The sequence below is a fragment of the Stegostoma tigrinum genome, chromosome 35 (genome assembly GCF_030684315.1).
Source record: "Stegostoma tigrinum isolate sSteTig4 chromosome 35, sSteTig4.hap1, whole genome shotgun sequence".
In the NCBI taxonomy this organism is placed as follows: domain Eukaryota; kingdom Metazoa; phylum Chordata; class Chondrichthyes; order Orectolobiformes; family Stegostomatidae; genus Stegostoma; species Stegostoma tigrinum.
In genome coordinates, this window is record NC_081388.1 from 23,224,209 (window position 1) to 23,296,297 (window position 72,089).

Below are 72,089 nucleotides of genomic sequence, written 5' to 3' on the forward strand. Positions count from 1 at the left end.
ATGATCCTTGGTTGTAACAAGATGATCCACGACAGGCCTGCCAATAAAACAAGGATCCCCCGTGCATTCTCCTGTACACTGCTATGTTAAATTTTTTATCTGAGTCCTGTAAGCTTGTCATCCACTGAACTGGCACACAAATGATCCTTTCACTTGATTTAGCTTCAACCCATTTGTGTCTGGTGACTTACCATGAACCTAAATCTATTTGATTAACTGTGTAGCCGATTCAAAGAGCAGGCATAGTTATGATGGGCCGAATGACCTCCTGTGCTGTATGATTCTAAGAAAAGGAGAATTTTAAAGCATAGTACTCTCTGCATTAAATCATTGGAGCTGAAGCAATATTTTTTATATTTTAGAGGTGTAACTGTGTAACTTCTTATCACGGGGCTTTGTGGTGAACACAATGGGTGTTTTCAAAATTTGGTTTTCAGCTTTTCATTTTCAATCTTCTTATCACCATGACCATCAAAACCATCAGGGTTTGAACTGTTTTCAACTTTCCACAGTGTTCTGCATCGTGTTTAGAAATAGACATTTTAACTGTTTGATTACCACTGAATATAAAATGCCATGACCATGTTGAATGGCAGAGCAGTTTTGACAAAGCATGGTCTACTGCTTCTATTTCTTATATTCTTGCATATGTAAATAAAACAACTGCACAGAGACTGGTATCCCATCACTATGTCACCCTTTATTTTCATGTGCACAGCCAGCTCAGGTTCAGTCCCTGAAGTTACGAGACTCTGAACTCCCTGTTTGTATCTGTCAGCCAGAGCTTCCTGTTGTCCCAGGTTAACAACCCATATCAAGGATGTCATACCAGAGGATCCATCTGGCTCCAAACACAATAGTAAATATTTCACATTTAATACTTGTTTTATTGCATGTTGTAGTAGTTCAAAGTAATTAACAAATGGCTAACACTTGTAAAGGAATATTTCATGTGAGAGAACTCACAGCAAGATTCAGCCCTCAGACCAAATGGCAACACTCATAGATGCAATCAACACCGTCTTGTTGTCATGAAAAATAAAAAGACTTTTATGTGTGCTCATTTCGTACTGCTGTAGGATTTATCATAATGTAAATGACTAATTGCAAATCTGAGTTAAAATCTAAATTCTGAGGGATGATTGAATTAAAGTACAAAAGCAGACTTGCCTTTTCCATTCAGCCCCAGCTACAAAGCCACATCTGAAGCACAGAAACAGGAATACAAGTACGCAGTGCCATTTAATACAGAAGGTACATTGTCCTCCAATATATTTAAAAGTGAAGCTATGTGGCTAATAGTTCCATATCAGAAGCAATTTTCTTTTTATGTTTTGGAATAGTTTCGCAACAGAAGATGATGCTGAATACTGAAGAACTTTGCTAGAGTGCAACATAATGTTAAAACATCCTCTATTGGTTAAAATTTACATAGAAATGTGTATAAAGATAACTGTTCAAATCTTGGCTTATTTTTAGATGTTGAATTTGCTGAGTGCTACTAACTAAGCAAGCGTTGCATGGTATTAAAATCTGTTTTACAGTTCCTCTGAGTCTAAATAGCTGCCGGAAGGGTTTGGTTTTTATCACCTCTCATGAATCTAACACTGAAATACTAGCATCATATTGCATTTATGACCTCTAAAAGGATTGCTACAGTAATTCTATGTTCCTATTTTCTACATTAATAAGCATTTCCGTTTGAGCGCCTATGACCGTATCCCTCTGTTTGTGGCGACTTCTCATAGTCTGCCTCTCTCCACAGGTACATGCAAGAGAGAATTTGTGTTCAAGCTGGATGAGTACATTATGTCAAGAATGCAGGGTTAAGTCAAATAAAAAGGCAATTCATAAAGTCTGATAAGGAGTTTGAATTAAAAATGTTTTAAAAAACATGCCTGTAGGAATTGATAGAAACTTTTATTTCACTTTTGGATTTGGTAGGATGGCATCTGCTGAGATTATGGAGTATGTGCATTATCCTTCCTCTCAGATTCTGCATTGGTGATAAACCCTGCCAGCAAACAAGTAAGCGTGATAGGTGTGGTGATCAAGAGATGCTGTCAGCAGTGGGCAGAAATTAGATGTGAGGCTTAGTGTGTTGTTCCATGCTGTCAGATCACAAATCCACCCCTACTTCAGGCTCAGAAAGCTAAAAAGACGAGGTGTGTGATGGAAGGGGAGAGTGGGACAGTGGCTCATTGGTTAGCACTGCTGCCTCAAAAGGACCCAGGTTTACTTCCAGCCTCGGGTGATGGTCTGTGTGGAGTTTGCACATTCTCCTCATGGTCTGTGTGGGTTTCCTCCCACAGCCCCCACAGATAAGCAGGTTAGGTGGATCGGCTGTGCTAAGTTACCCCTAGTGTCCAGGGATGTGCAGGCTAGGTAGTTTAGTGAGGGTAAATGCAGGATTACAGGGCTAGAGTAGGGGTCTAGGTCTGGGTGGGATGCTCTTCAGGGGTGGGTGTGGACTCAATGGGCCAAATGGCCTGCTTCTACTCTGTCGGGATTCTATGATTTAAGTGAGGCATGAAGTGAGTGGGAGAGAGCATGAGGAAGGCTATTTCTAGGAAGTAGGAGGTTTCTTGGGGTCAAGAATCAAGGGGAGTGAGAGTAGTTTATGCAGGATGGTGATGGGGAGAGGAAGTGAGAGAGTTTTGGTAGGGGGGGGATTAGTTTTTGGAGGGGAGGGGAGAGAGGTTGAGCGGAAAGGGTGATAGTGTTGAGAGGGAAGGGAGTGGGTGAGAGTGAGCCTGAGTGAGGAGATGGAGAAGGATTTGGATGACATGCTCGAGGGGAGAGAGGCAGAGTGTTGGGGAGGGGGAATGATGATAGTGAGAGAGGGACAGTGATGGAAAGAGAGAGGCAGTATTGGTGAGAGTGGTGAGTGATGGAAAGAGAGTGATGGTGATGGGGTGATGGTGGGAAGTGGAAGCATTTATTGGGACAGAAAGTTACTAATGGGTAGAGGTGATTAATGATGTGGAGAGTGCGTGGTGTTTGTGAGTTGACAATGGTGATGGTGAGAAGGATTGGTGATAGGTAGAGAGTGGGGTAGTGATGATGAGAATGTGAGATAGTGATATGGAGAGAATGGCACTGTGTTGGGGAGATAGAAAGATGATAATGGTGGAATAGTGACACTGTGCTGGGGAGAGGAATGAGATGACGATGGTGAGGAGTGGGATGGTAATTGGGAAAGTGTGGCATTGTGCTGGGATGAGGAGGCTATAGTGATAGGGAGAGGGAGGGCGGAGATGGAGAGAGGGAGATGCTGATGTTGAGAGAGGGAACAGTGTTGGGGAGAGACGATGATGATGATGTTAGCAAGAGAGATTATGATCAGGAAAAGGGCATGGGATTGAAGAAAGAATGGTTAGTTTTGGGGATATCACCCTCCATCACTCTGTCTGTCCATCCTTCCTCACTCTCAGTTGCTGCCCTCCGTTGTCCTCTCCCTCTTTCTCTCCCCTTGTCCTCCATTGCCTTGACCCCCTCCCTCACTCTCAAATTCTTTCCCTCACTCATCCTTGCACGCTGCCTTTATCTTCCTATATGAAATTTGGTTTATCACCCACTGGAAGATCGTCAGTTTAAAGCTGAACTCTCAAAGTCTGGGCTTCCAAAGTCGTAGAATCATCCTGCACAGCAGAGGGTATTTGCCCCGTTGAGTCTATGTTGACCTATCTACACTAATCCCACTTTCTGGAACCTGGTCCACAACATTAAATTTTATGACATTTCAAATTTTCATCCAAGTACTTTTAAAGTTTATGAGGTTTCCTGCCTTGATTACCCTCCTAGGCAATGCATTCCAGGCCCCAACTATTTTCCACAAAACCCCACGAATTTCCCTTGTTTTGTCCCTTGTTTTTGATTTTTCAACTAAGGGTAACAGCTGCTTTCCCTTCATCTGTCCATGCCCCTCATAATCTTATATAACTCAATCAGATTCCTCCTCAACCATCTCTGCTCCGAAGAAAACAACCTGAGCTTATCCAGACTTTCTACATTGCTAAACCAACGCAGCACCCTGGTGAAGAGAGAGATAATGGGAACTGCAGATGCTGGAGAATTCCAAGATAATAAAATGTGAGGCTGGATGAACACAGCAGGCCAAGCAGCATCTCAGGAGCACAAAAGCTGACGTTTCGGGCCTAGACCCTTCATCAGAGAGGGGGATGGGGAGAGGGAACTGGAATAAATAGGGAGAGAGGGGGAGGCGGACCGAAGATGGAGAGTAAAGAAGATAGGTGGAGAGAGTGTAGGTGGGGAGGTAGGGAGGGGATAGGTCAGTCCAGGGATGACGGACAGGTCAAGGAGGTGGGATGAGGTTAGTAGGTAGCTGGGGGTGCGGCTTGGGGTGGGAGGAAGGGATGGGTGAGAGGAAGAACCGGTTAGGGAGGCAGAGACAGGTTGGACTGGTTTTGGGATGCAGTGGGTGGGGGGGAAGAGCTGGGCTGGTTGTGTGGTGCAGTGGGGGGAGGGGACGAACTGGGCTGGTTTAGGGATGCAGTAGGGGAAGGGGAGATTTTGAAACTGGTGAAGTCCACATTGATACCATTAGGCTGCAGGGTTCCCAGGCGGAATATGAGTTGCTGTTCCTGCAACCTTCGGGTGGCAGCACCCTGGTGAATCTCCCCTACACCCCCTCCAGTGCAATCACATCTGTTCTATAGCATGGTGAGCAAAACTGCACACAATTCTCCAGCTATGGCCTAACCAAAATTCTGTGTAGCTCCAACACCACCTCTCTGTTCTTATAGTCTATGTCATGACTGACAAAGGCATGTGTCCCATATGCCTTCTTAAACTCTCCTGCCATCGTACCTGCGAGATTCTTCTTTCTTCTGAGATTCCTAGTGTCTTGAAATTCATTGACACTCCCTTGTCTTGTTACAAAGGTGGTTTGGAAATGTTCAGTGTTACACATGAGGAAATAAATGTTCAAAATTTATAGAAAGCATTTGAAAGACCACAATGCTCTAAAATCATGTTAGAATTGAAAAGAACATTTAGAAAATCATAAATTAAGATGAATGAAAATATTCACATGTAATGAGAGTCTTGAAATTGAAGCCTTCATCAAATTTAGCTCTTTTTTGCCTGCACTTTGTTTCCTTTTGCTTGGGTGCAATAATAACCTAGTTTTGTTACAAACTACAATATTTAAAAATTCTGCACAAGCATCATTGTTTGGTTTTTATTTGAGTTCCCAGTTGTTCAGTGCGTAGTGCTGTTGGTGGCAAATCATATTGATGCCTCGCACAGTATAGAAGGGCTGGCATGTGGGCTTTGATAAAGTCACGATGCAAACCATGATGTATGTCATTGAATGGCTATACCTGTGCATGGTGCCAATAATGCCATGACGTTTACACAGGCTCAGTTACTCATAACATTATGACATTCAAATAGAATTATGTTATGTTGTACATGCTAAAACACTGCATATATGCAGTTGAGTTGTGCTAATCACACTCATGTGCTTTATCATGTTTGCACTACAAAAACATTTTTGATGTGTCAACTGAAACTTCCATTTGTTAAATTAAGGCTCCCTTGTGTATATATACTGCAACAAACTAACACATCAGTTTACTCCATGACATATGAACAGTACCTGTAGAAACATGCCTGAAAGGTCAGCTCTGCATGAGAGAGTTGAAATATTATATAACAATACAAAGAGTGGCAGAAAATCTCCTTTGTAGTACTATATGAAACTTAGAGGAACATTTTCCCACGGCAGGTGCCAATCACCACTCCTACATAGATGATTTAAACAGGCTTCCTATTAATTCTTATGTGTGAAATGTTTCCAAGTAAAGCATACCACATTTCCCTTGCCATATAGAAACAATTGTTGCAGGCCCATTCATCTGTTGTTTTGGAATTTAGGTGACACTGTCAAGAGTGTAGTTAATACCAGTGCCCAGTCATTAATGGGATGTTGTGTGAATCATATAGAATTAGATTTTCAGCTCCCTTCAAAGCTGGAATCAGAGTGGAAGAGAGTTAATAACTAACAGGCCTCACTGCTCGGCGTGCCAATTCCCTGGCTCCATCCTATCCTGGGCCTGTTTTGTGGAGTTGTGATGTTGATGGATGGGCTGGTAGCAGGGCTATCTGCCCACGTGGTGGATATCAATCAGGCCTATTTATCCTCATTGAAACATCATAAAGGAAGCTGACTGGGATTTTCCACTTGGCCATCAGGTTCCCTCAGGCAGTGTTCCACACTGGCCTGTAAACTGTCACAACTTTGCTGAGCGTAGAAGTATGCAGCCGTCCTTAATTGGATGGTGCCATCGATAGGAAACTGAAGGAACAATGGAAAGTTAACTCATTCTACCCTTTACGTTTGGACTTTTGATATATAAAAATAGTAATTTTTCAAACCCATTATGATCTGCAGGACTATGCTGCTTTGTCTTGTCTGTGTGGGAACCTTTGTATTAGGATTAGAAGAAATGTAGCTTCAGTCTACACAGCATCTTATTTTGCAGAATGCATTTATGCTTAGTAAATAAGTTATTTTTGAGTTTATTGAAGAAACCTGGTGAAAGTTATAGATCACAGTAAAGAAGAGAAAAAAAATGATTGTTTTGATGATTAAATAAGACATATACACATGGTACGGTCTGTGCAATAATGGGGCTTGATTTGCAGAGCACCCCATCCTCCCCCCCCATAACAAGTGTTGTAACACTTGCCTCTGCAACTAATCTTGGGGGAGCAGGTTAGAAAAAAATAATAGTATGGGGCAAGCTACAGATCTGGGGCAGGAGGGGCTGAATCATATTGTTGCGTTAGGGAAAACATCTGAAGTTGGTTGTGAAGAGAACTGGGAGGCTGAATTAGATCATTAGCACACTAGGATTGGCAGGGTTGAATCATATTCCTGGTCCTGAGCTCTGGGAAATGCAACAAACAATAAATTAATTTAAATTAGCTTTCTAATTGCAATGACAGCCTGATTTAAAGAAGTTAGAAAGTGTCTCACCCTACAAGATGGGACATTCACATTCTTTGTAACCTGTGTGATATACCATGTGAATAATGATATAAAAGTCGGGGACACCTCCTCGCATTTGGGTACATTCCCTTGCATTGGATGCCTATTTTACCTGCATTGATTAAAAAAGACAGCTGTTGCTATTCATTAACAGAATTGTATCTCAGAGGTTAATTATATTATCTCATTGGTTACACATTGTGGTTTCCTGAGATGCAGAGGGATCTGGATGCCCAAGTGCATGAATCACTAAATGTTAGTGTTCAGGTCCAGTAAGTTATTATGATTGCAGTCTTACCTGGCACATAGGAAGGTGGCTGTCGTTGTTGTTGGTGTTCAGTCATCTCAGCTCCAGAACATCTTTGCAGCAGTTCCTCAGGGGTAGAGCCTGAAGCTCAACCATCTTCAGTTGTTTCATCAATGACCTTCTCTCCATAATAAGGTCAGAAGTGGGGACATTTGCAGATGATAGCACAATGTTTGGACCAACTTTCCAACTTCTCAGATACCGAAGCCGTCCATGTCAAATGCAACAAGATCTGGACAATGTCCAGATTTGGGCTGAGAAGTGGCAAGAAACATTTGAGCTGTGCAAATGCCAGTAAATGACCAATTCCAATAAAAGAAAATCTAACCACCACTTCTTGATATTCAATGGTGTTACTATCACAGAATCCCCCACTGAATCTACACCTTCGAGGTTACCATTGAGCAGGAACTCAACTGCACTCATCATATAAAGATAATCGCTACAAGAGCAGGTCAGAGACTAGGGATACTGTGGTGAATAATTCATTTCCTGATTCCCCAAAGCCTGTCCGCCATCTGCAAGGCACATTCTAGGAATGTAATGGAATACTCCCCACTTGCCTGGATGTGTCCAGCTCCAACAACACTCAAGAAGTTTGATACCATCCAGGACAAAGCAATCCATTTGATTACCACCACATTCAGAAGTATCCACTCCCACCACCACCTCCCTCTACACGAAGTAGAGCAATGTGCTATCTTCAAGATGCCCTGCAGAAATTTACCAAGGATTCTTTTCCAAACCCATGACTGCTTCCATCTAGAAGGACAAGGGCAGCAAATATATGGGAACACTGGACCCCTGCAAGGGCCCCTCCAAAAAACTCATATTGTTGGGTTTGCTGACTTGGCAAAATATCACTGTTTCTTCACCGACACTGGGTCATATTCCTGGAATTCCCTCCCTAAGGACATTGTGGGTTTACAGCAAATGGACTACAGCAGTTTAAGAAGGCAGCTCACACCAACTTCTCAAGGCCACCTGGGATGGGCAACATATGCTGGCCCAGCCATGTCCCATGAGAGAATAAGAATAAAGATGCTACTGTTTTGTGTGAGGAGAATTGACTAGAAAGGTAGGAAAGCATGCTTCAGTTATTTAGGGCATTGGTGGACTGTGAGTACACAGTATTTAGAATGCTGTGTACAGAATTGATCTCCTGACTTAAGATAGGATGAAAATACATTGCAGGCAGTTTAGAGTGTTTTGAGGAAGTGACAAAGATGATTGATGAGGGCAGGGTGGTAGATGTTGTCAGTATGTATTTAAGCAAGGCTGAAGTAAAGGTCCCTCATGGCAGACTGATATAAAAAGCGAAGTTACATGGGATCCGCAGTGAGCTGGTAAGATAGATACAGAGATAATGGGAACTGCAGATGCTGGAGAATCTGAGATAACAAAGTGTGAAGCTGGATGAACACAGCAGGCCAAGTAGCATCTTAGGAGCTCAAAAGCTGACGTTTCAGGCCTAGATGCTCTGATGAACGGTCTAGGCCCGAAATGTCAGCTTTTGTGCTCCTAAAATGCTGCTAAGATAGATAAAGAACTGGTTTAATCATAGAAAACAGAGACTAGTGGTGGAAAGGTGTTTTTTTGATTGGAGGTCTGTAGCTGGCGATATTCTGCAGGGATGAGTACTGGGACCCTTGCTTTTTGTAATATATATAAATGATTTGGGCGAAAATGTAGATGGCCTGATTAGTAAGTTTGCAGATGACACAAAGGTTGGGGTGTGTGGATAATGAGGAAGATTGACAGACGATGCAGGATATAGGCAGGATGGAGACTTGGACAGTGAAATGACCGCATTTAATCCAGATAAATGAAAAGTGATGTACTTAGGAAGCTTTAATGCAGGAGGGAAGTATACAATAAATGGCAGAAACCTTAGTAGTATTAAAATACAGAAGAATCTAGGCATATAGGTCCACACTTCCCTGAAAGTGGCAACACAAGTGGATACGGTGGTCAGAAATTCATATGACATGCTTGCCTTCATTGGTCAGGGCAAAGAGTATAAAAATTGGCAAGTCATGCTGCAAATGTATAAAATTTTAATTAGACCTCATTTGGAATATTGTGCACTGTTCTGGTCAGCACACTATCAGAAGGATGTGGAGGCTTTGGAGAGTGTACAGAAATGGTTTATCAGGATGAAGTTGCAGACTAGCTCGCCGAGCCGGTGTGTTTGGTTGCAGACATTTTGTCACCCTGCTCGGTAACATCGCCAGTGCACCTCCATTGAATTCCAGTGAACTTCACCGGACGTGCACTGACAATGTCACCTAGCAAGGTGATGAAATGTCTGAAATTAAACGCATTGGCTCGGTGAGCAAATCTACAGCCTCATCCACAACCCAAGCTACAAATCTTCTCAAAAGGTTTATCAGGATGTTGCCTAGCTTGGAGGATATTAGCCATAAGGAGAGATTGGACAAAGTTGGTTTGTTTTCACTTGGTATTGAAGGATGAGAGGTGGCCCAACTGAAGTTTACAAAATTATGAAACGCATGGATTGAATGGATAGTTGGAGTTTTTTTTCCAGGGTAAAAATGTCAATTACTGTGGGCATAGGTTTAAGGTAAAAGGAGTCAAGTTTAAAGGAACTGTGAGAGGCAAGTTTTTTTACACAGAGGATATTAAGTGTGTGGAATACACTTCAAGATGAGGTGGTAGAGATCAGTCCAATAGCAATGTTTAAGAGGCATCTTCACAGATACATGAATAGGCAGGGAATAGAGGGATATGGACTGTGTAGAGGCAGAAGAGTATTAGTTTAGAAAATCATCATGTGTCAGTGCAGGCTTGGTGGCCAAAGTGCCTCTTCCTATGCTGTACTGTGTTTTGTTTCTTTCCAGACTAATACTTGCTAGGAAATAATTAACTGGGTAGGCTTGTACCCTCTGTGATTTAGTACTATGGGTGTCCCTAAGCCCTGAAGGCTGAGTGGTATAAGAAAACAGCTCATCAGTACCTTCTCCATGGTAGTTTGGGATGAGCAATTAATACTGGTCAAGCCAGCAATGGCCACATCTCTTGAATGATTAGAAAGAAAGGTTAGAGATGACTTGATTGAAACATGCAAGATCCTGAGAGGACTTAACAGTGTATGTGGAAAGGATGTTGCCTGTGTGGGAGAAGCTTGAATGGGGAGGTCATTGTTTAAAAATAAGGGTCAATCATTTAAGGTAGAGAGCAGGAAAATTTCTTTTTTTCTGTCTTAGAGGGTTATGAATCTTTGGAATTCTCTTCCTCAGAAAGAAGAAGAGGCAAAATCTTTGGAGGTTTTAAAGCAAAGACTCTTGATTAGCAAAAGGGTGAAAAGTTATCAGGAATGTACAGACATGTGGAGTTGAGGTTACAATCAAATCAGCCATGAATTTCTTCAATGGTGCAGCAGGCTCAGGTGGTCTATTCCTATTATTAATCATAAACAGAAGTTGTTGGGAAAGCTCAGCATCAGTGAAGCAAAAAAATCAGAGTTAATGTTTTGGGTCCGATGACCCTTCCTCAGAATTTCTGTGATAACAAGATGTAGAGCTGGATGTACACAGCAGGCAAAGTTCTCCAGCATCTGCAGTTTCTATTATCTCAGAATTTCTGTTTTTGTTTCTGATTTATGGCATCCGCAGTTCTTTTGGTTTTTACTCTATTCATAACTTGTATGTAATTGACAGGTCTTGTTACAACAACTGATCAGAACTACAAAGTATTTATAGACAGCTTTTAGTTTTAATTCCAAAATATGCTTTTTAAGAAGAAGTGCGACAAAAACAAAAGCTAATGTAATTCAGTGAGTGACAAAATCTTCTTTGATGTCCATTACATATCGTCCCTATAAAGTGTTAGGGAAACTTCAAACAGGGAGGGACTTAGGAAGAAAAGATAACAAATGTGCTGAATATCGCCCTGTCTCAGGCAAATGTCAATCTTCCAGCTTTATGTGTTTAACCTTCCAGGAATATATGATTAAAAAGGGTTAAAAACTGACTACAACACTTGGCTGTATGCGGTATTGGCTGGGCGACCTAATGTATGGACTAGAGTGCTGTGAGGACCATACCCTTGAGAACAGCATTATAAACATCCCTGAACTGGAGGTAAAACAAAAGGAAAAACGCTCTTTTACTCTGAATGCTGGAATTCAGTGGATGTCAAATGGAATCAGAACAACAGAACTTTCAACAACCTGCAGGACCAAGAATCACAAAATCGACTGCTGAACTGCCAACATCAACACTACTGGTGAAATCCAATGATGACAACAACATCCCCCTATCTGCTATTCACAAATGATTCATAGACTGAGAGATAATGGGAACTGTAGATGCTGGAGAATCCAAGATAACAAAGTGTGAAGCTGGATGAACACAGCAGGCCAAGCAGCATCTCAGGAGCACAAAAGCTGATGTTTCGGGCCTAGACCCTTCATCAGAGACTCTGACGAAGGGCCTAGGCCCGAAACGTCAGCCTTTGTGCTCCTGAGATGCTGCTTGGCCTGCTGTGTTCATCCAGCTACACACTTTGTTATCTTGGATTCATAGACTGATCTGTGTTATTTCTTAACTTTAATCTTTTTGGACTTAGTGCTTGTTTCTACTGTATGAATGTTTGTTGGACTACTATTTCTATTCACATTTAACAATTAATAAACTTGCTCAATTTGTTAATTCAGGACAGCCTTGTTAAGTTAACTGGAGAAGTAGAATAGGGAAGGACCTGGCATCCTGGATGTGGTGTGAGATGGTGGGAACAGTCAGTCAGTCAAAACAAGGAGCCTAAAGAGCAGAGTCCATTCTGCCCAAATGTCTATTTCAGCTGTTGGTTGGCAGAGTCCTTATAGGGCTTTGAGTTCACCCAGAGGAAATAGTCAGCTAAGCCTGCAAGTTCAGCTGTGTCCCAAAGTATGGCAAGCCCAAAATTGACATGAATTGATATTCAATAAATAGTGAACTCAAAAATACCTTGCAGTCTTTTCCACAATAAAGAAATATCCCTAATTTCTGAGTGACTATCAAACTGTAAGCCAACAGGAGGCATGCCAGTTGTAGCTGTCTGACTGAGTTCATCTCAACAAATAATGATGATGCACACAAGTAAAGTGAAATGTTTACAAATGAAATTTTAATTTGAAAAACGCTGTGTCAACTTTGTGGTTTCAATAAATCTTATGTTAATTGCAGCAACATTGTGATTGTGTTGAGCAACCCATTTGTCCTGGAAGCTCTTCAATAGGAAACCCATTACCTGCTGAATTATAAGTCGATGGCAGATTAAATCTGTGAGAATCTTTCCTGATTACGTATTAAATTTAATTGAAATTGCATGGGAAACGTCAAAAAGCAAGAGGTTGCAAGTGGCACCCCTTAATTGTACATTACTACATTTTTCATTGTATAGGTCTCACCTGCCCAAGAACTGGTCCTAACGTCTCACAAATTGGAAGCTCTCCCTCCTTCACCATTCTTCAGCCATGTATTCATTCACTGCATCCTCTTACTTCTAACACATTGCATTGGGCATAATCCTGAGGTTAACAAAGTGTGGAGCGGGATGAACACAGCAGGCCAAGCAGCATCTCAGGAGCACAAAAGCTGATGTTTCAGGCCTAGACCCTTCATCAGAGAGGGGGATGGGGAGAGGGAACTGGAATAAATAGGGAGAGGGGGACTGAAGATGGAGAGAAAAGAAGATAGGTGGAGAGGAGAGTATAGGTGGGGAGGTAGGGAGGAGGGGATAGGTCAGTCCGGGGAAGACGGATAGGTCAAAGAGGCAGGATGAGGTAGTAGGTAGGAAATGGAGGTGCGGCTTGAGGTGGGAGGAAGGGATTGGTGAGAGGAAGAACAGGTTAGGGAAGCGGAGACAGGCTGGGCTGGTTTTGGGATGCAGTGGGGGGAGGGGAAGAACTGGGCTGGTTTTGGGATGGGTTGGGGGAAGGGGAGATTTTGAAGCTTGTGAAGACCACATTGATACCATTGGGCTGCAGGGTTCCCAAGCAGAATATGAGTTGCTGTTCTTGCAACCTTCGGGTGGCATCATTGTGGCACTGCAGGAGGCCCATGATGGACATGTCGTCTGAGGAATGGGAGGGGGAGTTAAAATGGTTCGCGACTGGGAGGTGCAGTTGTTTAATGCGAACCGAGCGGAGGTGTTCTGCAGGAGACGCGGTCAAGGGTGTTCTTGATCACTGTGGGGGGAAAGTTGCGGTGCTTGAAGAACGTGGACATCTGGGATTTGCGGGAGTGGAATGCCACATCCTGGGAGCAGATGCGGCGGAGGCAGAGGAATTGGGAATAGGGGATGGAATTTTTGCAGGAGGGTGGGTGAGAGGAGGTGTATTCTAGGTAGTCTCCCGCATTTCCCGCAACACATCCCTCACACCCTGCCCCCGCCATAACCGCCTCAAGAGGATTCCCCTCGACCTCACATACCACCCCACCAACCTCCGGATACAATGCATCATCCTCTGACACTTCCGCCACCTATAATCCGACCCTACCACCCAAGCCATTTTTCCATCCCCATTCTTGTCTGCCTTCCGAAGAGACCACTCTCTCCACGACTTCCTTGTCAGCTCCACACTCCCCTCCAACCCCACCACACCCGACACCTTCCCCTGCAACTGCAGGAAGTACTACACTTGCCCCCACACCACCTCCCTCACCCCCATCCCAGGCCCCAAGATGACCTTCCATATTAAGCAGATGTTCACCTGCACATCTGCCAATGTGGTATACTGCATCCATTGTACCCGGTGTGGCTTCCTCTACATTGGGGAAACCAAGCGGAGGCTTGTGGACCGCTTTGCAGAACACCTCCGCTCAGTTCACAATAAACAACTGCACCTCCCAGTCGCGAACCATTTCAACTCCCCCTCCCATTCTTTAGATGACATGTCCTTCATGGGCCTCCTGCAGTGCCACAATGATGCCACCCGAAGGTAGCAGGAACAGCAACTCATATTCCGCTTGGGAACCCTGCAGCCCAATGGCATCAATGTGGACTTCACAAGCTTCAAAATCTCCCCTTCCCCTAACCCATCCCAAAACCAGTCCAGTTCTTCCCTTCCACCCACTGCATCCCAAAACCAGCCCAGCCTGTCTCTGCCTCCCTAACCTGTTCTTCCTCTCACCCATCCCTTCCTCCTCCCTCAAGCCGCACCTCCATTTCCTACCTAATACCTCATCCCGCCTCCTTGACCTATCCGTCTTCCCTGGACTGACCTATCCCCTCCCTACCTCCCCACCTATACTCTCCTCTCTACCTATCTTCTTTTGTCTCCATCTTCAGTCCCCCTCTCTCCCTATTTATTCCAGAACCCTCTCCCCATCCCCCTCTCTGATGAAGGGTCTAGGCCTGAAACGTCAGCTTTTGTGCTCCTGAGATGCTGCTTGGCCTGCTGTGTTCATCCAGCCTCACATTTTATTATCTTGGATTCTCCAGCATCTGCAGCTCCCATTATCTATAATCCTGAGGTTACTGGCTTTGAAGTCTTGGTTTTTAAATTCATTCCTAATTCTACTTTCAAAATAATTTCTCCCTTCTTATCTATGTTGTTGGTGGTGATATACAGCCATGTCTTCTGGCTGTTCATCCGTTCCCAATAAGAATATCCTGCAGCTGCTCAGTGACATTCTTGACCCTGGATTTAGGGACACAGTAAATCATGCTGGAGTGGTATCTTTGGCTGTGGAATCGCTGAAACATCTTGCCATTCATTACCCAGCAGCTGCTGGAAGGAATTGGTAACAGCACAACCAAAAATCTCCAGCGTAGCAGTAGTGCGATAGACCAGAATAACTCTCCTCCATATCCAGTCAAATGATTTTCTGCTTTAATAAGATGTTTAATGAAATGCTCTGATAACATGAATCTCGTACTCACTGTAATATACAACCCAAATTGTACAGTACACTGATGCCCATTCACTTGATGCTCACTGCAAAACGCATCCCAAACAGTACAGCGCTCTGATACCCATACACCTGGCACCCATCATAACACATCCCAAACCACACAGTGGTCTGATACTCATATCTGCAATGCCCACTGTAACACTCACCGCAGTCTCTATTAGGTATCTGCGTAGCCCCAGAAATTCATTCCTAAATTACACCATTTTACATCTCTTTTTCTCTCTACAATTGTTAACATCCGTTTTGTCATTTGCACAGTACCTCTACCCCATCTATTGTCTTAACCCCCCCTCCTCTGCCTCTGTCAAAAGTATAAATAAACAGCATGTTTTAACCCTTTTCAGTTCTGAAGAAGTTATACAGACTTAACATGTTAATTCTGTTTCTCACTTCACAGATTTTGCCAGATTGGCATTCCCTGTGTTGGTTTGTTTCAAGACTGCATTTTATTTTGCTTTATTCAGATTTACAGCATTTGTGGTAATTTGGTTTAAATTACGCACCAATTAACATTTATTTTTATCACAAAAAGGAAACAGAAAGAATGCCTTGGATGGTGGAGTACCATAAGTTTGTGGTTCCTGTTGTCACCTATTTTTGCAGAAGTGGTGTACTTCATTTACTGTTAGATTGTAGTCCAAGCAATCTTACAATAGGTTTATCTGTAAACTGATTCCTTATTCATGTGATAGTTGGAACTGCAGATGCTGGAGAATCTGAGATAACAAGGTGTAGAGCTGGATGAACACAGCAGGCCAAGCAGCACCAGAGGAGCAGGAAGGTCTAGGCCCGGGGCATTGGCCTTCCTGCTCCTCTGGTGCTGCCTGGCCTGCTGTGTGCATCCAGCTCTACGCCTTGTTATCACTTGTTCATGTGGTTTTGTATTGTTAGGTCTGTTGTCAGTCACACTCTCTAAACTAAAGACTGCATTCATACATTTCTCATTATTATGATTCATTTCTACCATTAGTAAAAGTTCCCATTGCCCCGTGATAGGTTTTTAGATGGCTCCTGTAACTTTTTTTCATAAGTCATCTCTTCGCAAGTAATTGTTTGGTCAGAATAGATTGTGATGATCCATTTAAAGTGCCAATGCGAAATGGATAAGCTAAATTAAACTTGTGTACCTCCCCATCACTTCACAAGAGTTCACTCATAGTGCTTCTGGGAATGCTTCAGGAATTTCCAATTGGCTGTTTTTAAATAAAAATTGTTCATGAAATGCTGGCATCACTGGCTCGGCCAGCACTTTTGCAGATCATTACTTACCCTTGACAATGAGCTAGCCTCTTGAACTGCTGCTGTCTTTGGGATGTCGGTACACCCTCCTCTACTTTGAAGGTAATATTTTGTCTTAATTTGGCCGTTGAATGAGTTTATCATTGTTAACAGGTCAAATCAGGGATAATCCTGACAATTGAGTGCTCGAAAGAACATCCAGCCTTGCCAAAGCCTTGGTGAAAGGATAAGAGTTAAACTTTAGTCATATTAGCTATAGAACAATGTATATAAGCAGCCCCTCTCTTTCTTTCAATATCATAACATCGTTCAGTTTCTTCCTTTCAGGGGATTTTGTATTCCTTTTAATTACCCCATCTCCAAGCAGGAATTGTACCTGGCCTCACAATATCTTGTTGGTTGAAGGTGTTGAGCATTTGTAAAGGAGTATCCTGACCTTCTCCTCTTCCCTGTACTTTGGATAGATCCCCATTATCTGCTGATGCATGGAGGGGAACCTCTGATCTACACACTTTGTAAATTCTGCACTCAGGATTTTTTTTAGACAAATGCACATTGTGTTCTTCTAAACATAGACCACAGAAGAGGTTTAAGTGTAAATTGTTCTGATTCTTGACCAGATTTATTTCTTGAGGAGCTTACACAGAGAAATTAGAACTAGAATTGGAGTTTATTGTCATGCTTTTTTTCCTTATTCATTTATGGGATGAGGACGTTGCTGGCTAGGCCAGTATTTATTGTCCCTAATTGCTCAGGGAGCAGTTAAGAGTCAACCACGCTGCAGTGGGTCTGGATTCACATGTCGGCCAGACCAGGTAAGGATGGTAGTTTCCTTCCCTAAAGGGTATTAGTGAACCAGATGGGTTTTTACGACAATCGATAATGGACTCACGGTCATCATTAGATTCTTAATTCCAGATATTTTTATTGAATTCAAATTCCACCATCTGCCGGGATTTGAACCTGGGTCCCCAGAATGTTTTCTGGGCCTCTGGATTAACAGTCCAATGATAATACAATGAGGCTAGTGCATCCTCCCTCGCATGGAGAACAGTGATACAGGAGGACAATGAGTACAATGTCACCATTCCTGGTGCCATCTTAGGTAAAAAAGTTCCTGTGTACAAAATTTTAGGTACAAAATAGAAAAATATGGAAATAAAGTCAAAAATTCAACATGAAAGTCCCTGGCATAAACTGGAAAAATAAAGGAATAAAGTTAAAAGTTCAACATGACAGTGCTTTCTTAAATGCTTAGCCATGCTGGGCTCGCACTCCCTACAAGGTTTCGACTTCTCTCTGCACTGGGCTCCATTTCCTCTGCGCTCACCACTGCCACAGATACTTGAAGACCTCGGGCTCACACTCCTCTGCTTTGGGCTTAGTCTCTCACTGTACCCTGTGCTGTCTCACTGTTCCCCTTGCTGGTTCGATGTCTTTCGCGTTGGCCTCGCTCTCTCACTCTCCCCTAGTGATGGCCTTAGTAAATGTCTATTAGGTGTCCTGTCCCTGGTATGGTAGGTCTTTTTGGCAGTTTTTGAAGCTTCTTTGTAATGCACATCTTTTCCCTTTCACTGTGTCAAGTGTCATCACAAGCTCCCTAACAATTTGGAACTCTCTTCACAAATTCCTTTGACTTAAGCATACAAAAGTTCTAGGCGACTTAAAACAGACGAAGCTTTGGAAGAACATCGGGGAAGTAGGCTAAAAGGAGTCTTGAAATATCTTTAGCAAACAGGGTTAAGGAAAATCCCAAAGCCTTTTATTTGTACATAAGGAGCAAGAGAGTAACTAGAGAAAGGGTTGGCCCACTCAAGGACAAAGGAAGGAAGTTATGTGAGGAGTCAGAGAAAATGACTGAGATTCTTAATGCATACTTTGTATCAGTATTCACTGAGGAGGGGGTCATGATGCATGTTGAGGTTAGGGATAGACGTTTGATTACTCTAGATCAAGTCAGCATAAGAAGAGGGAAGTGTTGGGTATTCTAAAAGGCATTAGGGTGGACAAGTCCCCTGGTCTGGATGGGATCTATCCCAGGTTACTGCGGGAAGTAAGAGAGGAAGTAACTTGGGGCCTTAACAGATAATCTTTGCAGCATTCTTGAGCATGGGTGAGGTTCCAGAGGACTGGAGAATTGCTAATGTTGTCCTCTTGTTTAAGAAGGGTAGCAAGGATAATCCAGGTAATTATCGACCGGTGAGCCTGACATCAGTGGCGGGGAAGCTGCTGGAGAAGATACTGAGGGATAGGATCTATTTATGTTTGGAAGAAAATGTTCTTATTAGTGATAGGCAGCATGGTTTTGTGCAGGAAAGGTCATGTCTTACCAACTTGATAGAATTCTTTGAGGACGTGACAAAGTTGATAGATGAGGGAGGGGCTGTATATGTCATAAGCATGGATTTCAGTAAGGCATTTGATTAGGTTCCCCATGGTAGGCTGGTGGAGAAAGTGAAGTCACTGGGGCCCAGGCACTAACCACTAGTTAGATGGATAGAGAACTGGCTGGGTAACATGATACAGAAAATCGTAGTGGAAGGGAGTTTCTCAGAATGGAGAACTGTGACCAGTGATGTTCCACAGGGATCCGTGCTGGGACCAATGTTGTCTGTGATATGCATTAACAACCTGGAGGAAGGTATAGATGGTCTGATTAGCAAGTTTGCAGATGACACTAAGATTGGTGAAGTAGCAGATAGTGAAGGGGATTGCCGGAGAATGCAGCAGAATATAAATAGATTGGAGAGTTGGGCAGAGAAATGGCAGATGGGGTTCAACCCAGGCAAATGCGAGGTGATGTATTTTGGAAGATCCAATTCAAGAGCGAACTATGTGGTAAATGGAAAAGCCCTGGGGAAAATTGATACACAGAGAGATCTGTGTGTTCAGGTCTATTGTACCCTGAAGGTGGCAACGCAGGTCGATAAAGTGGTCAAGAGGCATACGGCATGCTTTCATTCATCAGACCGGGTATTGAGTACAAGAGTTGGTAGGTCATGTTGCAGCTGTATAGGACTTTGGTTTGACCACATTTGAATACTGCGTGCAGTTCTGGTCACCACATTACAAAAGAGTGTGGATGCTTTGGAGAGGGTGCAGAGGAGGTTCACCAGGATGTTGCCTGGTATGGAGGGTGCTAGCTTTGAAGAGAGGTTAGGTAGATTAGGATTATTTACGTTAGAAATTAGAAGGTTGAGGGGGGACTTGATTGCGGGCTACAAAATCATGAGAGGTATAGACAGGGTGGAGAGCAAGAAGCTTTTTTTCCCAGAGTGGGGGACTCAATTACTAGGGGTCATGAGTTCAAGGTGAGAGGGAAAAAGTTTAAGGGAGATATACATGGAAGGGTGGTGGGTGCCTGGAACACGTTGCTAGTGGAGGTGGTCGAGGCGGGCACGATAGTATCATTTGAGATGTATCTTGGCAGGTACATGAATGGGCAGGGAACAGAGGGATACAGATCCTTGGAAAATAGGTGACAGGTTTAGATAGAGAATCTGGGCTGGTGCAGACTTGGTGCGCCAAAGGGCCTGTTCCTGTGCTGTAATTTTCCTTGTTCTTTGTTCTTAATATCTACTCTTCTTTCAAAGTTTTCTCTTTGGGTCTGATTTTGTTCAGCTTCCCTCTTGTCTGTCTCTGCTGATTTACTGTTGCTTTGCTTGGAAGCACTTGGCATGTTCACTGAAAAGCCATGTTCCTAGTTTTAGCAAACAGCTATATTATGACACAGTGTGGTGTTGGGGGAGTACAGTTTACATAAATTGGCATTCTAATTTATTATAGGAATTACATGATATAATTCTATTATGTTAGAATTCTATTTTATTGTACAAAAATGAACACAAAATGAACAAAACAAACACAAATGAACAACTTGCTCATTCCTGATATTATCCTACAAAAGGCTCATGGAATTGAGGTGATGCATTGATGAAGAATCTTTCTTCTGCAATTAAGCTACTATTGACTACATCACTTCAACTTGGTCTTTGCAGTCTGGTATGCTTTGGTATATATTTTGTAGCTCCCATTTGATCAGATAATCTGAATTTAAGTGTGTCTGAGGGCAAGGTTTTGGATAGTGATCTCCTCCAAGTGTGTAAGCATCACACAAACCGTATGTATGTCATGCAGGAATGTAAAGGTATGTTAGAAAATAGGAATATTTTAATGTTTAATGCTATTGCCAAGAAGCTACAGTAAAGATAAATCAAGTATTGGGACATGGTTACAGGGTAATCCATAAAAACATTTTTATACTGTGTTTAGTTAGACTTTGCTACTTTGTTCAGTTTTAGTCCCTTCGCAAGAATTGCACGACAGCAGACCTAAGACAAAAATGTTGGCCAGGAAACTTGGTGGCAGGCAATTGGAAGTTCAGGGTCATTTTTATGGACAGAACATAGGTGTTCACAAAGACCCAGTCTGTGATTTGTCTCTCAAATGAAGATGACAGAGCTGAATTTCAAGAAGGCATTTAGTGATGTGCCACACCAAAAGTTACTGCACAGAGTAAGAACCCATGATATTGGAGGTAACTTATTAGCATGGATTGAGAAGTAGTTAGCTAATTCAGTTAACTGGATGGCAGGTTTGCAATGCAGACAGTTGCAAATGGCACAGACTCAGCGTCTGTAGTGTCTGAGGTTACTGTGGAGGTTACACCTTTTCAACTTCACCTGAGATGTGGTGGCTCAGTTAAGACACAACCAAACACCTCTCTCTTATGAGAGAGCAGCCCAATAATCCTCTGGGACTATGGCAACTTTAACAGGAAGCAAAAAGTAGAGATAAATGGGATAGAGTAACTTTCAGGTTGAAAGGCTGTAACATGTGGAGTGCCACTCAGGATCAGTGCAACTATGTATAATATATCTCAATGTCTTGGATGAAGACTTTAGGTTGATCAGTAAGTTTTGCAGGGCCAGTAAGGAGATACAACATCTGGAGTGAGGGGCAGCCTGAATGAGTATGTCATTTCTGGGATTTTGGAGTGTGGGAATTTGGTGCAGAGGGCAAGAAGTGCCTTTTGCTTGCTTTACAGGTTCATGGCTTATCAATTGAAGTCGAGATTGGGCGCCCAGCAGGAAACAAAGAGTAACATCACTGGAAAATTATTAAGCTCAATAACCATTAAGCTGCTACTTCGACCATCTATTATGAATTACTTTCAGATTAAAGGTAGATTGGAGAAATATTTTACAGATTGAGAACTAAAAGACCAGTGGGAAATTAGAAAAAACATATTAAGAACTAAGTAATTAAAATATAGATGCCAGGCCAGGCAAAGTGTTGTAACTGCATAATATGGAGGTCGGTGGACCCCATTGTTGTTCATTGTGATCACATCTGTAACAAGTGTTAGAGTCTGAGCTTCAAACACTGTGACACATCAGATATACCTGGACACTATGTTTTAGGAGACACTTGCATCCCTTAGATTAACAATTGCAAAATTGTCCAATGATCAGGGACAGGGGTATGTGACTATGAACGAGGCAAGTAGGGCTATCTGAGCCTCAGCCCTCAGACCTGTCTAACAGGTTGGAGGTTCTTGTTCCATGTGTGGATGAGAGCAGGGGCTGTAGGGAGGATGATCAAAATGATCCACTGTGGTACAGAGAGCCATTATAAAGGGGAGGAGGGGAGGAAAGAGAAATATAGCTGTTACAAGGGATCATATAGTCAGGATGGGGGTTGGTTCAGTTGTGCTAAAAATTGTGGTATCAAAGACAAAGGAGAAGGTAGGATAGCAGGTTAGTGATGGATTTTGTTGTTCCAGAGAATAAAAGGAAGCGACAATGTGTAAATGTCATATTGTAGCAAGGACCAATAAAAGTGTAGGGAAATTCAATAATAGAACAAATGTAAAGCTTTGTATTGTAATGCAAGAAGGAAGATGAACTGGCAGCACAAATCGAGGTAAATAAATATGATCTCATAGCCATTATGGAGGCATGGTTACAAGGAGGTCAAAGCTGGGAACTTAACATTCAGGCATATTTGGCCTTTCAGAAAGTCAGGAAGGAAGGAAAAGGTGGCAGGGTATCACTGTTAATATGAAATGAAATGAAGATAGTTGTGAGAAATGATCTAGGCTCAAATGATGTAGAGTCATAGAGTCATACAGCATGGAAACAGACCCTTTGGCCCATGCCAACCAAATTTCCCAGTCTAAACCAGTCCCACGTGCCTGCATTTGGTCCATTTCCCTCTCAACCTTTCCTATTCTTGTACCTATCTCATGTCTTGTAAATGTTGTAATTGTACGAACACCTACCACTTCCTCTGGCAGTTCATTTCACACATGTGGGGGCAGGTAAAATACAGCAAAGGAAAGAAGACATTGATAGGAGTAACTTACAGTTTCCTAAACTGTAGTCACGCTATAGGACAGATTATATATCAACAAATAATAAAGGCATGTAAAAAGAGTAGAGCAATAATTATGAGATAACAAAGTGTGGAGCTGGATGAACACAGCAGGCCAAACAGCATCTTACAAGCACAAAAGCTGACGTTTCGGGCCTAGACCCTCTGATGAAGAGTCTAGGCCTGAAATGTCAGCTTTTGTGCTCCTAAGATGCTGCTTGGCCTGCTGTGTTCATCCAGCTCCACACTTTGTTATCTTGGATTCTCCAGCATCTGCAGTTCCCATTATCTCAGAGCAATGATTATGGATTACTTCAATCTTCAGGTTGATTAGGTCAATCAAATTCTGAAGGATAGCTATGTTAACAAATTCAAAGAGTGCATTAGGGATAGTTTCCTAGAGTTATGGCACCAACAATGGAGCAGGCTATCCTGGGTCATGTATAAAGTAATGAGACAGGTTTAAAATGATCCTTGAGTAAAAGATCTCTTAGGAAGAAGTGATCATAACGTGGTAGAATTTAACATTCAGTTAAAGAGTGTGAAACTTGAGTTGGAAAAAATAAAGGGAATTACATTGAAATGAGATAGAATTAGCTAAAGTAAACTGGGCAAATAGTTTAGGAATAAAAATAAGCAAGCAGTAGCAGGTATTTAAGGAGGTAATTCATGACTGGTCAGCATAGATGCCTTCCAGTAAGGAGGAAGGATTCCAAGAGAGGGATAAACCAACCATGGCTAACCAAGGAAATTAAGGAGGGTATTTAGAGTTAAAGAGTCCTACAGCACGGAGACGGGCCCTTTGGCCCAAACTGGTCCGTGCCGACCAAAACGTCCATCCACACTAACCCCATTTCTCTGCACTTGGCCGATATTCTTCTAAACCTTTCGTACCCATGTATTTGTCCAAATGCCTTTTAAATGTTGTTAATATATCCTCCTCAACCACTTCCGCTGGCAGCTCATTCCATATGCGCACCACCCTCTGTGTAGAAAAGTTACCCCTCAGGTTCCCCTGTATTCTTTCCCCTCTTACCTTAAACTGATGCCCTGTCGACCTCGATTCCCAAATCCTGGGAAACAAGACTGAGTGCATTCAACCTATCCATGCTCACATGTTCTTATACACTTCTATCAGATCCCACCTCAGTCTCCCACATTCTAGAGAAAAATCTATTACCTTGTTCAATCTCGCCCTATATCTCAGACCCTTGAGTCCTGGGAACATCCTTATAAATTTCTTCTGCACTCTTTCTAGTTTAATAACATCCTTCCTATAGCAAGGTGACCAAAACTGAACACAATACTCCAAGTGTGGCCTCACTGATGTCATGTACAACTGCATTATAACTTCCTAACGTCTATATTTAATATCTTGACTGATGTAGGCCTGTGTGCCAAAAACCTTCTTTACTGCTCTGTCTTCCTGTGACCCAACTTTCAGAGAACCGTGCACTTGGACTCCCAGGTCCCTCTGTTCCACTACACTCCTTAAGGCCTTACCATTCACCATGAAACTCCTACCTTGATTTGACTTTCCAAAATGCAACACTTCACATTTATCTATATTAAACTCCATTTGCCATTTCTCGGCCCACTTCCCTAGCTGATTAAGACCCTGCTGCAATTTCCGATAACCTTCTTCACTGTTCATGATACTGCCTATTTTTGTGTCATCAGCAAACTTTCTAATCATATCTTGTACACTCTCATTCAAATTATTGATATTGATAACCAACAGTAATAGGCCCAGCACTGACCCCTGAGGCACGCCACTAGTCACAGGCCTCCAAGGTTGGTTGAAAGAACATACAAGCAAGTTTAAAGAAAAACCATAAAAGAGGGCAGTGTCAGCAATAGCCCCGAAGACTGGGATAAATTCTGAATTCAACAAAGGAGATTAAAAAGAAATTAAAGACAAAGAAAGATAAACAATGGGGGCAAACTAGCAAGGAATTTAAAAACTGACAATAAGAGCTTCTTTAAATATAATAAAAGGAAGAGCATGGACAAAGTGAACTTTGGCCCCTTCGAAAATGAATCTGGGGAAATGGTAATGGCCAACAAGGAAATGGCAGAAGACCTAAACAGATATTTTGAATTAGTCTTTATGGTAGAAGATGCTTCGAATGCCCCATTAATACTAAGGAATAGTGGCGAGGAATTAATTATCATCACCATCACCAGAGAAGTTGTATTAGACAAATGGCAAAAGGCAGATAAATCCCTGGCCCTCATGACTTACATCCTGGAATCCTAAAAGATGTAGCTACAGAAGTAGTGGATGCATTGGATGTAATTTGCCAAAATTCCTTGGATTCTGAAGAAGTACCAGCAGATTGGAAAACTGCCAATGTGACAACTTTCTTCAAAAAGGGAGGAAGCCAAAAAGCAGGTTATCAAAGGCTGAATAACCTATCATGCATTGTTAGAAAACAATTGGAATCAATTCTTAAGGATGTAATAGCAGAACAACTGGAAAATCATAATCTAATCAAGCAAAGTCAGCATGGCTTCATGAAAGGGAAATAATGTCAGACTAATTTATGAGAATTTTTTGAGGAAGACTCAGCGTGGATAGAAGGGAGCCAGTAAATGTGTATTATTTGGAATTCCAGAAGGCGTTCGTCAAGGTACCTCACAAAAGATTAAGTCATAAAGAAAGACCACAGTGTTGGAGGTACTACACTGGCTGAATAGAGTATTGACTAATGGGCAGGAACCATCAAGTGGGGAGAAGGGATTCTTTTTTCAAGTTGGTGATGTGTGGACAGTGGGGTCCCACATTAATCAATCCTGTGGCCATAATTGTTCACAATTTTCATCAATGACTTAGAGGAAAGAAGCAAATGTAGTGTAGCCACATTTGCAGGCATCACAAAAATAGGTGGAAAGGTAGGTTGCGAGAGGGATGCCAGCAGTTTACAGAGAAATATTGATAGGTTAAATAAGTGTACAAGAAGTTGGCTAATGGAGTATTGTAGTAATTGGAACCAGGTGGATCTCATTGACTAGGAGATTCATTGGCCATAGAGAGGGTACTGTGCACATGTTAATAAAGGCTGACTTGGTGACACATACCAGCCTTTGTGCAGTTATTTCAGTGGTGATGGGAGCAAGCGGTACGTGCCTGAAGACCATCGCTCGCGACAGTTGTCTTTGAGTTGGGGGTAGGCATTTCTGGTATGATGCTGTTATTTGGGAAGTTTGACTTGTTTGATCCTGCCATTGATGACTGGGCCCAAGATGTGGAAAGAATGCATTATTCTTCCAGGCAAATGACATTGGAGCAGACATAGCTGTGTTAGTAGAGCAGTGCCCAGAATGCAAACTAGGACAAACATTGCCACCGGCAGCGCTTGCCCCACTCCCTCCCCCCTCCACTTTAGTGGGAATGGCTTGATAAACCTAGGACTCAGTTACATGTCAACTATGCTGGTCCTTTCATGGGCTCAATGTTCCTGGTCATTATGGATGCCCATGAAAAGTGGTTGGACTTATATGGCAAATAGTTCACTCAGAGATGATGATTGAAAAGCTGTGAGCATTGTTTGCAATACAAGGATTCCTGGAGTATTGGTCATGGACAACGGGACACCATTTACCAGCAGAGTATTTAAGTAATTCCTAATGTTGAATGGCGTTCGGTATGTTCAGACAGCTCCATATTATCCATTGTCCGGTGTTCTGGCAGAAAGAGTGGTCCAAATGTTGAATACCGGCTTAAAGAAGCAGCATGGAGCTTCACTTCATATCAAACTGTTCTGGTTCCTGTTCAATTACAGGACAAGTCCACATGCAACTGCAGGGATAGCTCCAGCGAAGTTGGCGGTGGGGAGAAAACTCTTCACCAGGTTAAACCTGATTTTCCTGACCTGGGGACAAGGCAGCGGGAATGTCAATGATGACCACGTGTTTCCTCGAAGGTTTACTTCTTGGGATGAAGTTTGGTGCCAGAACCATGGGAATGGCCCTGCATGAGTATGATGTGAGGTCGATGCAAGGTCAGCTCCCATGACATACAAAGTTCACGTAGCTGAGGCGGTCCTGAGCAAACATATGGATCACCTGAAAGCTGTTACCTTGCAAATGGGGCAGGAGCAAAACATACCTGGTTGCTCAGAACGTTCAGAAAGACTGTCAGAATTCATGGGTTCTCCACCACCACCTAATATCGAGGAAACTGCAGAGTCCGAGACAGATACAGCTTTGATACCGATATCCCTGGAGGAAGAGGAGGAAACCTTCCTGAGATGCTCCAAATGCAAGTGATGGGCAATGGTAAAGTTCACGCTATTTGTGTCAGAATCCAAGTGAAAGGGACTGGACCAAGGGTGAAAACATCTCTGCAGAAGTTACGAGAGAAAGACCCAGCTTACATGTCCAGGCTTAGGTTGTGGGTGAGGGAAGGTAGGAATAGTGATTAGAACCAGGTGGATCTTATTGACTGTGAGATGCTTGATTGGGGTTGTTAAACAGGGCCGATCATAGAGCTCTGGCTAACAGATATGAGTAGGGATTTAGGGACTTCAGGGACTGACTTCAATCTGGCTGGCCATAGCCAGTGTACTGTACAAGTGTAAATAAAGAGAGACATGGTGACGGGACACTGGCCACTGTGCTGTTATGTCAGGTATAATGTGGGAAAATATGAAGTTGTTCATTTTGGAAGGCAATACAATATAGCAGAGATAATAAAATGTGAGGCTGGAAGAACATAGCAGGCCCAGCAGCATCTCAGGAGCTCAGGAGATGCTGCTGGGCCTGCTGTGTTCATCCAGCCTCACATTTTATTATCTTGGATTCTCCAGCATCTGCAGTCCCCATTATCACTGATACAATATAGCAGAGTATTACTGCAGTGATTGGAACCAGCTAGATCTTGTTTATTGTGAGATCCTTGATTAGGGTTTTTATTACCCAGGCCAATCAGGAAGGTCCTGGCTAACAAATTCAACCAGGAGATGAGAATCTCCTCAGTTCATGGGACTAACTCCGAGCTGGCTGGCTGGCCGGCCACAGTCTATGATATGGTGCACATGGAAATAAAGGCTGAGGGGATACCGAACTCTGTGGCAGTGGAAGATAACAGGATGTGCCGGAAGAACATTTGCTTGCAATAGTCATCTTAGAATTAGGGTAGGCATTTTTGGCATTATGCCTTTGTTTGGGAAACTAGTTCGATTCTCCTGTCGAAGACTGGGTCAAGTGAATGGAAAGAATGCATCATATTTTCTGGGCAGCTGACATTGGGGTAGATGAAATTCAACAATTAATCCTCTGATTGCTTGTGGACAACCCAGTATTTTCGGCTATAAGGGGCTTAACTTTCCCAGAGGTACCAGACACTAAAACATTCTAAAAGTTGACGGAGTTAGTTAAGGAATACTACAATGCCAAACCTATAATCCTGAGATGATATCAGTTTTATTCAGCTGTTAGAGAATCGGGAGAATTTGTATTGGGATTTTTGACAAGGTTAAGATGTCTGGCAGAAGCATGTAATTTTGGTTCACCCTGGATGAGATGCTGAGAGACCATTTGTTATGTGGCATTAATGACATTATCCTGCAAAAGCAACTACTAGCAGAATCCCGAATGGACTTGCAACAGGCACTACACTGGCTTTGTCATTGGAAAATGTGGCAAGTGGGGCATGGGAGTTACAGGGCATCCCAATGGAAGTGGACATCCTCACCTGTCCGACTGATTTTGGGGAACACCACTTGAGTGTAGGCAATTGCAGAGCTTCATGCAGGGCATATCCTGACACTTGACCAGCCCACAGCGAAACCCAACAAGAAGGCTGATCCTCAGTTAAGTGTCTAGAATATTTTTCAGGATCTGGGCCAGCAAGCCATTGCGGTTGCTACTGGTATGTAGATGCAAGATAGCACAAGAGTCCTACAAAGTCTGACTTGACCAGTTGGTTAGCTTAATTGGCTGGATGGAGGGTTTACAGAGTGCAGAGTGACACCAACAGCATGGGTTCAATCTGGCACTAGCTGAGGTCACCATGAAGGACTCTCCTTCTCAATCTTTCCCCTTACCCACCCATTACTTGTGGTGTGGTAACCCTCAGGTTAAACCACCATGGTCATCTCTGTCTCTCATGAGAGAGCAGGCCCATTGTTCAGTAGAACTATGCTGACTTTATGGATGGCATGGTGGGTCAATGGCTAGCACTGCTGCCTCCCAGTGCCAGGGACCCAGGTTCAATTCTATCCTCAGGCAACTGTCTGTGTAGAGTTTGCACATTCTTCCTGTGGCTGTGTTGTTTTCCTTCAGGTGCTCTGATTTCCTCGCACAGTCCAAAAATGTTCAGGTTAGGTGGATTGAACATACTAAATGACCCACAGTGTCTAGGGTGGGAAATGTAGGGATACGGTAGGTGGTGAAACTGGGTGGGATGCTCCTTGGAGGGTTGGTGGGGACTTGATGGGCAGAGTGGTCTGCTTCCACACCACAGGGATGCTATGAAAATTCATAGGCCAGTACCTAGGAGAGTGCACAACCTGGAAAGTACCCTGACGTGTGGGTTGGCACAATTAGATTGCTTAGTAATGGTTAAATGTTTGGTTAAATGGTCACCCACTTCCCATGGAGGTTGATTCTGGCGCAGCTGTATCCATCGTTGCAGAATCTGTCTTTAACAAGATTTGCTCTGGACTCCAACCCTTAAATTTACACAACACCTCAACCAGACTGAGAACATACACTGAGGAACGATTGCAGATTAAGAGCATGACTTCGGTTCTGGCCTTCAATGAGAAGCAGTTGGTGCAGCTACCACTGAGCGTAATAAAAGGCTCAGACCTAAGCCTATTGGAGTGGAATTGGTTGGGAAAGATTCACCTTGGCTGGCTCAATAGTCTTCAGTTAGAAAATGGCTGCCTCAGTGAAGTCATAGTGAAATAGCCAGGAGTTTTTCAGGAAGGGCTTAGGACAATCAAAGGGGACAAAGCCACTTTACATGTTGACAGGGAAGCAATTCCACAATCTGCAAGGGCTGCCCAGTGCCATTTGCAATGTGGGCAAAAATAGAGGGGGAAATCAGGAGGCTGGAGAGTGAAGGAATCATCAAACCAGTGCAGTTTGCAGAAAGGGCAGCACTGGTCACACCGATTGTAAAGCCTGATGGCTCAGTTTGCCTTTGTGGGAATTTTAAACAAATGGTAAACCATTTCTCATAGCTGGATAAATACCTGATCCCTTGCATAGAGTGATTGTACGTAAAACTGGGGTGGGGTCTGTGCCTTATGAAGCTGGACATGAGCAACGCCTACCTTCAGTTGTGATGAGATGAGGCTTCCCAGAAGTACGCTACAATTAATACCCATAAGGGTTTGTACCACTAAACGAGGTTGTCTATTGGGGTATCCTCAGCCTGCACCCTTTTCCAGCAGACCATGGAGAACATTTTACAAGGGTTACCCCGGGTTATAATTTATCTGGATGATGTACTGGTAACAGGAAAGCCAAATAAAGAGCACCTGGAAAACTTGGACATAGTGCTTAAATATTCCTCCCAGGCAAGCGTATGCCTTAGACAAAAAAATGTTGTCTATCAGGCACCCTAAGTGACCCAGCTGGGTTACAAAGTCAACAAAGCAGGGTTTCACCCTTTGTAGGATAAAGTGAGGGTGACCAAAGGAACCACAGCTCCCATGTCTGTACCAGGGCTTAGGACACTCCTTTGGTTAGTGAATTATTACGGAAAATTCATACATAATCTGGCCTCCAACCTGGCACCCTCATCTTTTCAGCCTTGGAAATGGCCTTGTAGCCAAGAAGTAGTGAAGTGAAAAAGCAGCTACTGTCATCTAAGATGTTGGCTCACTATGATCTGAGTCGAGTGGTGGTGCTGACATGCAATGGCTCACCGTACAGTATTGGGGTAGTGTTGACTCATGGAGACCCAATGGAGGGGAACACCCGATAACAAATGCTTCCTGGACTTGGGCTGATGCTGAATGCAAATACGCCCAGATAGAGAAGGAAGGTTTGGTGGTCATTTTTGGTGTGAGAAAGTTCCATCATTAACTTTAGGAATGGGAACTTGTCATAGTCACAGGTCGCAACCCCCTACTAGGGTTACTGAAGGAAGACAAGGTGGTGCTGCCCATAGCTTCCAGTAGTATTCTGCTTTGGGCCCTTATTCTCAAGTGCAAGCTAGAACACTGTCCAGGGAGGCAAGTGGCTAAAGTGGATGCCTTGAGCCACCTCACACTGGCAGATACTCCACTGGTCCTTCCTTCCCTGGAGGAGTCTGCTTTGATTTTAAACTTCCTGGACATCTTTCCAGTCACTGCTGACAATATCTGACTTTGGACATAAAAAGATCATTTCCTGGCAAAACTAAAACAGATATACCATTGCAAACAGGATTGAAACCTTTCTGGAACTGGTGAGACCAGATTACTGTAGAGGATGGCACATTAGTCTGGGGAGCAAGGGTGATTGTCCCTAGTAAAGGTCGCTGCCAGATACTGGCTGAACTCTATCAGGGTCATCCAGGGGTTTCTAAGATGAAGCTGCTATGAAGAAGCTACGTCTGTTGGTCAGGGTTGTATACTGACATAGCTTTGTTAGTGGGGCAGTGCCCAGAGTGCCAACAAGGACAAATATTGCCACCAGCAGTGCCGTCACATTCGTGGTAATGGTTGGGTAAACTCCGGATTCGGTTGCATGTTGACTATGCCAGTCCTTTCATGGGCTGTATATTCCTGGTTATTGTGGGTGCCCATTCAAAGTGGTTGGATGTGCATATAGTACATTCAGTCGACTCAGCGATGATGATTGAGAAACTGCGAGCTTCGTTTTGTGATGCATTGTCACCAGGAAGTATTGGTTGTGGACAATGGGACGTCATCTATCGGCAGGTAATTAAATGTTTCCTGAAGTCACACGACATTCGGCACGTAAGCACAGCTCCACACCATCCAGCATCCAATAGTCTAGCAGCAAGAGCGGTCCAAACATTGAAGGAAGCAACCTGCAACACCTCTTGATACCAAGCTGTTCCGGTTTTTGTTCGATTATAGGAGCACACTCACACAACAACAGGTGCAGCTCCAACAGAGTTGTTCATGGGGAGAAAGTTAAACTTGATAGTTCCAGACACGGGGAGGAGGGTGAAACAGCAGCAGGAATGCCAATGCCGGCCACATGCTTTCTCTAAGTGAGAGAGATAATTTTATTCAGGGGACGAGGTTTTGTGGTGGAGCCATGGAAATGGCCCTGTATGAGTACAGCGAGGTTGACTTGAGGTCATGTCTTGTGACTTACAAAGTTTGGGTAGGTGAGATGGTCTCGAACAAACGTGTGGATCGCCTGAAAGCTGTTATCTGACAAACGGGGAAGGGGCAAAACATACCGGACCTTCAGAACAGCCAGAAGGCCTGTAAGAAACCGTAGGTTGTTCCCCTCCATCTAGCATCAAAGAAACCTCAGAGTCCAAGAGGAATGCGGCCTTGATACCGATATCACAAGAAGAAGAGAAGGAAGCTCTCCTGAGGTGCTCCTTATGCAAGAGACAGACTCCGATCTGGTACACACTCTCCCTGTGCCAGGCTCTGAGTCGGATTAACTGGACCTGGGGTGAAAATGTTGCAAGAAAAGCTACAAGAGAAAGATCAGGTCTCCATCCCTTGAGTTATGGGTGGGAGGGGGGGTGATGTAGTGTTTGGAACTAGCTGGATCTTGTTGATGATGAGCTCCTTGATTGGGGTTGTTAGTCTGGGTCAATCAGGAAAGCCCTGGCTGATCAATATAACCAGGAGATTAGAATCTCCCCAGTTTGGGGGACTGGCTCTAAGCTGACTGTTTATAGCCAGTGAGCTGTGCACTAGTAAATGAAGGGTGACTTGGTAATGGGATACCAGCCTCTTGTGCTGTTAATTCAATTATGTAAGTGGAGACAAAATGTAAAAAGCTTCAACACTAAGGGACTTGAAAGTGTTGTGCGTGAAAAACAGGCAGCTAGCACACGGGTGCAGTAGGTACAAGATTAAATAGTTTGAGACTATATTCACTGGTGTTCTGAAGAATGAAAGGTGATCTTATTGGCTTACTTCTGTCCCTGATACTTATTGCCTAAATTTTCTGAAAGCTAGGCAGGAGAGTAAGTTGTGAAGAGGACATAAATATTCTACAAAAGGATGTAGAGTAATTGAAAGAATGATGGATTATGGTATGGGAAAATGTGAACCTGTCCACTTTGGAGGATGAATAGAATATCAACATATTGTTTAAATGGGGAGAGATTAGTCATAGAGTTGTACATCATGGAAACAGACCTTTTGGTCCAACTTGTCCATGCTGACCAGATATCTTAAATTAATCTCGTCCCATTTGGCGCATATCCTTCTAAACTCTTCCTGTTCATGTACCCATCAAGATGCCTTCTGAATGTTGCAATTGTACCAGCTTTCATCACTTCCTCTGATATTACCACTCTCTATGTGGAAAAAGTTGCCGCTTACGTCGTTTTTATATCTTTTTCCTCTCACTTTAAACTTAACCCAGCGGTTTGGGACTTGCCTACCCTGGGAAGACAAAAATCTTGGCTATTCACCCTATCCATACCTCTCATGATTTTATAAACCTCTATAAGGTCCTTCCTCAGTCTTCAACGTTCCAGAGAAAATAACCCCAGCCTATTCAATCTCTCCCTATAGCTCAAACCCTCCAACCCCTGTAGCATCTTATAAATCTGTCTGCATACTTTCAAGTTTCACAACATCTTTCCTGAAGCAGGGAGACCAGAAATGAATGTAATATTCCAACAATGGCCTAACTAATATCCTGTACAACCACAACATGACATCCAACTCCTGTACTCAATGCACTGATCTCCTGTCTACCTGTGACTCCACCTTCAAGGAATGAACCTGCTCTCCAAGGTCTCTTTGTTTGGCAACTCTCCCCAGGACCTTAACATTAAGTGTATAAGTTCAGCCCTGACTTACAAAATGCAACACCTCACATTTATCTAAATTAAACTCCAACTGTCACTCCTCAGCCCATCAGCCTATCTGACAAAGATCCTGGCATACTCTGAGATAATCTTCTTCACTGTCCACTACACCACAAGGTGTAATCTGCAAACTTATTAACTATACCTCCTATATTCATATCAAAATCATTTTATAATTGACAAAAAGCAGTGGACCCAGAACTGATCCTTGTGATACACTGCTGGTCATAGGCCTCCAGTCTGAAAAACAGTCATCTACCACCACCCCCTGTCTCCTACCTTCAAGCTAATTTTATATCCAATTGGCTAGCTCCCCCTGGATTCCATGTGATCTAACCATGCTAACCAGTTTATCATGAACAATCTTGTCAAACACCTTGCTGAATTCCATACAGACAACATTTACTGCTCTGCCTTCATCAATCTTCTTCATCACTTCTTCAAAGGACTCAAGCAAATTAGTGAGACACGATTTCCCGTACAAAAAGCCATGCTGACTATCTCTGATCAGTCCTTGCCTTTCCAAATGGACATGGATCTTGTCCCTCATGAATTGTCTCCAACAACTTACTCGCCACTGACATCAGTTTCACCAGTCTATAGTTCCTTAGGTTTTCCTAACCATCCTTTTAAAATAACGGCACCACATTAGCCACTTGAGGCTATCAATGATACAAACATCTCAGCAAGGAGTCCAGCAAACACTCCGATAGCTTCAGACAAAGTTTTGGGATCCACCTGACAAGGTCCTGGGAATTTATCCACCTTTATATGTTGTAAGGCATCCAGCACCTCCTCCTCTGTAATATGAACGCTTTACAAGATGTCACTTTATTGTTTGCAAGCTCGCTTGTTGAACTCTGAGATAAAGAGATCTCGGTGGCTTGATATATGAATTTCAAAAAGTTAGCATGTTGGTATGGTAAATGATTAAGGAGGCAAATGGAATGCAGTTTTTCATAGTGAGAGGAATGAATTGTAAAAGTAGGAAAGTTTTGCTACAATTGTACAGTGTATTGGTGAGACCACATCTGGAGGCTTGTATACAATCCTGGCCCTGTTCAAAGCAGAAAAGGTTCAGCGAACTGGTTCTTGAAATAAAATTCCTTTTTTATTAGGAAAGGGTGGAAAAATGAGGTCTGCATGCGCTAGAGTCTAGACAAATGAGATGTGGTCTAATTGAAACATACAAGATTCTATAGGGATTTGACTTTGGGTAGATGTAGAACTGATGTTTTCTTTTATGAAAGAGACTAAACATAGAGGAAACAGTTTAAAAATAAGGGATAACAAAGTGTGAAGCTGGATGAACACTGCAGGCCAAACAGCATCTCAGGAGCACAAAAGCTGACGTTTCGGGCCTTATCAGCTCTGATGAAGGGTCTAGGCCCGAAATGTCAGCTTTTGTGCTCCTGAGATGCTGCTTGGCCTGCTGTGTTCATCCAGCTTCACACTTTGTTATCTTAGTTTCTCCAGCATCTGCAGTCCCCATTATCTCTAAAAATAATGGATATCCCACTTATGATGGATATTAGGAAAATTTCTTTCTCTCTTTTTCTCTGTCCTTCCCCAGAGAGCAGAACAGGTGGGGTCACTGAATCTTTTTTAGGTTGCGTGAGATAAATTCTTAACTAACAAGGGAATCACTGGGTTTTAGGGTATGGACAGGAAAGTAGAGCTAAAGTCAGGTCAGCCAAACTTCTATCCAATGTGAGGCAGACTTGAAGCGTCAAATGGCCTACTGCTGATCCTAATTCAGATGTACATAGAACATAAAAAAGTACAGCACAGTACAGGCCCTTCAGCCCACGATGTTGTACCATGGAATAATCCAATCCAAAAATAAAATAACCTAACCTACATTCCCCATATGCATGAACATGTTGCAGATAGTAGACAGGCTTTGAGGAGGCAAATTACCACATTTCTGAGCCTCAGACCTGCTCTTGTAGCCGTAGTGTTTATTTGGCTGGTCCAGTTTAGTTTCTGGTCAGTGGTAGCCCCAGGATGTTGCTAGTAGGGAATTCACTGATAATAAGGCCATTGAATTTCAAGGGGAGATACTCTCTTCTTTGAGAGATATTTTAGTTGCCATTTATCAGCTCAAGATCTGAATGCTGTCCAGTCCTTGCTGCATATTTGCATGGTCTGCTTTAGAATCTGAGGAGTTGCAAATGGTGCTGAATATTGTGTAATCATCAGTGAACGTTTCTGATTTTATTCTGGAGGGAAGGACATTGATGAAATGTCTGAAGATGATTTTGGCAAGATACTAATCTGAGGTACTCCTGCTGTAATGTCCTATGGCTGAGACAATATACTTCCAACAACTGCAGTCATCTTCCTTTGTGCCAGATATGATTTCATTCAATGGGACGTTTTATCCCTCCTTTCCATTGACTTCAGTTGGCTCCATGATGTTACCCTTGCTCAAGTGTTGCCTTGATGTCAAGGACAGATACTTTCACCATATCACTTCAGCATGTTTTTTGTCCATGTTTTGACCAAAACTGCATTGGGTTAAGGAGCCAAGTGGCCCAAACAGATGATGAGTGAGCAGTTTCTTGTGTGTAAGTGCCCTATGATAACAGAGGGAAATGACTCCTTCTATCACTTCATGAAGGTGTTGATAGGGCAGTAATTGGCTAGTTTGGATTTGTCCTGCTTTTTGCAGGCAGAAAGTGTCTGGGTATTTTGCATACTGTCAAGTAGGTATTAGCGATGAGTTGTTTATCCTTTTATTGTGTCAGCTCTGAGACCATATCATCATAAACGTTGATCTTGGCTGCACATACAAAGATTGTTTGCTGCTATTTATTTTGCTCTATACAATAAATGATTATGATACATAACAATCCTCCAGCTATGATTGCAACAGAGGTGAGGCCAGTGATCTTTGCTGCAAGCCTTCTGGTTGTTGTTTGATCTGAATGAAAGACAAGCAAAGAATGATTAAATTAATATCAGAAGCTTTCATTACACAATAAAATGTACAAGTATTGTTTTAATTTTCCACTTTTAAGGTTCTTTCATTAAAAGTTGTTTATCCTTTATATTGTCTCTCCTAATTAAAAGTGCCACTCCCCATTTAAACATCTCTTACTTTCTGTTCACATTATGATTCTTATATTGGTTTTTAAGTCATGTCATCACATTGTCAGTGAGGCCACACCACTTGTGATGCTACAGATAGCATCAATGGTCTGTGCTCTGCAGTTAAAGATCAACATTCTTTTTAAACAGTTCTCTGCTCTGTTACCGAAGTAAACTTTGTAAAATTTCTCTGCTGTTTGTACCTGCATGGGTAGAGGACCTGCTGTGGACATGGTTTTTAAAATAATTTCAGCTAAGGCTATACTGTACAGTACTTTACAAAAGCTGTGGAACTTACATTGTAACTGTACTGTACTATAAATTTCTTTTACAACTTCTCTGCAAGCAAGAAGCCCGCTTCCTTCATTGTAGATTTCCATGTTTCACAAGTTACTTCAGCAAGAAATACACTTACTTCCTCTTTTTTAGATTTACACTTTATTTTCATGTATACTCTGTACAAAAGTACAGGAGTACAATGAAAAGTTTTCTATGTTGCCCTATATGGGTACAAATGCACAAGAACAAAGTAGAAAGAAATAAGGAACAAAGTTAAAAGTTAAACATTATAGTTGCTGTTAGTATATCGTATAAAAAGGATAAAAGTTAAATATTATAGTTTCTTAGTATTGATTCAAAAAATAAAGAAATAAAGCTAAAAGTTCACCCATTGCAGTCTTTCTTAAGTAGTCCTATGCTGGGAAAACACTTCCTATAATGGATTGATCTCTGCTTTGGCATGCTTTTCCCACACTGGCTCGATTTCCCTTGTTGCTGCAGATATCACGAGAACCTCCATTGCCTGTGTTGGTCTTGCTTCTGGGATCACCAAAGCCCTGATCCAGGCCTCCAGCTGCTGTCACACATTAGACCATCAAAGCCCTGATCCTGGCCTTAGCCTCACCTTTGGTATGCATTCTGGGCATCTGGAACTCACCAAGATTCCTGGGTCAGGCTCCTGCAGTGGGCATCTACCCGACTGCCAAATTCAGTGACCCCGATACTGCTCCTGCTGCTGTCTCTCTCCAGAAGATAAGATAGTAGAAAAACACTAAAGCTAAAAAGAAGAAAGAAAAAACAAGAAAAGAAGAAAAAAGGAAAGGAAGAAGAAAAGTGGATGATCCTACTCTGCTGCCATCTTGCAGAAATGCTTTCTTGTGCAAACACTACCATCAAGAACCTAACTCTGATTTTAACATTGATTCCTATCTGAAACTGCTTCATTTAAGGTTATCTCACTTAAAGTCACAATTTTCTGGAACACAGCCGGTAAGTGAGGAGACCCGGCACTTAGAAATTGTGTCTGTAGATTATGGATGAGATGAAGTATCCATTGTCTTTTGTCTATCCATTTTACATAATAGGAAGGAATCAGATGTTTGGAAAAGAGGCAGTTCAATAATTCCTTCAAGGAGAATGCCAAGTGAGAGGGATGATGTGTGCCACTAACTTAATGGGGGGTGATAAGGACATACATAGTCCTTGCTCTCTGGACAGTTGGTCCTACATACACCTTTCTACTTTATTAAGAGTCAAAGACAATGCTGTTGGGCTATTGGTGTTCTTTTCCTCAAAGCAGACAAGCCTCCCTTGCCCATTGTTCTGATTACATAGCTTTATTTCTTAATCATCTGTGGGACATAGTCAGCATTTATGCCGTCCCTAGTTGCCCTTGAGAAGGTGGCGGTGAGCTGCCTTTTTGAACCACTGCAGTCTGCTTGCTGTGGGTTGACACACAATTCCATTAGGGAGGGGATTCCAGCATTTTGACCCAGTGACAGTGAAAGAACAGGGATATATTTCCAAGTCAGGTCAGTGAGTCACTTTTCTGAATGCATGAATGAATGAATGAATGAATGAATTAGCTTGAATGAGTGCAATGAAACGTGTGCAATCACAGCTTATGATACCATCTTAGGTACAAGATACCTAGATTCAGATACAGAAGTATTTGGTACAAAATTGAAAGAATATTAACTGAAAGCCCAGCATAAGAATAAAGAGGGAAAAAAACAAACTCAATTTACAGTCAAGAGATAACAAAGTGTGGGGCTGGATGAACACAGCAGGCCAAGCAGCATCTTAGGAGCACAAAAGCTGACGTTTCAGGCCTAGACCCTTCATCAGAAATGGGGGATGGGGAGAGGGTTCTGAAATAAATAGGGAGAGAGGGGGAGGTGGATCGAAGATGGATAGAGGAGCAGATAGGTGGAGAGGAGATAGACAAGTTAAAGAGGTGGGGATGGAGCCAGTAGAGGTGAGTGTAGGTGGGGAGGTAGGGAAGGGATAGGTCAATCTGGGGAAGACGGACAGGTCAAGGGGGTGGGATGAGGTTAGTAAGTAGGAAATGGGGGTGCAGCTTGAGGTGGGAGGAGAGGATACGTAAGAGGAAGAACAGGATAGGAAGGCGGGGACGAGCTGGACTGGTTTTGGGATGCAGTGGGGGAAGGGGAGATTTTGAAACTGGTGAAGTCCACATTGATACCATTGGGCTGCAGGGTTCCCAAGCGGAATATGAGTTGCTGTTCCTGCAACCTTCGGGTGGCCTCATTGTGGCACTGCAGGAGGCCCATGATGGACATGTCGTCTGAGGAATGGGAGGGGGAGTGGAAATGGTTTGCGACTGGGAGGTGCAGTTGTTTATTGTGAACCGAGCGTAGGTGTTCTGCAAAGCGGTCCCCAAGCCTCCGCTTGGTTTCCCCAATGTAGAGGAGGTCACAACGAGTACAGCGGATGCAGTATACCACATTGGCAGATGTGCAGGTGAACATCTGCTTCATGTAGAAAGTCTTCTTGAGGCCTGGGATGGGGGTGAGGGAGGTGGTGTGGGGGCAGGTGTAGCACTTCCTGCGGTTGCAGGGGCAAGTTCTGGGTGTGGTGGGGCTGGTGGGGAGTGTGGAGCAGACAAGGGAGTCACGGAGAGAGTGGTCCCACCGGAAAGCATACAAGGGTGGGGATGGAAAAATGTCTTTGGTGGTTGAGAGAAAGCTTGGGACTAGACCAAATGCTTTCGAGGACATGAAAGGAAGTGAGAATGGAAATTACAGAGGCAATTTCAAGAATTGTTCAATCTTGCCTGGAGTTGAAGTCAGAGCTGGAGGAATTTAGAATTGGAAATCTTCTCCAAAAACGTTGTAAAGATTGAACCAGCAATAGCAGACCAATCAGTTAAACTTCAAAAATCAGAACACTCCGAAAAACAATTACTCACACGAGAGTCTGAACGGATGTTTTTAGGGGTATCAACATGTGGAGCTGGATGAACACAGTGGGCCAAGCAGCATCAGAGGAGCAGGAAAGCTGACGTTTCAGGCCTAGACCCTCCTTCAGAAAATCTTTTTAGGGGGTCACGTTAGCTCAGTTGGCTGCATGGTTGGTTGGCGAAGCAAAGTGATGCTAACAGTGTGGGTTCAATTGCCATCACCAACTCAGGTTACCATGAAGATACTGGGGTAATAATGGACAGTGTCCTCACCTGGGGATCTCTGTCCCTTTGGCCTCTGTGAGAAAAGAAGCTGCTGCAGGGCAGTCTCTGTGTGAGGAGACCAAATCAATTTGGTTAGGACCAAGAGGAGAATCGGTATGAGAATTTCATTGGTGTCCATTTTGACAAAAAATCCCAATGACCTTTCATGAGGTAAATAATGCTACTTACACAGGACATGGAGGGTTCCAACCTGTTGTTTAATAACAGGGCTGGTTATTGACTGATCTTGAAGTTTCAGTTCAGCTTCACAGATAAACTGCTGTCCATCCAGCTTTGCTTGAGCCTGTACTGTATGAGAGATAGTGAGCCCAGTACTGCTCGATCCTTTCGCTAATATGTCATTTTCTTTCTTCAGTCTGAGTTCAAGATCCCCTGAGACATTTAATACATGGCACGTAATGTTAACCAGATTTCCTTCATGGCTGGTTGGTATTTGGATTTCAGGGGAAGAGAAAACTAAAAACAAGAGACAGAAACTGTTAGAAACATTCCTTTGTCCTGTGGTCCCTCAGTGTGAGGTTAATAACAGTCACACAAAGGCAGACAGCAATTAGTCCTTCTTGCGCAGCCCCTACTTCATTGCTGTATCAGGATGGTGTACAAAGCCCTACAGCATCTTTCAGTGTTCCTTCAGTATTCCAAATATCTAACACAACATTCATTCCTGACCCAAACTGACCAAAGCTATTGTAATATTTATTCTGCTCATTTCAGTTTGTAGAATCCTAAAATCTGTGTTTAGTTAAATTGTTCTCAGGGTTTAAGCATTCAACATCTGTCCTTGGTGAGTTTACTGTAAGTGGTTCACTCCAGAGGATATGTGCTAATGAAACAGTGGAACTGCTCTCAGAGATAATTCTCTGGCTGTGAAACACTTTGAAAATCCCTGAGAATGAGAAAGGGACTACAGGAATGTACAATTCTTCTTTCATTTGGTCTTGTGGTAACTTGTGTTTGTAACTTTTGAAACGACATTTGTCAGTATTAAAGATTAGACAGTGGTCAATGTATTTACTGGTAGCTGCTTCTCTATTGTTTAAAGTGATGAAAGTTCTGACACGTTGCAATGTTGACAGTGATGAACTATCAGAATGTTGCTGAATGGTAAGCCACCCCAGCCCTCCCCCCACAACCAGAATCCTTACCGTACACCTCAATGAAGACCGTGTGATTCTTTGAGGGAACTGATGGATACTTCTCAAAATCAGCCATACAGACAACTTCGATCAGACCAGTTTCCTGCGGTGTCCACGCTGCTGTTGATTGGACAGTGTTAGAATTTGGCCTTGTGGTAACTGAGTTCAGTTCCTCACCATCCTGAAACCATCGTACTCTCATCTTCTCAACTGGATAGACATCTGAGACCTCACATGTTAATATGACCTCTTGCTTCACTTCTTTGGGCCTTTTGTCCAGGATTCTAGGCTGATCCATGAAAGCTGTAATACAGACAAGAAATTCACTTCATTTTAATTTGCTGCGGTGTATTTTAGTTTTTAATGGACAGTGTGGAAAAGGGAGCAATGCAGGTATTGGACAATACATCACCCCAGGGATTTACCACATTCACCCATAGTGAGGAAACTGGAGGCATCTGCAGTCATCTCACCGCTTTTATTTTCAAATTAATTCTTGCTACCTTTCAGGCACTTCAAATACTAAGTCTGTTTCTTGTGGGCCAGTTCCTCTGCGTGTCAATGCAGTCCTGATTTAGCTTCACTGTGTTCTTACTTGCATCCGTCTATAACATCCCAACTGAGGTTGGAATTTCAGTGTTCGTGACCTAGGGATAAATCTGTGAAGTTTTCTTTGCCCTCCCTGTATCATGAGATTTTCTGAACTTTTTATGATCCCATCTCCTGGTCACTGAGTTATATTTAATGCAGCTCAGTGAAATTTCTTTCAAAATACCTGCCACTGTCAGGAAACTGCTGGTTCCCCTGTGGCTACCACAATCATCCAGGGCTCCTGTCAGCAGAAAGAGTGCACGTTAGGGCACTTTAAACAGTGGAATGTCTGCCATGTCAGAAAATCCTCCAATTTGAGCTCTCCACTTCAAAGAAGGAGATTCAACATTTATGGGAATTGGTAAGGACATGGAGCTACAGTCAAAGATTAGTCGTTGAATAGCAGACCAGGCTCAAGGTGCCCAATAGTGTATTCCAACACCAGTTCCTTCTGTTTCTCTGCCTTGCAATGACTTTATTGACCTTTTCAAATCAGTTTTTGCACATCCTGCAGCTGTAGAACATTTACAATTACACCATGAACTGGTCATAGAGTCATACAGCAAGGAAACAGGACAGGTTTCCTTAACTGAATTACTCCCATTTGCCTGCATTTGGTCCGTATCCCTCTCAGCCTTTCGTGTTCTAATGTCTTACAAATGTTGTATCTGTAGCCTTCTCTACCACTGAAAAGGTTGCATGTTTGCGTCATTGTCCAGGATGTGGAATGTTTATCATCACACTTTGTATTAATGACACAAGGGGAACTAACGACAACTTTTGTCAACGTAATTTCCCATTGCTAATTCTTAACAAATTATAGATATTTAAACCATGGTATTCTCTAAATGAGGAGAGTGTTTCTTGTGCAGCTGGAACTTACAGTAGGTTTGCAGAGTGACAGAGGAGTTTGTGATTGACATTGTGGTGTTAGAGCCCAAGTCCACTTCAGCCAAGCAGGTGTACTCCTGTCCATCATCTGATAGACTTGCAGTGAAATTGAAGACATTTCTCAACCTGTTATCTTCATCCGGAAGACCTTGGTTTTCTGCAGAATTTCTCTGAACAATCTCACTCCCTCTTATCCATGTGAGAATGAGTTTGTTGTTTGGGTAGACTCTTGGTCCGATGCACTGCAGACTATATCTCCTGTTAACCTCCAGCACTTCAGGGAGTGATATAATGTTTATCTCTCGATCTGTTAAAGGAGAATCACAGTTAATAGGATTCACAGAAATAGTGTGTTTAAAGTTTCAGGCCTCCACTTGGTGCAGGTCAGGAATGGAAGTGGACTAACCAGTGTACATCTTCCCAACATTTTGTCAACTCCAGCATGTAGCCTGAACTATGTATGCACCCAGTAGGAATCCCCAACCCACCTCTGCAGCTACCAATTAGACTCATTCATTCCCTTGTTAAGGGGAATAAGGGAGGCTGTTTGAGATTTTCCATTCAGTCTCCAGTTTCCCAATACAACAGAGACTGATGAACTGCCTGGAAGCAGACCAGGTTACCAGTACTCAAGGCAGCTTGTGGGCCTTCATGCCTGCGTAAGTGCAAGTCCCGTTGAAGACTGCCATATGGAAAGGTTCTCCCTGCAATGGTGTTGGATGAGCTGCTTTCTCTTGTTTTTTCCTCCTTTTTTTGAAAATTGCTGAAGCTGTAGAAGTGAGGAAGTGGCTATGTAGTGGTACTATCACTGACCTGACAATGCTCTGGGGACATGAATTAAATCCCACCACGGCAGCTGGTGCAACTAAATTCAATTGAAATCTTGTCTAATGACGGTGATTATGAAGTAACTGATATTGATTGTCAGAAAAACCTGTCTGATTTACTAATCTGAGATAACAAAGTGTGGAGCTGATGAACACAGCAGGCCAAGCAGCATCTCAGGAGCACAAAAGCTGACGTTTCAGGCCTAGACCCTTCATCAGAGAGCTCTCTGAGTTTCGGGCCTAGACCCTTCATCAGAGAGCTCTCTGATGAAGGGTCTAGGCCCGAAACTCAGCTTTTGTGGTCCTGAGATGCTGCTTGGCCTGCTGTGTTCATCCAGCTCCACACTTTGTTATCTTGGATTCTCCAGCATCTGCAGTTCCCATTATCACTGATTTACTCATCTGGTTAGGAAAAGAAATCTCTCCCTCCACCTCCCATTCCTTAGACAACATGTCCATCATGGGCCTCCTGCAGTGCCACAATGATGCCACCCGAAGGTTGCAGGAACAGCAACTCACATTCCGCTTGGGAACGCTGCAGCCCAATGGTATCAATGTGGACTTCAGAAGCTTCAAAATCTCCACCTCCCCCACTACATCCCAAAACCAGCCCAGCTCATCCCCGCCTCCCTAACCTGTTCTTCTTCTCACCTATCCCATCCTCCCACCTCAGGCCGCACCTCCATTCCCCACCTACCAACCTCATCCCGCCTCCTTGACCCGTCCGTCCTCCCCAGACTGACCTATCCCCTCCCTACCTCCCCACCTATACTCTCCTCTCCACCTATTTTCTTCACTCTCCATTTTCGGTCCGCCTCCCCCTCTCTCCCTATTTATTCCAGAACCCTCTCCCCATCCCCCTCTCTGATGAAGGATCTAGGCCCGAAACGTCAGCTTTTGTGCTCCTGAGATGCTGCTTGGCCTGCTGTGTTCATCCAGCTTCACATTTTATTATCTTGGATTCTCCACCATCTGTAGTTCCCATTATCTCTGAGGTAAAGAAATCTGCTGTCTTTATTTCATCTAGCCTGGAATATCTTACAGGTAATGCCGCAGAAGACAGCATCACTGTCCCTAGTTATGATCGTCCAACTGGTAAGACATGCAAGCAGGAGTTTCCCTCAGAATCCTCAACACTAACTCTGGACTCCAGGAAGTCTCATCGCTTCAGATAAAACGTGGGTAAGAAATCCTTCTACTGATTATTACTGTTCCCCTTGTTCAACTGATGAATCAGTACTGCTCTATTTGAATACAATTGGTCGAAGCACTGAGGGCAGCAAGGGCACACAATGCACTGTGGTGACCAAATTTAGAGTCCATTACCAGGAGTATCTCAGTATCACCGCTATTGTTTGAGCTGGCTGAGTTTTAAAGGCCATAATTGCTGGGTTGGTTCTTCAGTAGGTTGTATGGGAACCAAGCAGATACAAAATCATACTTGACTTTGTCTCCACCAATTTACCTGTCTCAGATGCACCAGTCAATGACAGTCTCGGTGGAAGTGACTGACACAGAGTCCCTGCGGAGATTCACTCCAATTTTCACACTGTCACAACTCCGTGAGGTAGTGCACAGGAAATCCGTCCTCATTATACCCAGAATCATTGCAAGTTGCAGCTATCATATTGAAGTTTGGTACAAATTTGTAATAAAGCCCACATGTTCCTTAAAATTTCCTAATTCCCCACTCTGTTTTCGGATTGAGGGATTCATTCAGATCCTTCACTTATGCTGTTCCTGGCAATATTTACCCTGGCTCTATGATATATCCCAAGTAAGTTACCTTTTGCTTTTGTGAATTCAGTTTTGGCCATATTTATTACCAAGCCAGCTGACTACAATTGCTTAAAACAGGTCCTCTAACTACCTTACATGATCTTCCCATGTATATCGCAATATTGTCTGATAAACCTGCAGGTACTTCAGCTATGACTTAATGCAAAAGTCTTTGGAATGTAACTGGGGCCATTTAAAACCCAGATAAGTAACTTTACTAACTGACTTAACAAATTGCTATCGGCCACTGATTGTTGCTTTCAGAGGTTCATCCTCTTTAAGCATACAAATACCTTTTATCCTGCTTGGAATTATCTAATGTTCTGTTGACAACATGCTTATCTGCCCATTCTTTTCATAATTTCCTGAGAGGTGTTTAAATGCTGCAGCATAACATTATGTCCTCCTGTAAGATCTGTAGAAACATGGACATATAATCCAACAGTGACCATTCATCTTTTGTCTTAAGAACTTTTTCCTGATCAATTTTTAATAGGTTATTTTATGGTCATAGATCAGTTCAATTGGATCAAACCCAGATGATTCATTTGACGAATCACTGGTAGAAAATCTCAAGAAATTTAAACTTTGTCCCATCCTGTGTGTCTTTGTGACAATAAATTTCAATTGTTGTTTCAAGAATTTGAAGATATCTCTCAAAAGCTCCCTGCGATTGTTTATAATAGGCAACAGATTTCAGTGGAAGCACGGTACCTCATTTTGGTCTTGGGAACTTTGCACCTTTCTGGATTTAAAATGGAGTTCAACGATTTTAAGTGTTTGAGACCACCTCTTTACCCCAACTTCTGCACAACAGGCCTCGTTATCATGCAGGCAGATAACACACACAACTACTAATAGCCCCCATTAGGAGGTATTCGATCCCCCAGACTGACTTTTAACCACTTTTGATTCTGTCCAATCGTTTTTCTCTCTCTTTGGTCTCTATCTTCACCTATTGTTTACTACTCGGCCTCGTGCCCACTCCATGTCCTGCATTAATGTCAACTTTCTCCTAGCTTTTTCCTATCAGGACTGAAGAAGGGTCCCTGGATCTATAATGTTAATTCCGATTTCTCACCACAAATACTGCTAGACCTGCTGAGTTTTCCCAGCAGTTTCTGTTTTTATTTTTGATTACCAGCGACCATACTTCTGTTTTTTTTTGGTAGACTTCAGCTGTTTTATACCCAATTACCAATGACTGCACTCAGATTCAGTCCTGACTTTCTCATCAAGTCTGAAAAAAAGCATAGTGCCGTTGTCTGCCATATTGACTTCGACATTGCAGAGGCTTGGTGCCAGCTGTTGGACATCTCCATTTATCATACCCTAGGCCACAATCCCAACATCCAGTGTCATACCACTGTGTCGACAATTGTGAGTAACCTCATTTTAATCTGGGGATCTCCCCCTAATAGCCTCTAACTCCATACTCTCCAAACTCCCTACACAGACATCTCAAATGTTAATGTTGATCTCTCTAACAGCATCTTCTCTGCGGTTGTAATACTGTGTTCTACACACTTTTCTGCTACCCTGATGTACATTGAATGGTACAATCTGCCTGTACTGCATGAAAAACAACACTTTCCACTGTATCTTAACACATGACAACAATAAATCAAATCAAACCAAATCAAAATGCTGCCTCTTCTTTCTACTTGCCTGAGCAGGCCCATTGTTTCTGTTTGTTCCTGCCCCACAGAACTTATTTCTTCCTACATCAACTCTTGTTCTCCCATTGTCTAGGCACTCCCCGCCAACAACCGTGATTTTCCTGATTCTTTACGTCAGTTTCAGAGTTTCCAGTTTGTGGGCATCAATCTCCTCCTCTTCACCATGGACGTGCAATCCCGTTATATGTTCATCCCCCATCAGGATATTCTTAGGGTCCTCTACTTCTTCCTGGGAAGAAGACCTGAACAATCCCCATTCACCACCACCACACTCCTCCTCCTGGCTAAGCTCGTTCTCACTTTCAACAGCTTCTCCTTTAACTCCTATCACTTCCATCATACAAATGAGTATCCACATGGACTCCGGTTATGGCTGTCATTTGTGGGGTAACATTCCTTGTTCCAATTTACTCAGGTTCCTCCATGTAACTGTTTCTCTGCTATATTGATGACATCATTGGTTCAGTTTTCCTCTGTCTTTTTTAGTATAATAGTATTCCAGAACTTGTTCAACCTCAGCTTCAGTGTGAAAAGCCTACATTGACCTATGTAATTCTGAATCTGCTTTCTACATTCAAGATTAGGATGAGAAAGAATTTCTTTACTCATAAAATTTGAACTTGTGGAATTCTCTCCCATAGGAAGCTGTTGGGGCCAGTTTATTAGATATATTCAACAGGGAACTGGACATGGCCCTTGTGGCTAAAGGGATCAAAAGGTATGGAGGGAGGGCAGGAATGAGATATTGAGACATGGCTGACAATTATAAGTTGATCCATAAAACTAAATCATGTTTCCCTCAACCACATAAACTTAATGTCCGCAAAGCAGCTAATCACTGCTCCTTAGTCTACTTTCATTAATCAAAATGACAGAAGGGGTTTTTAACAGTGCTATCAAACAGGTTTTGCTCAGTGTTAACCTCGCTTCCACTCAATTTAGGCTCCTCTAATGTCACGTAGCTTCTGCTCTCATTACAGTACAACAACTAAACTCTTGAGGCGACATGAAATCACTTGACATCAAGGCGGCATTCAATTAAATATGATCTCAAGGAAACCTCATGAAACTGTTGTCAAAAGGAATTGGGATATCTTTCCATTAGTTGGAGTCTTACTGGACAGGACAGAAGAGGTTGTGTTTGTTGGACGTCAATGATTGTTGTCCAGGATGTCACTAGGTGTCTGAGGCCCTAAAATTTTGCATTGCTTCAATGACCTTCCTTCCATCATAAAATTATGAATGGGATGTTTATTGATGGTTGCACAATGTTCAGCACCATTTGCAACTCCTCACTGAAGCATTCCATGTCCTAATGCAATGAGATTTGGACAAAATCCAGACTTGGGCTGTTGGGTTGAGGTTGAGAGGGCGAAGAACATCATGTTCCTTGGAGTGACGATAACCAAAGACCTGACCTGGACTTCCCACCTAGGTGTGACAGTTAAGAAGGCAAAAAACGCCTCTTCTTCCTCAGGGAGCTCAGGAAATTTGGCATGCGTGTAAGGTCCCTCACCAACTTCTACAGATGCATCATTGAAAGCATACTGTCCGGGTGCAAAATGGCCTGGTATGACAATTGCTCTGCCCAGGGCCGTAAAAAAACTACAGAAGATGGTGGCCCAAACCATCACAGAAGGCAACCTCCCATCCATGGACTCCATTTACATGGCTCACTGCCATGGAAAGGCAGCCAATATCGGGTCAGAGGCTAGAAACTCTGCAGTGAATTACTCAACCCCTGACTGCTCAAAGCCTATCCACTATCAACAAGGCACAGGTCAAACATCTCATCAGATTTTCTTCATTTGCCTGGATGGGTGCAGCTTCAAAAAAACCACTCAGGAAGCATCCAGCAAAAGCAGATAGCTTGATTGAAGGTGGTATTTGGGGTGACAACTCCTTAAATTACCAACACACTGTGTCAGTAGCAATATTAACATTCGATGCATTGCAATAACTCACCCTTCCTCCTTTAATAGCATTTTCCAAACTTATGACATCTACCATCTAGCAACCCAAGGACAACTGATGCAGGTGTGTGGGTTCCCAAAAAGATCCCTCAAGTTACACAACCTCCTCACTTGTATGTATATCACTGTTCCTTCGCAGGGTAGAAGCCTTGAACTCCCTTCCTTAACAGCACTGTGAGCGTACTTGTACCATGGGCATGAGAGAGTTCGAGAGGGCAGCTTACTACTACCTTCTCAAGCACAGTTTGGGAAGAATAATAAATGTTGGCTTAGTCAGTGATGCCTTTATCCTGTGAACGATTTTTAAAAAATTACTTCCTTACTATCATATGCTTCTTCCAAAATGGAAGAGTTCTGATTGGCCCTTTAATTCTGAAAGTCTACTTGTTGTGCTTAGATGGACAGGGAAATCTCCATCAGAGTCTTACTGTGTCACTATTTCCCTTTTGGGGGTGTTATTTTCAGGACCCAGAAACCTGTTCCTTCTACCTCTTCCTCCATCACCAGAACCAAAGCAAAGATTTAGCATGTTTCTGAACATTTATTTGACTCACCCCTAAAGTTCAACAGATGATTCAAACCTAGAGATGATTTGCTGACTAAATTTCTCTCATTATTCAATATTTTATTTCTTTGTTTGTGGGATATGGTTACCACTGACAAAGCCAGCATTTATTACCAAATTAGGACTGGGCCATCAAAGATAGCCTAACCAGGGTTATGGTGCTGCAATCATTGCTGTGTAGGTACATCCAAGCTTTTAGACCAACAACATTGAACATTAATATAATTTTATTTCAGGATGGTGTATAAGGCTTAGAGCGGACATTGTTGTGGTGATGTTGCCATGGGTCCTCTGTTTAGTTTTTGAGGTGAATTTGGAAGGTGCTGTCAAAGGAACATTGTACCTTGTACATGTGCACATTGAAGCTACTGTACCTCAGAGGTGGAGGACAGGCTGATCGCACAGCCTACTTTGTCATAGATGATGTCATATATTATTTTTCAGTGTTGCTGGATCTTCAACAACAGCTGAAAGAGGCAAGTGGTTAGTATTCCTTCAAAATAATAACTAGTGCATTGTGGTTTTTGGACCCTCTATGGGGAGCCTACAGGTGAGATACTCTGATCTGCACGTATAACTATATAATATTTTTTCCCTTTATTCATTCTTGGTATGAGGCATTGCTGACCAGGCAGCATTTATTGCCCAGAAGGTAGTTAAGAGTCAACCACATTGCTGTGGGTCTAGAGTCACATGTTGGCCAGACCAGGTAAGGATGGCAGTTTCTTTCCCTAAAGGACATTAGTGACACAGATGGTTTTTTCCAACAATGGGTTCATGGTCATCATTAGATTCTTAAATCCAGATATTTTAAATGAATTCAAATTCTACCATCTGTCATGGCAGGATTCGAACCTGAACCCCAGAATGTCATCTGGGTCTCTCAGTTAACAATCCAGTGATAATACCACTAGGCCAACACCTCCCCTTTGTCAAATCTGTTATCAATCTGTCTCTGTACTGCAGGATGCTAATGGTGCTATCATGTAGAATTGTGATTAGTGAAGGATTGAGCTAATAGCTAATCTTGAAAGGATTTTGCATTAATTCACAGAACTAGATGTTACCAACATACTTCTCCATCCCCAACAACTATAGTCTCACCCTGTGTCTTGTTTTAGGGATTCAACCAATTCTTGCCAGTTGCTGCAAACATTGAACATAATTCATAATACATTCAACAGATGATGGGAAATTCAATGTTTGTATTGATGAGTAAGCTTTGCTTGGTCAGGAAGGAGAGATCACATCTGAAGTGAGAGAGCCCAAGTGAGTTTATAGTTTGGGGATTTTGGAGGAAGCATGAGAATTTGGTATTAAGAGGAAGAGGTGTTTTTTGTTTGCTTTTTTGGTTTATAATTTTAAGATTTTATTAAAGAGTAAAAATTGGAGCAGAGGTTTGGATGCCAAGCACAAAGCAAAGTGACATCACTAAGATACATCAGGGAGGGGGAGAGTTACCTGGACACTGTATTTTAGGAGGCTTTCACACACCTTTGACTAACTATCTTGAGTTTGTTTAGTGGTTTAGGACAGGGGATGTACTATGAGCAAGGCAGGTTAAGGGATCCAGGAGGTAGTGTTGCCTGAGCCTCAGCCCTTGACCTCATTAACAGGTTTGATATTCTTGCTCCTATGTGGATGAGAACAGGAGCTATAGGGAAGATGAGCAAGCTGACGAGAGTACCAAGGTACAGGGAGCCATTAAAAAGGGGAGAGTAAAGAGAAATGGGGTTGTAATCAGGGATAGCATAGTTGGAGGACAGACAGTGTTCTCTGTGGCTTGGATCAAGAGTCCCAAAGGTTTTGCTGCCAGTCTGTTCAGGTTCAAAAAATGTCACCTAGGCTGCAGAGGAACACAGGAGGGGGAAAGATCCAGTTGTCTTGTGGGATGCAGGTTTCAGTTCAGTTGCACGGAAAATGATAAAGTTAAAGGAGAGGTAGGATTGCAGGTCAGTAATGAGGTTGATTGTTACCAGAAAATAAAATAAAGTGACAGAATGTGTGAATGTCATACTGTACCAAGGAACCATAAAAGTGTACAAGGTGATGAATGGACAACACAAATTGAGGTACATTAATATGATCTCATAGTTGTTATGGATACATGGTTACAAGGAGATCAAAACTAGAAACTTAACATTTAGGGATATTTGACCTGTTGGAGAGGAAGATGAAAGGAAACGTTGGTGGAGTAGCACTGCTAATAAGACACTGAATGAGAATAATTGTGGGAGATGAACTCGGCTCAGGGATGGCATAGAGGTAAAAGAAGGGGAAAAAAGACATTGGTAGGAGTAGCGCACAGACTCCAAAAAGTTGCCCCTCTGTTGTAAAAGCTTTAAGTCAGAAATTAATTGGAGCATGTAAAAAGAGTAGAACAATAATTATGGATTACTTTATTCTTCATGTTAATTTGGTTAATTGAATTGGAAAAGGAGCTATGACAACGAATTGAAAGACTGCATGAGGTATAGTTTGCTGGAGCAGGCTGTCTTGGATCACGTAATGGGTAGTGAGGGAGGTTTAATAAATGATATCTGAGTAAAAGGTCACTTAGGAAGTAGTGATCGTAACATGATAGAATTTAATACTCAGTTCTAGAGTGAGAAATCTGGGTAAGAAATAAACTATGTTTAACTTAAATAGGGAACATTATAATGAAATGTCGAGAGAGTTAGCTAAAGTGAACTGGGCAGATAGATTACCAGGAATGACAGTAAGCAAGCAGTGGCAAACATTTAAGGAGGTAATTCATGACTCTCAGCATAGATGCATCCTAATAGAGATGAAAGATTCTAATAGAGGGATAAACCAACCATGGCTAACCAAGTAAGTTAAGGAGAGCAGTAAGTTGAAAGGAAAAACATACATGGAGGCCAAATTCAGTGATAGCCTTAAAGACTGGAATAAATTCAGAATCCATCAGAGGAGGACTAAGAAAATAAGAAGTCAGAGATAACAAACTATGAGGGCAAACTAATGAGAATATGAAAACTTACAATGGGAGATTCTTTAAATATATAACAATGAAGGGACGCTTCAATGTGGACACAGTATCAGATGCAATAAAGAGGCTAAAAGCAGATAAATACCCTGGCCCTGATGGTTTGCATCCTGGGATCCTAAAAGAAGTCGGTACAGAGGTAGTAGATGCATTAGTTATAATTTTCAAAAACTCCTTGGATTCTGGAGAAGTGCCAGAGATAGAAAACTGCCAATGTGACACCCCTCTTCAAAACAGGAGGGAGACAAAGAGCAGCTAATTCTTAGCTGATTAGCGTAACATCTGTTGTAGGAAAAGAATTGGAATCAATTATTAAGGAAGTAACAGCAAAACAATTGGAAAATCATAATCTAATCAAGCAAAGTCAACATGGCTTCATGAAAGGGAAATAATATCTGACTAATTTATGAGAGCTTTTTGCCGAAGTCTCAACCAGAGTGGATAGAGGAGAACCAGTAAATGTGTAGATTTGCAAACCTAGAAAGCGTTCATCAAGATACCTCACAAAAGATTAAGGCAAAAGATAAGAAACAAAGGTATTGGAGATAGCATACTGGTATAGATAGAGAATTGACTAATGGGCAGGAAACAACAAGTGGGGATATGGGATTCTTTTTCAGGTTGGCCACCTGTGACCAGTGGGGTTCCACATGAATTAGTGTTGGGACTGCAACTGTTTACAATATAAATCAATGACTTGAAGGAAGGAAGGAAGCAAAGGTACTGTCGCCAAATTTGCAGACGTTACAAAAATGAATGACAAGGCAGTTTGTGAGAGGGATATAAATGATTTACAGAGAGATATTGATATGTTAAGTAAGTTGGCAAATGAGATATAATGTGGGCAAATGTGAAGTTATTCATTTTGGAAAGGAGTATAAAAAACAGAAAATCACTTTAATGGGGAGCAGCTGCAGAAATCTGCGACACAAGTGCAATAGGGAATCAGAAAGTACAATAGATTGTTGGCATAATTTCAAGGAGGTTAGGGCATTTGATCTCCCAAAATGCATCACTTCTCTGGATTAAATACCATCTGCCATTTTTCCACCTAACTTTCCATTTGATCGATGTCCTATTGCCTCCTTTGTATTTTTCCTCATTGTCCACGACTTCATTAAGTTTTATGTCATGTACAAACTTACTGATCAAACCACTGACATTTTCATCTAAATCATTTATATGTGTTATAATTAACTGAGGTCCTGCCTGCTCTCAATCCTTATGGAACACCACTAGTCACAGGCCTCTATAGAAGAATAGCCGTCTAGAAATACTCCCTGCCTTTTGTGGCCAAACCAATTTTGTAACAAACAGCCAATTTTGTATCTAACTGCCGATTCACCATGGATTCCGTGTGATTTGATTTTCTGAACCAGCATACCATGAGAGACTTTGTAAAACGCTTTTGTAAAGTCGATGTAGCTAACAGCTGCTGCTTTATCCTCATCAATAATTTCTGTCACTTCCTCAAAAACTCAATCAAGTTTGTGAGATGTGCATAAAGCCATACTGGCTATGCCTCATAAGCCCATTCTCTTCCAAATGCAAGTACATCCTGTCCCTAAGCGACTTCTCCAATAATTTCCCTACTGCTAATGTAAAGATCACCAGATTATAATTTACTGAATTATCCCTGTTGTCCTTCTTAAATAAAGGAGCAGCATTGGCTATTCTCTGGTTTTCTGTGACCTTGCCTGTGGCTAAAGATGAGACAAGGATCTTTCTCAAGGCCCCAGCAATGTCCTCCCTTGCCTCCTTCTGTATCCTGGCATAGATACCATCAGGCCCTGGGGACTTACCTACTTTAATGTTTTTCAAGACACCCAGCACCTTTCCTTTTTAATATTGACATGGCTTATAGTATCAACAAAGCCCGCTGTCCACTTAAGATTATCCAGGTCTTTCTCCTTGGTGAATATTGATATGAAGTACTAACTAAGGCATCACCCACTTCTGGCTCAATGCATTAATTATCTCCTTTGTCCTTGAGTGGATCTACCCTTTCCCTAGTCACCGTTTTGCTCCTAATATGCATATAACATGCCTTGAGGTTCTCCTTAATCCTACTTGCCAAGCATGTTTCATGGCCCTTTCTAGCCCTCCAAATTTCAATTTAAAATTATTTTCTGCTCCTTTATACTGCTCAATAACTCAGCTGTGATCAGGATGAAGCTGCATTTGAGTGTTAATCTGTCTTTCTCCACTCTGAAGCATTGTTCACTTTTAAACCAGTATTAATCTACTCTAAATCAGACAGATTCCACTTATCATCATCAATGCTATCCCAAGCCGCTTTATTTTTCTAATGCCAGTTCTAGACTTTTTACTTACTGTATACTGTGACAGACATTTTCTTCTCCTTCAGCTGAAAATTGTCCAATTTACACATCACAGAACATGCTAGTGTAAAATCCCAATTCTGGACACTTTGGAAATAATCATTGTACCAAGTACTGCTATTTGTTCTGGTAGGGTTTACCCCTGGTTTATATTCCACATTCATTGATGGTTTTTGACATGTTGTGCTGCAGTTCATCTCAATGGAGTCACCAAATTCCACTGCTGGAGGAGTTACATCGATTGAAACTTCAAATCCGGTTACAGTTGCTGCTAAGAAAACAAAGTACAGTAAATACAGAGACATACGACCCATTCAAGGCAATGTATTGCATGTAACGCCCTAACATGATAGTACATTTGTAAACTCAGAATTCTTTGACTGCATGCTTTAGGTAGAAGCAGTCGATCACTTGCTGAAGAGAGGAAGAAGTTGGATAAATATGAGAAGAACCACAACGGAACCAGAGAGAGAAATATGGAAGAGAGACTAGAGAGGAAAGAAACAGAAGAGGACATTTTTTACTGTAACATTTCACTACATAAAGAGAACAAACTTCAGAGCTGTCTCAATAAGAATGGTTGTCAGAACTATCAGAATGAATGGTTACCTTTTACCCAGTACTAACTCGATAGATACATGAGCTGCCATAGAGACATGCCCATGTCCAGTGCAAGAAATGCCCTTAAACTTTTTCAACCCTGGAAATTAACTTTCTAATCCAGGCAACAATTTATTGTTAAGGAACTCCTTTAACATATGTACTTGCTTTGGATCCAGAAGGCCAACACTGCAGGGATTATGTTGTTGTACATGCTGCTGAGAAACGTGGATCTCTCAATTTGTCTCCAAGCCCAGACAGTTTCAGATACTGGTGTAACGAAAGACTGTAATGATGGTTTCCCCATGTTCAAAACAAGTTTGTCTGGTAGTTGATTGATAGTGTGCTGTGTTTTAAACAGCAACGGTTTTATGTTATCTGCAAGTGGCACCCTTTGGTGTCTCAATATGTGCTATACTGCACCACCCAAAAACAATAAGGACAACTGAATGCATAAACAAAAAAATTGATAGTCTCCTGATAGATCTTTCAACATTAAAAATGTTAACTTCCAAGGTTTGAAAAGTTTCCAATACATTTCAACATTTTAGAAGGCTCTTCAAGTCTTCACATGGTTAGAATTTAAAAACCAAAAAGGAGTAATTGTATTGCTGGGAGTGTAGTATAGGCCTCCAACAGTCAGACAGAAATAGAAGAGCAGCTATGTAAGCAAATTTCAAAGAAGTGTAGAAGTATTATGGTAGTGGTGGGGTATTTTGACTTCCTTACACTAACTTGGGTAGACATAGTGTGAAAGATCCAGAGGGAGCAGAATTCTTAAAATGCATTAGGAATTAAGCCAGCACATAGAAGGTGCTACGAGAGAGAGGGTAGTCCTGGGACATAATTTTAAGAAATGAAGCTGGGCAAGTAGCTGAAGTATCAGTGGAGGAGCACTTTAGAGCATGGAACATAGAACAATACAGCGCAGAACAGGCCCTTCAGCCCCTGATGTTGTGCCGACCTGTGAACTAGTCTAAGGCCCTCCCCCCCACACTATCCCATTATTATCCATATACATTTTGTAGATCATAACTCCCTTTGATACAAGATTGTTATCGAAAAGGACAAGGATGGGCCTGAAATAAAGTTCTTGACTGCGGGAAGGCTGATTTTAATAAGATCAGACATGACTTAGCTATGGTGGACTGGAAGCATATAGTTTTGTTAAGTTTGTCTCAGAGCAGTCGTATGCATTCAAGAAGAAAATAGGGAGAGTACATGACCAGTATTTTCCAATAAAGATAAAGTGTAGGACCAACAAATCTAGTGAACCCTGGATATCAAGGGATATGCAGGATTGGATTAAGGGGAAAAGGGAGGCTTTTTGTCAATACTGAGGGATCAAAACAGCAGGAGTCCTAGAGGAGTACAGAATGTGCAAGAAGAAATTTTAAAGGAAATTAGCAGAACAAAGAGAGGGTGTGGCAGGTAAAATAAAGGAAAATCATAAGTTAAAAAAGACCCCGAAAGAACTGTGGATGCTGTAAATCAGGAACAAAAACAAAATTGCTGGAATAGCTCAGCAGGTCTGGCAGCATCTGTGAAGGAAGAAATAGAGTTAACGTTTCAGGTCCGGTGACCCTTTTTCAGAACTGATAAAAGCCACAAGCTATTTTACAAGTACATTAAGGGTAAAAGAATAGCAAGGGAAAGAGCAGGGCCCATTGAGGACCACAGAGGTAAATTGTACGTGGAGTTGGAGGATATAGGTAGAATTCTGAGTGAATAGTTTGTGTCAGTGTTAATTAGTGAAAGAGACAATGTAATCACCAAGAATGATTGTGAAATAATTTTTAAAAATCAGCCTGTCCAGTGAGTTCTGCAGGGATCAGTGTTGAGGCTTTGCTGTTTATGGTAAATATAAATGATTTAGACTTAAATGTTGGAGGGTTGATCAGCAATTTCACAGATGATATGAAAATTAGTTGGTTGTAAATAGAGAGGAAGATAGTGTTAGATTGCAAGAAAAAATAAATAAGCTGGTCAGATGGACTGACCAATGGTAAATTGTGCAGTGATTATAATGAGGTCAGCCAGGTGAACATTATAGAATATGAATTCCCTGATTGGGGCTGGTCCAATCAGGCAGCCTTGGCCGACAGATATAAACAGGAGTGTTAGAGGTTGTGTTCTCTCTGTGAGCTGACTCTGAGGAAGCTGGATCAGCGTCAAAGGCTCCCCAAATGTAAATAAGGGGTGATGTGATGATGGAATACTAACCTCTATGGAATTATTTGAGTGGTGATGAGAGTGGGATTGATGATGTAACCATACAGAAGTGTCTACTAGCTGAAGTCCAATTGGACTACAAACAGACACTACAACAGGCTTTTTCATTGGAAAATGTGGCAACTGGAGCATGAGTTGCAGAGTATTCTGAAGGAAGTGGACACCCTGACCAGGCCGACTGAGCTTGGGGAGCTCCACTTGAGTGAAGGCAACTGCGTAGCCTCACTCAGGACATATCCTGAACAAAAGGACTCTAGATCAGGCTGCAGCAAAACTCCAAAAAAGTCAAACCTCAGACAAATGGTTTAAATTTTCTTCAGCATTCGGGCCAGCAGGCCATGGTAATTGCTGCTGGTATGCAGACTGAGACTGCAAAAGAATCCCACAAGGCTGGGTGTAAGTAAGAGAACTTGTGGCTGCATCCAAGAGAGTGCACGCTCTGGGAAGGTCACCTACAGCTGGTTTGGAACACTTAAATTGCTTAGCAACATCTAAATCAGAACCAATCAAAATAAATGTCTGGTTAAATGGTCACCTGGTTCTAACGAGCATCAATACTGGTGTGACCATTTCAGTGATCATAGAACCAGTCTTTAACATAATTCAGTCTGGACTGTAACCCTTACATTTGCACAAGACCTTGGCTAGGCTGACAGCCTATACCAGACAATGCCTTCAGATCAAGGATACAATTTTGGTTCTGGCCTCTTATGAGAAGCAGCTGGTTCAGTTACTACTGATTTAAAGTAAATGGTTCAGGCCCAAGCCTGTTGGGGTGCAATTGGCTGAGAGAGATTTATTTTGACTGGCTCAACATCTTTTTGATAAGAAAATGGTTGCCTGAGTGAAGTCCTAATTAAATAGCTGGAAGTTTGTCAGGAAGGTCTAGGGACTAACAAAAGAGCCAAGGCCACCTTGCATGTTAACTAAGACGCAATTCCACACCCAGTGCCATTTACCTTAAATGCAAAATTAGAGGCAGAAATCAGAAGGCTGGAAGCTAAAGAATCATCAAACTGGTACAGTTTGCGGAATGGACAGCACCAGTATCGATTGTGAAGCCTTTTTTGGGATTTTAAGCAAACAGTACACTGCTTCTTGGAGCTGGATAGAGGACGTATATGCAAAGCTGGTGGGGATGGGGTATCTGTCCTTCACAAAGCTGGATGTGAGTCATGCATAGCTGCAACTGTGATTAGATGAGGATTCCAGACGTATGCTACAATTAATAGCCATAAAGGTTTGTTCCAATAAACAAGACTGCCATTTGGGGTATCTTCAGCCTGTGGAATTCTTCAGTGGACAATGGAAAACGTGATCACATGCTAATAACAAGGTAGACCATTAAAGAGCACTTGGAGAACTTGTCCAAATTTTTTGACACTTCTCCATGGTGGGTGTATACCTCAGAAGTGAAGAGTGTATGTTCCCAGGCACCCCAAATGACCTACTTGTACTACAGAGTCATCAAGGAGGATAAAGTGAGGGCAATTGAGGGTGACCCAATTATTATACCTCTACTGGAGCTTAGGCTATTCCTTGAGCTGATAAATTATATTTAAGAATCATCCATTACCTAGTTTTCATCCTTTGCACCAACCCATTAAAAAGGGGCAGCCTTAGAAATGGCCACATAGCCAAGCCATAACTTACAGAGAAGTGAGGAAACAGATATCATCCTCTTAGGTGTTGGCACACAATGATCCCCGGGAGATCTGGTATTGACATGCGATGCCTCCCCAAATGACATCTGGATAATATTAGCTTATAGGTGGCCCAATGGAGAGTAACACCCAATCCCATAGACATCTAGGACTTTGTCTATTGCAGAGCGTAATGATACCCAGGTGGAGAAGCAAGTCATATTTGGTGGTCATGTTTGGAGTCAGGAAGTCCCACCAATACATTTGTGGATGTAAATTTGTAATAAAAGACTACAAATGCCTGCTAGGTATACTTAAAGAAGAGAAAGCAGTGCTGCCTGTAGCTTCAGGCCAAATTCAGCAGTGGGTTCTGATACTAAGTGCATAAATTACAAGTTGGAGAACTGTGCGGGAGGCTCAGTAGCAAAGGGGGATGTTTAGAGCCACCTCCCACTGGCAGGTACACCACCGGTGGTACCACCGCTAGAAAAGTCCGTAATGGCATTAAATTTTCTGGACATACTTCCAATCGCAGCTGACATTATCAGACTTTGGATGCAGAAGGATCCAGTCCTGGAAAAGCTGAAACAACTGGTGGCAATGGGGGCGAAGCCACCACAACCAGAATTGAAAACCTGGTTTGGACCTGAACAGACCAAATCATTGTACAGGATGGCATGTTATTATGGGGGGTAAGTGATTGTCCTGAGCAACAGTCAGCACCAGGTACCGGCTGAACTCCACCAGGGTCATCCAGGGGTTTCCAAAATGAAGATGTCGATGAGACATTATGTCTGGTGGGGAGGATTAGATGCAGACATAACTGCTTTGGTAGGCCAGTGCCTGCAGTGCCAACAAGAACAAAAATTACCACCAGATGTTCCCCCATATTTGTGGGAATGGCCGGATAAACCCTGGAATCAGTTACACTTCAACTTTGAAGGTCCTTTCGTTGGCTGAATGCTCTTAATCATTGTGCATGCCCACTCAAAGTTGCTTGATGTGCATAGAGTTCATTTGTCAAACACAGGGATGACGATTAAAAAAAAAACGCATGTATCTTTTACAAAACATGGATTAACAGCAGTGATGGTCACAGATAACATGCAATCGTTTAGCATTGGGGAATTTGGGTATTTACTAAAGTTGAATGGTATTCATCATATAAGGACAGCTGCAAACTGCATTGTCCAATGATTCGCAGAAAGAGCAGTCCAAACATTGAAGGCAGACTTAAAGAAACAGCGTACAGCTTCACGCGATACCAAATTGTCCCGGCTCCAAATTGATTATAGGACCAGGCCTCATGCAACTACAAGGGTAGCTCCAGCAGTGTTGTTAACAGGGAGAAGACTCCACACCAAGTTAAATCTGATCTTCTCAGTGTGACGATACTGCGGCTTTAAAAGGTGTATTTTGTCCTTTTTTTAAGAGAAATTTTAAGGCAGAAGTAGTAAACAGTCTACCAGAGCCACTCAAGTAAACAGCCTGTGAGGCTTTGAATTTTTGAAAAAAGTTGGAACAATAGAAGCAGCCTTAATATGTGTGATCAATCTCTCACAGAACCAGGATTTTAATTTTTTTGTTGTTTTTGAGTACCAGCAGGTGTTACTGGGGTCTTAGCAGGATTGGAAACTGCAGTAATTCTCTCCTGACTGCTACACTGTCAGAATTTTCTCTTTATGTTTCTTTCATCCTGGGCTACTGAAGTTGCATGTGAGACAAACTGTTTTCTAAATTTGCCTTTTGCCAAGGGTATGTTTATGGGATGTAACTATATTGGAACAGTTAATTAGTAATAGTTACTGTATCTATTATTCTCTTAAATTTTCCAGTAGAATTAAATTACTCCAATTCTTTCTCTCTTTTGTTGTATTTTAACTATAGTGGATGAATAAAGAGTATTTACTTTAAACCCAGTAGGTTGACCAATCAGATTGCATCTGGAAAGCAACACCTTACATTCACCTTTAAAATAGGAAATAGTTAGGGACTAGACTAACTTCTGAATATTTTGAAGGGGTTTAGTCTTGTCCACAACACCGGACCTGGGGCAGGGGAGGTTGATACGGCATCAGGTTTGTCATTGTCAGACAAAAAACTCTACTAAATGAGAGAGAGAGTTTCCTACAAATCACAAAATTTGGTGTAGGAATCATGGGAATGACCCTGCCTGGGTAAGAGGCAAGTTTAACAAAAAGGCAGGTTCCGTGACATATAAAAGTGCGATTGTCCTAAATGAGCACATGGACTATGTGAAAACTGCAAACTCAAGCAGTGTGGGAGCAAAATGTGCCTGGCTCCTTGACTGCCTTTCTGATTGTTCCATAACCCGTTGTTTCTCCTTCTCCATCAAATGTTGGAAGATAGCTTGGAACCTGAGATGGACATGGCGGATGTCACCATCTCAATGTCTTTGCCACCTGAAGAGGGGAATTAATTTCTTCTGAGATGTTCTGAGTGTAAGAGGTGAGCTGCTGTGTGTTACATGCTGCTCGTATCAGAGGCAGAGTTGGAAGAAACTGACCCAGCACTAAAATGCCCCAGTCAGAGCTCCAAAAAAAACTCGGTTTGGGTACTGTTGGAAAAGATAGTTTCTCAAAGGAAAATAGAAAAGACAGTCAGATATTGAGCACTAAGAATGAATCTTATGTTTAGTGGGGTTTGACAAAATTTGGAAGAATAATTATTATTGGGGACTGTTCTGTCAGGGGCACAGACTGGAGATTCTGTGGCAGTAAGCATGAACCCAGGATAGTATGTTGCTTTTCTAGTGCCAATATTGACGACGCGTCAAAATCTTTAAAGCATATAGTTAAAGAAGAGAGTGAGAAACCGGAAGTTAGTGTACACATTCATAAGAATGACATAGTTAGGGAAAAGATTAAGGCTTTACAGAGTGAATATTAGAGGTGAGGTAGAAGATTATAAAAGAGAACCTCAAAAGTAGTAATAAGATAACAAAGTGTGGATCTGGATGAACACAGCAGGCCAAGCAGCATCTCAGGAGCACAAAAGCTGACGTTTCAGGCCTAGACCCTTCATCAGAGAGGGGGATGGGGAGAGGGTTCTGGAATAAATAGGGAGAGAGGGGGAGGCGGACCGAAGATGGAGAGAAAACAAGATAGGTAGAGAGGAGAGTATAGGTGAAGAGGTGGGGAGGGGATGGGTCAGTCCAGGGAAGACGGACAGGTCAAGGAGGTGGGATGAGGTGGTAGGTAGGAAATGGAGGTGCGGCTTCAGGTGGGAGGAAGGAATGGGTGAGAGGACGAACAGGTTAGGGAAGCAGAGACAGGCTGGGCTGGTTTTGGGATGCATGGGGGAAGGGGAAGAACTGGGCTGGTTTTGGGATGCAGTGGGGGAAGGGGAGATTTTGAAGCTTGTGAAGTCCACATTGATACCATTGGACTGCAGGGTTCCCAAGCGGAATATGAGTTGCTGTTCCTGCAACCTTCGGGTGGCATCATTGTGGCACTGCAGGAGGCCCATGATGGACATGTCGTCTGAGGAATGGGAGGGGGGAGTTGAAATGGTTCGTGACTGGGAGGTGCAGTTGTTTGTTGCGAACCGAGCGGAGGTGTTCTGCAAAGCGGTCCCCAAGCCTCCGCTTGGATTCCCCAATGTAGAGGAAGCCACACTGGGTACAATGGATACAATATACCACATTGGCAGATGTGCAGGTGAACATCTGCTTGATATGGAAGGTCATCTTGGGACCTGGGATAGGGGTGAGGGAGGAGGTGTGGGGGCAAGTGTAGCACTTCCTGCGTTTGCAGGGGAAGGTGCCAGGTGTGGTGGGGTTGGAGGGCAGTGTGGAGCGAACAAGGGAGTCACGGAGAGAGTGGTCTCTCCGGAAAGCAGACAAGGGTGGGGATGGAAAAATAGCTTAGGTGGTGGGGTCGGATTGTAGATGGCGGAAGTGTCGGAGGATGATGCCTTGTATCCGGAGGTTGGTGGGGTGGTATGTAAGGTCGAGGGGGATCCTCTTGGGGCGGTTGTGGCGGGGGCGGGGTGTGAGGGATGTGTTGTGGGAAATGCGGGAGATGTGGTCAAGGGTGTTCTCGACCACTGTGGGGGGAAAGTTGCGGTCCTTGAAGAACGTGGATATCTGGGATGTGCAGGAGTGGAATGCCTCATCCTGGGAGCAGATGCGGCGGAGGTGGAGGAATTGGAGATAGGGGATGGAATCTTTGCAGGAGGGTGGGTGGGAGGAGGTGTATTCTAGGTAGCTGTGGGAGTTAGTGGGCTTGAAATGGACATCAGTTTCTTGCTGGTTACCTGAGATGGAGACTGAGAGGTCCAGGAAGGTGAGGGATGTGTTGGAGATGGCCCAGGTGAACTTGAGGTTGGGGTAGAAGGTGTTGGTGAAGTGGATGAACTGTTTGAGCTCCTCTGGGGAGCAAGATGTGGTGCCGATACAGTCATCAACGTAACGGAGGAAGAGGTGGGATTTGGGGCCTGTGTAGGTGCGGAAGAGGGACTGTTCCACGTAACCTACAAAGAGGCAGGCATAGCTGGGGCCCATGCGGGTACCCATGGCCACCCCCTTTGTCTGTAGGAAGAGGGAGGAATCGAAAGAGAAGTTGTTGAGGGTGAGGACGAGTTCGGCTAGGCGGATGAGGGTGTTGGTGGAGGGGGATTGGTCGGGCCTGTGGGACAGCAAGAAGTGGAGGGCCTTGAGGCCATCTGCATGAGGAATACAGGTGTATAGGGACTGGACGTCCATAGTGAAAATGAGGTGTTGGGGGCCAGGGAGTTGGAAGTCCTGGAGGAGGTGGAGGGCGTGGGTGGTGTCACGGATGTAGGTAGGGAGTTCCTGGACCAAAGGGGAGAACATGGAGTCCAGTTAGGTGGAGATGAGTTCGGTGGGGCAGGAACAGGCTGAGACAATGGGTCGACCAGGGCAGGCAGGTTTGTGGATTTTGGGAAGGAGATAGAAACAGGCCGTGCGGGGTTGGGGAACAATGAGGTTGGAGGCTGTGGGTGGGAGGTCCCCTGAGGTGATGAGGTCATGGATGGTGTTGGAGATGATGGTTTGGTGCTCGGGGGTGGGGTTATGATCAAGGGGGCAGTAGGAGGAGGTGTTGGAGAGTTGGCGTTTGGCCTCAGCGATGTAGAGGTCAATGAGCCATACTACCACTGTGCCTCCCTTGTCTGCAGGTTTGATGGTGAAAATATCACTCAAAAGTAGTAATTTCTGGCTTACTCTTGGTGCCATGCTTGAACGAGAGAAAGAATAAAAGCATAGAGGAGATAAATAAATGGCTGAAGAGATGGTGTAACATTTGGGGATTCAGGGTCTTGGATCACTGGAATCTCTTCTAGGGCAGAAAAGGCCTGTTCAAAAAGGATAGGTTTCACCTGTACCGGAAAGGGACCAATATCCTTGCTGGAAGATTTGCTAATTTTATTAAGGGATACTGTAAACTATTAGAGAGAGATGGTGGAGGGGTCCTAAGTGGCAGAGTAAATGGAAAGATAGATGAGAATCATTTTGAATCTGAAAGGAATAAGTTAATTAGACAAGACAGACAAGACAAGTTAGAGAATGAAATAACTGAAGAATTAAGCTGCATTTATTATAATGCAAGGGGTCTTACAGGTAAGGCAGATAAACTCATGGCAAGTTTGGGAACATGGGATTGAGATGTCATAGCTATGACAGAAACTTGGATGAGAGAGGACAGGATTGGCAGCTCAATGTTCTGGGTTTTAGATGTTATGGAAAGGATAGAAAGGGAGGCAAATAAGGAGGGAGAGTGGCATTTTTGATTAAAGAAAACAGAACTGCAGTAACTGGAGTAGATATTTCTGAAAAATCATCCAGTGAAAATATATAGCTTGAATTTAGAAATAAAAAGGAAATGGTATTGTATTATAAACTTCCCAATAGTCAGACAGAAATTGAGAAACAAATATTTAGAGAGATCTCAGACACATGTAAGCATAACAAGATTTCAATAATAGGTGATTTTAATTTTCCAAACTTTGACTACCATGGTGTTAAAGGTTTGGTTGGTAAAGGATTTGTTAAATATGTTCAAGAAAATTTTCTTTAACAATATGTAACTTTTCCTACTTGAGAAGGAGCAAAATTCGACCTTCTCTTGGGTAATAAGACAGGGCAAGTGACTGAAGTGATAGTAGGTGAACCCTTTAGGTTTTGTGATTGTAATTCTGCCTATTTTAAAATAGTTGTGGAAAAGGATAAGCCTTCCATAAAAGTTAATGTTTTTAATTGGAGTGAGGAAAATGTTAATGGTATGAGACAAGAACTTGCAAAAATTGATTGGGCTGTCTGAGAAGTGGGAGGCTTTTAGAAGTGTGATAATGGGAGTTCAGACTCATTATGTTCCTGTTAGAGTGAAAGGTAAAGCTGGTAGGATTAGAGAATAATGGCTGAATAAAGATATTGAAGTTCTAGTCAAGAATAAAAGAGAATCATATATTAGTATAAGCAACTGGGTTCAAATAGAACATAACATAGAACATAGAACATTACAGCACAGTACAGGCCCTTCGGCCCTCGATGTTGCACCGACCTGTGAAACCAATCTGAAGCCCACCTAACCTACACTATTCCATTATCATCCATATGTTTACCCAATGACCATTTAAATGCCTTTAAAGTTGACGAGCCTACTACTGTTCCAGGCAGGGCATTCCACGCCCTTACTACTCTCTGAGTGAAGAACCTACCTCTGACATTGTCCTATATCTATCACCCCTCAATTTAAAGCTACATCCCCTCGTGCTCGCTGTCACCATCCTAGGAAAAAGGCTCTCAATGTCCACCCTATCTAATCCTCTGATCATCCTGTATTAAGTCACCTCTTAACCTTCTTCTCTCTAACGAAAACAGCCTCAAGTCCCTCAGCCTTTCCTTATAAGACCTTCCCTCCATACCAGCCAACATCCTTGAACAGTATAAAGAGTGTAGGGGTATTGTTAAGAGGGATATCAGGAAGACAAAAAGAGGATATGAGATCGCCTTGGCAAATAAGGATGAGGATAATCCAAAGGGATTCTACAAATACATTAAGAGCAAGAGAGCAACTGGAGAGAGAGTTGGACCCCTTAAAGATCGAAGAGGTCACCTTTGTGTTGAACCTCAGGAGATGGGAGAAATATTAAATGAATATTTTGCATCAGTTTTTACAGTGGAGGAAGAAATGGAGGCTAGAGAACTCAGGGAAATAAATATTGATGTTTTGAAAACAACTCACATTACAAAGGAAGAAGCTCTTGAAGTCTTAGAAAATACAAAGATGGATAAATCTCTGGGACCTGATCTAGTGTATCCCAGGACTTTGTGGAAAGTTAGGGAGGAAATTGTGAGGCCCATTGCAGAAGTATTTATATCATCTATAACTACAGTGAGATGCCGAATGATAGGAGAATGGCTAATGTTCTGCTTTAGTTTAAGAAGGGATGTAAGGAGAAGCCTGGGAACTACAGACCTTTGGGTCTGTCTTCAATGATAGGTAAGTTTGTTGGAAGAGATTCTGAATGATAGGATTTACATGCATTTGGAGAGGCAAGGAATGCTTGGGATTGCCAGCATGGTTTTGTGTGAGGAAAATCGTGTCTGACAAACTTGACTGAGTTCTTTTTGAGGAAGTACCAAGAAGATTGACAAGGACAGAGTGGTTGAAATTGTTTACTTGGACTTTGTTAAGCCTTTGACATGTTTCCACATGATAGCCTAATTAGTAAAGTTAGACTCAGAGTGAGCTTGCCAATTAGCAACAAAATTGGCTTAACAGTAGGAATGATGGAGGAGGGTTGTTCTTCAGCCCATAGACCTGTGACCAGCGGTGTTCTACAAGGATTGGTACTGGGTCCACTTTTCTTTGTCATTGATGTAAATGACTTAGATAAGAACATAGAAAGCACAGTTAGTAAGTTTTCAGATGACATAAAGATTGATGGTATAGTGGATAGTGAAGAAGGTTATCTTCAGAATACAAAGAGATCTTGATCAGTTGGGTCAATGGACTGAGGCGTGGCAAATGGAGTTTAATTTGAATAAATGTGACGTATTGCATTTTGGCGAAACAAACGAAAGCAAGACTTATACAATTAAAAGTAGGGCCTTGTCAATGTCATGAAACAGAGAGACCTAGGGGCTCAGGTACATAATTCTTTGAAATTTACATCACATATAGTTGGGATGGTTAAGAAGGTGTTTAACACACTTGCCTTCACTGCTCAGACCTTTGAGTATAGGAGTTGGGACATTATGTTGAAGTTGTACAGGACATTGGTGAGGCATGATCTGGTCTTCCTGTTATAGGAAGGATATTATGAAGCTGGGGAGATTTCAGAAATGATTTACTAGGATATTGCCAGGGATGGAGTGTTTGAGTCATAAGGAGAGGCTGGATAGGCTGGACTTTTTTCACTAGAACATAGAGGATTGAGAGGTGACCTTATAGAGGTTTATAAAGCAATAACAGGTCTGGATAAGGTGAATGGTGAATGTCTTTTCCCAAGGATGGGGGCATATTTTTAAGGTGAGAGGAGAATTTTTTTTTAAAAATGACGGAATTTTTTTATGTGACGTAGTGCAATTTGGTGAGACAAACAAGGGAAGGACTTATAGAATTGGGCTCAGGAAACCTTGTGGAACAGAGAGACCTAGGGGTGCAGGTACATAATTCATTTAAAGGGGCATCACAGGTGAAGAAGGTGTTTGGTACACTTGACTTCATTAGTCAGAGCATTGAATATAGGAATTAGGACATCATATTGGGACTGTACAGGATGTTGGTGAGGTGTCTTTTGGAGTATTATGTGTAGTGCTGGTAGCCCTGATATAGGAAGGATATTGGAAGTGATGCAGAAAATATTTACAAGGGTGTTACCAGAGATGGAGGGTTTGTGTTGTACAAAGAGGCTGGATAGGCTGAAGTTTCTTTTTTCCCCTCGAGCATAGATGGTTGAGGGTTGACCTTAGAGAGGTTTATACAATCATGAGGGGCATAGATAAGATGAATAGTCAAGGTCTTTTTGGTAAGGTGGGCGAGTCCACAACTAGAAGACATAATATTCAGGTGAGAGGAGAAAGATTTAAAAGGAACTTGAGGGGTAATTGTTTCACATGGACGGTGGTTCATATCTGGAACAAACTGCCAGATGAACTGGTAGATGCCAGTACAACATTTAAAAGACATTTGGACAGGTACACACATGGGTAGGTTTTACAGGAATATAGGCCAAATGCTGGCAAATGGGACTAGTTTTGTTTGGGTAACCTTGTTGTTATGGACATGTTGGATAGAAGGGACTGTTTCTGTGCTGATGGCTCTATGACACATTATAGAAGGGATATGATCACCCTGGAGAGAGTGCAGAGGAAGTTGCTAGCAGGTTGTCTGCTAGGAGAGCTTTAGTTATGAAGAGGGATTGATTAGACTGGTACAAAAACTGAAATTGGTAGAAAAGCTGAGCAGGCCTGGCAGCATCTGTGAAGAGGAATTTTGGTTAGACTGGTATTTTTCTTGGATCAGAGGAGACTGAGGGGGACATAACTGAAATGTATAAAGTTAGGAGGGACAGAGTCAGGGTAGACAGGAAGAAACATTTCCACCTTGTGGATGGATTAATGACTGCCTGTAAGGTTGGTAGAGGCAGAAGAAGTATTTCAATGTGTGCTACTAATTCCAAGGCATAGTTGGCTATGGGCTGGCCAAGTACTACATAATGGGATTAGAATAGAAAAGTAATTGTTTTTGACTGGTCCAGGCGAGATGGGCCAAAGGCCCTTTCTTTGTGCAGTGGGCCTCAATGCCTCTGTTATCTTGGTTTGACATCTCCAGGTCACTGTTTGCAACTATTATCTTCATTCCTTTCTGATTTCAAAAATCATGGGTTTTCGTCTTTATCTGGAGTCTGCATGTTTGGGAATTGAGAAAATAAAACATGCAATTCATGGCATCAATTTAAAAATTGACAATCTGTCAAAACTTCAAATCAACCCTGTTTTGAGAAATGTAAAACCTGAAAATTAGAAGGGTAAATTCGAAGAGCTATGTCTCTTTGAACTGGAGTCTAACTTGGCCTCTGAGAGTTGTTCAGATAGATTCCTGACTGTGAAAGATGTTTGGTTGAAAAAACTTTAGATCAGGTCGACACACTGAAACACTAATGTCGAACCAGTTTGTATCCTTGATATTCTGAGTGTTGTTTATTTCTCTGTATATTTTGTCAGTTTGTACTTCTGTTTCAGAGAAAGTAGGAACTGCAGATGCTGGAGAATCCGAGACAACAAAGTGTGGGGCTGGATGAACACAGCAGGCCAAGCAGCATCGGAGGAGCACAAATGTTGACGTTTTGGGCCTAGACCCTTCTAGGCCTGAAACATTAGCTTTTGCTCCTCTGATGCAGTTTGGCATGCTGTGTTCATCCAGCCCCACACTTTGTTGTCTTGTACTTCTGTTTGCTGTTTGTTCTTTTCACGACTGTCGGGAGTATGTAATCCTTAAAATTAACTTCGGAAAGGAAACTGCTAGAGATGGATGTTTTTGTACAATTTCTGAATTGGAGATGGTTTACTGCACGATTTCTTGGAACTGAAAATTCAAAATGCTCGTGAAATAATTCCATGAAGGCCAGTCTCCCATCACCAAGTTACGCGTGTTTACACGTGAGGCATCCTTAGCACTGAGCCAGCTCCTTCAGAGTCAGCTCTCAGAGTAAACAGGATGTCTGATACTCCTGTTTATTTATATCTGCTGTCCAGGGCTCCCTGATTGTGATTGTCCAATCAGGGAGCTCACATACAATGAAGTCCACCAGGCAGACCTCGTTACAATGATTACATCCAGCACTTTCTGTTTCTGCTACAACTTATGTTTGGGCAACACAGCAGTCAGTCTGACATCAGTGGTGGATAAGTTATTGGGGGTTTCTGAGAATTAGGATTTACATGAATTTGGAGAGGCAAGGACTGATTACGGAAAGTCAGCATGGCTGTATGCATGTGTAATTGAGTCTTAGAAATTATGATGTGTTGTGTGCAAGGACTTCTGGTAAGATTCCGCATAATAGACTAATGGTTAAAGTTAGTTTACATGGGATTCAGGAGATTCAATTTGCCAATTGGATACAAAATTGGCTTGTTGGTAGGAGGCAGAGGGTAGTGTTGGAGGGTTCTTTTTTGGGCTGGAAATGTGTGACCAGCAGCGTTCTGCAAGGATTGGTGCTGGTCCACTTTTGTTTGTCATTTATGTAAACGATTTGGATGAAAATTTTGGAGACATGGTTAGTAAGTTTGCAGATGACACCAAACTTCGTGACAGTCAACAGTGAAGAAGGTTATGTAAGAATACAAAAGGATCTTGGTCAGTTTGGCCAATGAACTGAGGAATGGCAAATGGAATATAATTTGGATGAATGTAAGGTACTGCTTTTTGGTAAAACAAATAAGGGCAGGACTTATGTAATTAATGGTAAAACCCTGAGTAGTGTTGTGAAACAGAGACACCTAGGGGTTCAGGTACATAGTTTGTGCAAATTGCAACACAGGTAGACAGGGTGGTTAAGAAGGTGTTTAGCATGCTTGCCTTCATTGCTCAGACCATTAGGAGTTGAGATGACATGTTGAGACTGACCAAAGGGTCAGATAGATGGAAAACTCAAGTGATGTATGGGATTGAACAAAAACAGAAATTGCTGGAGAAACTCACGAAGCCTGGCAACATGTATGCGGAGTAAACAGTTAGTGCTTCAAGTCCAGTTGGAAGCATTCAAGTTGGTAAGGCCATTTTTGGAGTACCTTGCACAATTCTGGTCACCCTGCTTTGTAAGGATTTTCTTAAATTGGAGAAGGTTCAGAAAAGATTTACTGAAATGTTCCCAGGACTAGAAGGCCTGAGTTATAAGGATAGGCTGGGACCTTCTTCACTGGAGCTTAGAAATTTGAGGAATGACCTTGTAGAGATTGATAAAGTCATGAGAGCATAGAAAAGGTAGATAGCAAAGGTCTTTCCCCTCTGGTGGGTGAGTTCAAAGCTAGAGGTTATATTTATAATGTAAAGAGGAGAATGATTTAAAAGGACCTGTGGGGCAACTTTTTCACACAGAGGGTGGGTGGTATGTGCAATGAACTGCCTGGGTTAGTGTTGTATACAGGTTGCCTACCGTTTGTGGAACTGATGCTCTGGCCATCCAGGTACCCAATGATGAGATTATGTTGGCCTTTCCATCACTGTTCATAGTTGTTTTGACATTTTACTGGAATTTGGCAATATCATAGCCCCAAACAAACTGATTCTTCTCCAGTGATATTTTCAGTTGGTTGTTCCTACTTATTTTGTACATTCATTCTTTGAGAGGAAACCTCTGCAGTTTTGGAGGAGCGGTCTGAGAGGAGTGGTGGGCTGAGGAAAAACCTGGGCCAAAGGC

At 42.6% G+C, this 72,089-nt stretch overlaps 1 protein-coding gene across 5 annotated transcripts; it reads right to left on the bottom strand.

Annotated features, from left to right (window-relative positions):
* Positions 1-36,559: 36,559 nt before the first annotated feature.
* Positions 36,560-56,149, bottom strand: LOC132206295 (intercellular adhesion molecule 1-like). 5 transcript variants are annotated; one of them, XM_059639802.1, is made up of 6 exons: positions 55,975-56,149; positions 55,199-55,474; positions 43,027-43,341; positions 41,562-41,855; positions 40,585-40,872; positions 36,560-36,762 (listed from the first exon to the last, which is right to left on the bottom strand). In XM_059639802.1, exons 1-6 carry the CDS (start codon positions 56,111-56,113, stop codon positions 36,647-36,649), a joined length of 1,428 nt encoding a protein of 475 aa, XP_059495785.1. In that variant the 5' UTR covers positions 56,114-56,149; the 3' UTR covers positions 36,560-36,646. The 5 variants fall into 5 exon arrangements, with proteins under 5 accessions (XP_059495785.1, XP_059495784.1, XP_059495786.1 ...); XM_059639801.1 differs by having other exon boundaries at positions 36,561-36,762; positions 55,199-55,477; positions 55,975-56,148; XM_059639803.1 differs by having other exon boundaries at positions 36,563-36,762; positions 55,199-55,477; positions 55,971-56,082.
* Positions 56,150-72,089: the final 15,940 nt, after the last annotated feature.

Excerpts from the sequence above, each read along its gene's own strand:
- LOC132206295 (XM_059639801.1), bottom strand. The coding sequence starts at position 56,113 with ATGGGGAAACCATCATTACAGTCTTTCGTTACACCAGTATCTGAAACT. Across the intron at positions 55,478-55,974 it reads GTTGGCCTTCTGGATCCAAA|CAGCAACTGTAACCGGATTT; the intron begins GCAAGTACATAT and ends TTGTTTTCTTAG. Across the intron at positions 40,873-41,561 it reads GGTCTTCATTGAGGTGTACG|TTTTCTCTTCCCCTGAAATC; the intron begins GTAAGGATTCTG and ends TCTTGTTTTTAG.